General features: G+C 37.7%; 2 protein-coding genes across 3 annotated transcripts; both read left to right on the forward strand.

The window, feature by feature from the left end:
• Nucleotides 1–1,825: 1,825 nt before the first annotated feature.
• On the forward strand, nt 1,826–28,297 carry IL1RL1 (interleukin 1 receptor like 1). 2 transcript variants are annotated; one of them, XM_062601625.1, is made up of 13 exons: nt 1,826–2,159; nt 4,531–4,700; nt 5,488–5,589; nt 6,524–6,594; nt 9,438–9,639; nt 9,930–10,098; nt 10,185–10,347; nt 12,895–12,963; nt 16,668–16,800; nt 16,888–17,039; nt 23,135–23,278; nt 24,062–24,220; nt 27,587–28,297. In XM_062601625.1, exons 4-13 carry the CDS (start codon nt 6,531–6,533, stop codon nt 27,931–27,933), a joined length of 1,602 nt encoding a protein of 533 aa, XP_062457609.1. In that variant the 5' UTR covers nt 1,826–2,159; nt 4,531–4,700; nt 5,488–5,589; nt 6,524–6,530; the 3' UTR covers nt 27,934–28,297. The 2 variants fall into 2 exon arrangements, with proteins under 2 accessions (XP_062457609.1, XP_062457611.1); XM_062601627.1 differs by lacking the exon at nt 4,531–4,700.
• A 7,583-nt stretch (nt 28,298–35,880) lies between these two features.
• IL18R1 (interleukin 18 receptor 1) lies at nt 35,881–57,554 on the forward strand. The gene is made up of 12 exons (XM_062575144.1): nt 35,881–36,267; nt 38,506–38,565; nt 38,974–39,092; nt 40,149–40,389; nt 46,392–46,569; nt 48,245–48,398; nt 48,976–49,038; nt 51,312–51,468; nt 51,661–51,794; nt 53,150–53,311; nt 54,974–55,132; nt 56,823–57,554. Exons 3-12 carry the CDS (start codon nt 39,044–39,046, stop codon nt 57,221–57,223), a joined length of 1,698 nt encoding a protein of 565 aa, XP_062431128.1. The 5' UTR covers nt 35,881–36,267; nt 38,506–38,565; nt 38,974–39,043; the 3' UTR covers nt 57,224–57,554.
• The last annotated feature ends 2,753 nt before the right edge of the window (nt 57,555–60,307 follow it).

The following is a 60,307-nucleotide window of genomic DNA, read 5'->3' on the forward strand; positions in this document are numbered from 1 at the left end:
TCACAACCTTTCCTGTTAAAAGCTTTTTCCTGCTGTCTAGCCCAAATCTTCCCCGCTTCTGATTAAGGCTGTTACTTCTTGACCTATTTGCCTGCAGAAGAGATGATTCTCTTGCTCATTGGAGTGCTCTATATACAGACTACCAATGGGCAAGGAAATATGATGGATAACTCCTCAAGTAAGTTTCTTACCATTTCTCTGTAAACACATTTTTCCATATAATTACTTATCAAGTAAGATAATTTGATACAAATCTACAAATAGGAAATATGTAGAAGCTAGGCAATAATTAACAAAACATTCAATGTAGAGTGTATTTTTTTGTGAAAGCTGCAGGATGACTTTTGCTCAGGATAAGCTGGCAACTATGTCTCATAGTCAGGAGCTTAGTTTCCTGCTGGCATCATAAGCTGGGAACAGCATGGGCTTGGGGAATAGACTCAGGACGGCTCTTCCAAGGTCTGGTGCACCACAGAGAGCATTTCTAGTCTAACTTTGAAAAGATTTTGTGTTGAAAGATCTCATTTTATATCCAGCCAATGGAAGATAGCTTGATGTGGATGTATTCAGCTTTTCCCTGGAGTAACCTGGACAATCAGGACATGCTGCGGTGAAAGGAGGCTGAATCTACCACTGAATGTAGATGGTTTACTCCAGACTTTCTGCTTGAGTCTCTAGGAAATCATGTCAGGAGATGAAGGCCTTTATGCTGATGAAAACTGCATGAACAGGGAGTGGTTTGTGAGTTTTTCAAGCTAGTAATCTGAGATGACCCTGGATGGTTAACCATGGTGGGATTTCATTGCTGCATTTTTTTTAGCTCTTTTGCATTTTCTGTGTCATTTGGAAAGTGCAACTTCTAGGCACTTCAAAGGAAGTGTCATAGCAAGAATTGAGGAATGCATGAGTGTGACATTGGTAATATTTTTGCGTACAGTTTTGCCTATATGAAAAATTGCTACGTTTTTGCATATTCATATACTGAATGCTGACAGTGTTAATGTCTGCAGTTCACAGCAGATCTCCAGGAATGCTGGAAGTGATGAATAGTATTATTAACTCTTCTGGGAAAAAAAATAAAATTTTTGAATGGTGATGGTATAAATTCTTACGGCTTAGATAAAGAAAAAATGAAACACTGATTTTCAAAAACTCATTAGGCGTTATTCTAAGGTGCCAAAAGATGATTTGTCCCCTGCATTTTGCCTAATTTGGAACTGACATTGCCCCTTTAGACTTGCTACTGCACAAGAAAGGGACAGTTTGGGACCTTTGTTGTGGTTTGCTCATGTTTAGTAGCGGTGCTCAGCTGTCATGGTGCTCCCTATAACTGTCTTTCCGATGTTCAGTGGTGCTGGTGGCCCATCCTTGTCTCCCAACACTTGCTCACAGGGTAAGCACAGCACCCTTGGCCATTCCATTGTTGTGGCAATTTTTTCCCACTCGCACTTGTTCTCCCACAGTTGCTGCTGGGTTTCTGGTGAAACGGCTCTGCCCTTCAGCTTCTTTTCCCTCCCTTTATTTAGCTTCTGGTTCAGAAATCTGGTTTCTCAGCTGCCTTCTTTTATCAACTTAATGTCAGCAAAGCAGTTGCCCTCCCTGAAAACTGTTGTTGCAGTGATATTTATAGCTGCTCTCCAGGAGCTGCTGCCTTACTAGAGCTTTTCATGCAACTCTTATGTATTTCGACTTCTCACTGCCAGCTCAAGTTGTCACTTGTTTACAAACAAAATCGATTATAAAACACCCTCTACCAGCTGAGTATTCCTTCTTCGTTCTCTCAATGCATGTGAGAAAGCCAGTAATAGCCCAGAGACTTATTGCAAGATAGTCATGTTAAAATGGCGTGGTTCGTGATTAGTAGCAAACGTATTCTGCTGATAAAAGAGATAATTAATTTGAACTTTGAGATGTTGTGTCTGATAGATATCCAAGGTTACTAAAGTAATTTGCATGTTTCCTAGTAGATAAGTTATGTTCAGTGGGAGGTGTCTTCAGATGAAGTTATGTATCTCGCTCCTACTGATATAAGTTGCAGAAGCCAGTTAAAAAGAGTTCCCCATAATCTCTGGTACATGCTGCAGTACAGAAACCAGTGCAAAGGACCCAGCCAGCCACACAGACAAAACCGATTATCTGCTTTCTGCATTTTACAGATGGTAGGTTAAATTTTTACATTATCATTTAACCAAAAATAACTTACGCTGCTGAAAACAGTATTTTATAAGAAACTTTATTTCAGTTCACATATGTGCTTCTTTATCTCAAGAAAAATTATTAGATTAATAGAGGGGATAAATTTATGTGGTAGACAAATAATTTTGGGACCAACATAAAGACTTCCCTTGCAATGAAGTATATTTGGAAATGGATTTATCTTCCAATTTCTGCCATATTTTACTAATGATTACAAGACATGGAAAATATTTACTGTGCAGAGGATTCTTCAGAATTTAATATATTAATGTACTTTCCTGTTTATAAAATTTTGTAAGAATAATGCATAAAGCAATTTTAGTATTGCTATTTTTTCATACTGGAATTCCTGTATTATATACTTAAAACTGTGACTGGTTAACTATTGTGATTGCTAGTCCTAGAATAAGTTCAACACTGCTCTTGCTGTTTTAATAGCATTTTCAGTTAGAAAGGGTATTTTGATTTGCTAAAAGAGTGAAAATAATACTCAGAAGGTGAATTAGTGACTTGTGTCTTAGTTAAATTATCTCACACTATAGTTATTTTGTGGCATTTTTACACTAGAATCTGTTAAGATTTTAAAGGAAGAAATGACAATAACATTTTCATCTCTTTAGTACACAGGGTATGATACTTTGATTATGTTTATTCACTTATATAAACAGTATTATAAACAGTTTGTTGTCAAATATCATTTTGGAAAAAGTCACAAATATGTTATTACCGTAGCTGCCTTTGGGCAAGCAGAGTCCAGTCCTATAGAGTATTACTCCTGCAGCATAACTATAGAGTTCCCAGTTCCTTCAATTTCCTTTGATATTGGATCATTAGGGGCATATTCAGATTATTATGCCAAATGCACTGTATTTGGATCAAATGTTTTTTTTCAGTATCAGATTGAAGTCTTCTTTCCCTGAGAGAAACTTAGAATTAAGTTCATAAAATACAGTTATTCAGGAGAAAAACATTGGTGAATTATAAGAAGAAATAGATTTATGGAAAATGTATTTTTTTTCCCCTTTTTTTCCCCTCTGAATATTAGGAATCTAAATTTAGGGTATACTGAGGACACAAACATCTGTTACGAAGATTTATCTCTAGGCAAATAAAATAAATTGTAAGTTCTAAATAAATTTGCAGAAACAGAGAGAACTGCTCATAACTATTTTTTCTTAAATCATGGCTTTCTATCACAGTATTTCAAGTTACAGGAATTTCTTTCTTTTGACTAGGACATAAGGAATCTTGCTCCCTTTGCCTTGTACTTCATAATACGCTTTTCATTTGATCCAAGTATAACAGAAATGTTCCTCTTTAATTATAGCCCCATATATTACACATACTGCATTCATGAAACCTGAGCTATACTTAAACCCCTGCCTACATACAGTGACTTTTAAAAATGTGGAGTAAATTACTAATGCAGTCATCAAAGTTAGCTTGCAGCACAACTGATTTGTGTCCCTTTGTGCCCTTGGTGCATGTTGGTAGCCCAGCATGTATAAGAAGATCTCTCAATGACATATTTTTTCAAGGAATAGCAAGTTAAATACAACAGTCAACAAATACAACAGTAAGCAAACATAGTTCTTATCTCCGGATTGTTTTGTCCCCTATTAGAAGATTCAGTGAGGGTGTATATTTGGCGCTCAGCCATTCCTGAACAAAGTTGTCTTTAAAAAGTGGAGAAAGCAGAGCTCCTTGTAACTTTTTATTAATGATCAAACTTAAATTTCTAGGGCTGGAAGTAGCAACTGTAATGAATGAATCATCATATCTCCTATAGCCGTATCAGTTGTGGCCAAATAAAAAATAGATGCTTACAAATAAAATATCAAATGTGAAAGAACATGACTTTAGACAGTCTCCAAATCTAGTCTATGAAACTGATTTTCTTTAAAAATCAATCTTTTTTTGTCATTTTGCTTAAGTATCTGCTTGCTTTACAGAACAGCTGTAAGAAGTAGTGGGACTGTTAAGTAAGTATAGCTGCTGGCATACCTCCTTTGGGATAAATATGTTCATAAAGCGGAACTGAAAACTTGGAGGAAAATATTCACAGTAGAAGAAAAAAGATTCTGAATCTTTTTCTTCATGCCTATTTAATTACTATTATTCAAATAATTTAATGATATTAGATCCTGATTATTATTCAGCTCAAAGTTCTCTACTTAGCTGTTTTTTAGGGTCTGTGCAGACTGTTCATTGTGGAGATTCAGTTGATACAAATGCCTCTAATATCAGTTGTATGAACTAGCCCTGCTGCAGATTGTGTTTTGAGTATCATGTTTGCATATCAGTATAGTCATATATATGTTTTGCATAACATAGACGCTCAATACCTGATGGAAAAGCACTTTGGAAAGCTGCATGAATACCATTTGGATGGTTTCACCTAGTCTTACTAGTTCTGGTTATGAATACCCTGCTGCAGTCCCTGCTGTGTCATCAGGCTCTCTCAGAATACGCACATCATGACAAACATCTGCTGGTACCAAATAGTTAAGTCTGCTTGTGTAACTGGTCATCTGGCCAGAGAGTTCTAGGAAAAAAAGCTCTCTTCTACATAAGCCAACACTAAGCAGCAAAATTGCAACAATCCGCTGTAACTAGAGACAATGAATAGTTGGGAACGACCCACAAATATCTGGCAGATGTGAGAAAGCTCATGAGCTGGAAGTGCAAAAAGTCATTTCTGTGAGAAAAAACAAGTGGGACATATGCTAACAGAAGCTGATTTGAACTAATAAGGATATACATCTTTTTGCTACTCATAATAATAGGTAGTACTTCCTGTTATAGGCATGGTACCAGCCTTGCCATGCCATTAATGCTGAGATGCCATTTTTGGTCTAAACTTTGTATTTTCTGTGATTTGTGACTATCTTTGCAAACTGTCATATACACTGAAACTTTCACATTTCTCTCTCCAAAAATTAGTTACTATTTTTAAGAGTTTAGGAGTAAATGTCTGACTGTTATCAAACTTGCTAAAATAAGAAACTTTCCACATCGACTTAAAGCCAATGAAATTTCTGAAAGCTCAAAATCAAGTTTATTCCAAATTTCAGGCTTGGCACAAACACAAATAAGGCCCATCAATATTTGTTTAGTCTGGAAATCTTTGGCAGTGAAATAAAAATTCCTTGCTGCAAGTGTGATGACAGTACTTACCCTGCTCATACGTTCTTTGCCTATTTTTCACTACTATTCCTGTTTTTGCAACCTGCAAGATAAAGTATTATAATTCATTTCTAACTTTTTTTCTCTTGAAAACTCATCTATCAGCTGTAGCACTGTCGGACAACTTCTTCCTTATATATGATAATAGAACCCATTGCTCTGTAGTCTGCAGTTAAGGAAAGTATTCAGGCAAAAGCTTTATTAATGGTAAGTACAATGCTTAAAATTGCTTCATGTAATTGGATTGCATGTTTGCTGTCTCCTGAGATATTCGTCGATTAGACCAAAGCTAATGGCCACTAACATATAGCCAGTTTCTTTAATAAAGGGGTTTGCTGAAGAGTGCATGAGCCACGCTGCCAAGTTCGAATTACACCTGGTGCACGTCAATTAGACACAAATAAAACACATCAATAAGGTACAGTGTCAGCCCTACTGCTGTTAAAAGAGTATGATATACATTCGTTTACTACTTTTCCAGTCCACTTCCTCACTTCTCCTTCAGGTTAGCACTGCTAGTGGCACTCATCTGTTTCTGTTCGTACTGTTAACCACTTATCCATGAGAAGCTGTGATTGAAGATACCTCCACTTTGATAGGGAGCAAAGAAAGTCTTGTTGTGCACCTAAGCAGGGGGTTGGATGTAGGCTTAATTCAAAGCCAGTGTATGTACTTTCAAATTTATTTTTAAATTGAATTCTTTTTTTAAATGAAAATACATTTTTTCACACTTCACTATGAAGACAATGCCAAAGCACATTCAACTTCCTTTTCAAACAAACAAATAAACCAACCAACCAAATAAACAAACAAAAAGAGGTTTCTGTCTGAGACCCAGCTTGGCAGAGTAATCTTTTCCCCCTATTAAATTAACTCATAACAGTAATTCTAAAGGAACATCAACTACTTCATTGAGGCAATTGACTGAACACAGAGCATAGTCTCAAAGCCGCAAAAACGGTGCTAAACACACACACACACTTATACACAAACACATTCTGCACAGAGCTCCTCATATGACTCAGTTTATCATTGCACGACACGTTATCTGTTAGTAGATGCACATCAGTAACACGGCAATCGCACAACTGATGAGGTCAAAGTATATTCTGAGATATCAATGCTTTTCTTTTCGATTTAGAAAGAGGATGTGGTGTGTACACTTGATCTTCTTATCTGCTTTCTTCTTGGTTTCCATCACATCAGAATCATGTAAGTCACATTTTAAAAAAAATATTTTGTGATTAAATTCATTTTGCAGAAATGTATAGGCTGTTAACAAATCAGTCATTTTTTTAGAAGTAAAATTAGTGAGTTTATCTCAAGCCACAAATCACAGTTTAAAATTAGATTTATGTATCATTTTCTCTGTTTATTAAAAGGCACCAAGTACCATCCATTTCTGTGACATTAAGTCTAGGTTTCTCTTCTGCTCCTTAGCATCTCTACAAGCTGAAAGAATCTCTTTGAAAGGATTTGAGAACAGCTGGTATTCTAGGCCCCAGATGGGCAAAGTCTCCAAAAGCACGTTTAGATCTCACTGAACAGGGTACATGCATAGGTTCTTTGCTAATATAGGGACCTTCCTTGGGTCTAGGCCCATTGCTCACTAAAAATGCTTTCTAATATCCTGTTTTGTGGGGTACCCACAAATACAGTGTGATATAGTGCTCCCCTGGACATGGGAGATATTTGAAACAAAAGGCTCTTTCTGACAGATCAGCTGGACTGTCCTTGCAATCTTTACTGGCCAGTGATTTAGCATTATGGAGCACTCATGTTGTTCTAGTCTCCAGCTTGGCTGCTTATTTGTCTGAAAAATATTGTAAGATATATATATCTCTAAATATTACTACATATTCTCAGTTTTTCAATATGAGCGCTACTTTACAAATAAATTATATCTATTAAGAGGCTGAATTCCACTGAAAGATATACCAAGATAAATTTCACTGATGTCACTGAATTTAGATTTTCTTTATGTTGTCTCTCCTCCTCCACCGTTTTCCTGAAGAATGCTGTATTTCCAGTTCTTTTCCTTCTTGATGGGGCAAGTCCCGCTTTCCTGAAACCCCTGACATGTCCCACTGTATTTGGAGCGCCCATGGAGGGCAATGGTGTGCAAATGACACTCTTTGGAATATTCATACATGATGTCCCTAATTTAGATGCCTGAGTTAAGAAGCAAGGCCCTATGCAATGCCAATAGGAAAGAACGTCTTTAATAAGAGATCCAGAGTAGAACCTAACTGTTCAGCAGATACAGACTTACCACCTGACTTATGCACCTACACGTCTACAGTCAGGAAGTGAGAATACTTCTCCAAAGTGTCATTTTTGATGACGAGACTTTCCCCATTATTTTTTATTCTTTATTTGGTTGTCTCTTCTTGTTTTCTTGCTCCTTGACTTATCATAACTCCTCTACCAACTTGTCCAGTCTCCAACCTTGCTGATTTTCTCACTCTTCTTTTCTCCAAAATGCAATTTAAATTTCATTTAAGAGTATCTATTTTCAGCAGCCAGCTCATTAGTCAGGTATCTGGGCACTTAAACCATCTGTCAATATTGCCTGCTTAAAGTTTCCCCGGGCCAGCTGCCGTATTCAAAGGTTGAAATAGTCTCAGGCTAAAAAAAAAAAAAAAAAAAAAAAAAAAAAAAAGATTTAATGTCTTTCTCCCAGCTCTTTCCACTTTTCTCTTTTGTATGTGTGTGACAGTGCATGAGCGTGCCTGTGTTTTTTTTTTTTCCTAAGCTGCTTTTTTTTTTCCTCCTGTTTTTTTCTGCTGTCTTTTCCCCTTTCCATTAGACTCTTCTTTTCCTGTCTATTACATTTTAATATTTTTACATTAGTGTAAACTTCAAAAAGGACCTCTTCTGAATTTTGGTGTTTGTGTTGATGACCTTACTTACAAGCTTCCTTCTTCTACTAGTTTTTCCCTTGGAAAGAAAAAAAGAATTTTTTTGATTTTCTTCTTCTTCATTAAAAAGGCACAGCAAAAGCTCTTTTCTACTGTAGAAGTAAATGTGTGTTAGACCAAAGTAAGTTAGGCTAATTTTGTAGTAAAATGTTAAAGCCATTACTTTTCATTATGAAAAACCTGGATTTAAATCTCTGTTTTGAATAACAGCAGGACTTGAAGTAAATATTTATGTAAGTTCATTTCAACAGATCACTATTTTCCAATTTAAAAATCAGCTTTTTTACTGTATGACTGGTTTGAATTTATTTTTTTCTGTCCTACACAATAGTTACTATTTTCATGAATAGCTTGCTCCATAGGCCAATGTTTTCTTAAAAAAAGTCTACTGGGAATGAGTTTGTTATACATTGTCTCTGAAAGTTTTATCTTTAGGTTTAAGCTAGCACAATATTGTCTAGATTAGAAGTGATGTGTTATCAAGGACTCAAGAATCGGGAATTGCCAAGGAAGTTTAAGACATTTTTGTTCCTTAATTGCTTGGTGTTATTCCTCTGTGAGAGGCGACTGTACCCTTGACAGAGCTAGCAGAAGGAAATGTGTTCTGCGGAGAATGCATGCATCGTCTCTGGCAGTGGGAGGCATCTGACTGGCCTTGCACAAAAGCAGACAAGGGAACGTTCACATCTTTCTGTTTTGCTTGTCTGGGCACGAGGGAGAGAAGGAAAAATGGCGTAACGTGTCTTCAGCCACCAGAAATGGCTTCAAAAGAAAGCATCTTGCCATGTCCTCAGAAGATGGATCTGTACTTGTTGCAGCTCGGCTTGTGGTCAGGAACTTGCTCAGCCACCAGAACAGGACTATGCTGCTGAACTTCCTGATGATTTAGAAGTGTCTTTAGTTAAAATGGTACTGCTCTGTGCTAGAACAGGTCAAAACTCTGCAGGGAGGTCACAGGATGTGGTACATGAATATATGGCTTCTTCTGGGATTGGATTGTGCTTTTCTACTGGGCAGATATAAAATGTAAAGGATGAAATATGCATCCAGAAATATCAATGACAAGTTTTCCTCTTTCTCCAACGGGCTAAGATATAATTCATCTGAGATCTTTTATCTTTTGTTCATCTGCAGTTGATGCAATGGAAGGTGATGCTTTAGTTATAAAATGCCCCTCACAGAGTTCGTATGTGAGAGTCACCTGGTATCACACAGAGACTAACAAAATAATTCCTGCAGAAGAAGAGGGATCACGAATATTTTCCTTAAAAAGATTACTTTGGTTTCTGCCAACTACTAGAGAAGATTCTGGAAACTACACTTGTGTTATACATTAGTAAGTGGAACATTAGAAAATTAAACGCTTAAGATTGGAAAAAAATGCATGTTTTAATAATAGATTCTACTTGTTTTTCTATGTAGATAGTCATTTTCATGGTGTACATCAATTTTGTAACTTTCATTCTGCAATTGCTATTTTTATAAAGGCTAACTAAAAATCAAAATACAACTAATCTACAGTAATCACTCATGTGTTTATAAAACGAGACTCACATTTGCTACAAATATTCAATATAGTCCATATAAATATGCTGTCATTTACATACCTTTATTCTGTTTTAAAAGTTCAAACAAGGTCACAAAAGAGTTCAACGTAAGTGTGCAGGTGCATCTGTATAAGCAAGAAATATGTTTCCCAAGTCAAATACGTTATCCAAATGACACTGGAAGAGGAAAAATTGTTTGTCCTACATTTGACAATTATAAGAATGCTACTATCGTCCAGTGGTATAAGGTAAATATAACCCTGGCAGGGCAGTTGTAAAGCAGATCACTGTGAGTAGCTATATGCAGCCAAATAATTAAAGCTTTCTTTTCAAGGACTGCAAACCTCTAGAGGGAGAGAGATACTTCAAGAGAGATAAATATATTTTTATTAACAATCCAGGAAAAGAGGATGATGGATATTATACTTGTCAATTCATCTATACACACAACGGAAATGCATTTAATGTATCAGCAACAAGAATTTTTATAAGTAATGGTAAGACGATGATATTGTAGCTTGCTAAGATTCCTTGTCTCCTTAAAGCAAAGGAAACTCTTTTTACATTACAGACATTTTCTGTTAGTTTGTTGTGACTTGTTGATTAAACTTTAAATCAGCATTTTAGCTGATCCAAACGGACTAAGATAGGACTACATTCCTATGTGGCTTCGATCTTTTTCTTTGATAAAAGTCTGATTGCTCTGGTTACATATTGTAACCTTAGTGGGATGCCACAAAGTTCTGTTTTCTATTTGTCTAGGGGGAAAGATATGTAGCTAATGAGGATCACTTGGTGATCTGATTCATTGCATCACTGATGTGCTAATAGCCTACAACTCAGTATCTTCTGGTGCATCTGGATTATACATCATTTACTTGACAGAAGGGCTAACAAATGCTGTTGTGTTTGTCCTGAATGAGGTATCTTCTGCGCAAGAGCAAAGTGAGGTATATACTTAGACCAAAATGGAGTGGAGCTCAGTGATTACTCTGCCTTTGTTATTTGGAATACAGCCAACATGGCTAAGCTGTATGGACTTTGGGGCCACTTCTAAGATACAGCCTCCTCAGGGAGGCCTAGTATTTGGATGGCACACAGGGGAAGAGCCTGCCAACAGTCAACCATTCCAGACTGTATCAACTTGCAAGACTTCAGAATGTGTCTGCTTGCAAAATTCTGCAATCAGATCAATGCAAAAGGAGTTAGTTTTTTTTTTTTTCTTTTATTGTAAAAATAGATAATGTTCATTTGCAGATTGATATCAGAGCTTTTTTCTGTGGGAAGGCATACAGCTTTGTGGGCAGAATATTGATTTAGAAGATAGGAGCCTTCATTCCACTTTTGCTGCTGTGCCCTGGTCTCAATACAGCTTTTCATTCTGATTATTCTGAACTAGACAGGAGAGATTTGTGTTGAAGACTACCACACTTTAGGTTAGGAGGTGCAGAGGCCTCCTCTCCCCTGCTACCCTGTAATAAACTGTTGAGCTACATGACACCTTCTGCCTAACACTTCAGCTTTGTCTGAATGTGCTTTCATCAGAACTTCTCTAACCAGTCAAGGATATTGTCCTGTACGAGTTATATTGAAAACTTCTGTTTTTTTATGTGGCACAAAGCCATACAAAATCACAGAGGCTTTTGTCATATCCAGGCAGATTCTTCATTTCAAAGCTAATCTGACTTTTCTTGAAATCAATGTGAAAAGAAGGGACTGCAACATAACTTGTGAAATCTGAGTTGGGTCTCTCGAGTCCATTCCAGAGTTTTTATCAAATTCAAAATATTTAACACCAACTTCCTCAATTTCTTATTAGCCCTTAGAATTTGTGTCCTGGTGGAGTGAAGCTGTTGCGTGGTGTTGATAGTAAAGAAAATGAAGTAAAATCCTGTTGCCTTGAAGATCCACACGAACCCAGAGGAACTTCAACCTCTTACAAAATTAACATTGTTATATAGTTATGGCATTACTGTCTTTCTCCTGACATCTTATTTTCCCAGATCCAGCTAATGAAAATTTCAAGCAGTTAGGATGAGGAAAGAGAATTGCTCTTCTGACAGCCTGGCATCCAGGGGGTTAAATATACAGCTTTTTTGGAGAACTGTGATTACGGGATTCACAGAGGTGCCTTGAGGGAAAAAAAAAAAAGCTTAACGAGGAGAAAGCAATGAGCAAGAAAAACGGTTGGAGTAGGAAATGTGAGATAGTATAAAGGGCAAGAAAAGAAAAAAACACACCACAGGGGAAAAAATCCCAAAGAACTGAGTGCCTAAGTCAAGTTGAGTGGCTGGATGTTGTTTGGCTTGTTCATATCAATTATTATTAGAGAGGAAAAGTAAATATATCAATGGAAAAGTAGTGTTCCCATAAATTATAGAAGTTGTTGATGAAAGATGTTCAATGTCATGGCAGACTGATATAATATGAAGCAGTTTTATATCTAATGTGTGCAAACAGTGCACAGAGGCCAGCACTTGAACATGCTCAGATGTCAGGCTATTGAGATGGGGGCGAGAGGAGGAAACAAAGGTTAACACTGGCAGCTGTATGCTAGTGCATCCCCATTTCCTACAATGCATAAATTTTGTATCATTGATATGAGTAATTTCTCAAATGTCTGAAGGAATTTCTTCATCCCCTTTTACAAAAAAAATTATGCTCTGCTTAAAAGCAACATGAGCAAATGAGAACACACACAGACCTATAATTTTGTTTTTTTTTCCATTCAGCAGGTGCCATAATACTTGAGAAAATAAAACCTTTCCTTTATTTTTATGAACAAATGTAAAAAAAATTAATGAGGAGAAAATACTTAAACTATTAACATGTAAATTCACATACACAGACTCTCCAGAAAAGTTTGGTTACAGCAGTAGAACCAGATGATCCCAGCAGACATCTGAAACATGGATGCAGCATTAGTTTGCAATTTTACTTCAAGATGATAGAGTAGTAGCAGTATAGATTATACGCATTATCTTATAAAACACATGTTCACATCTTTCTAATATGTGCATTCTTTCTCTCTTTAATTTCTAAAGCAAAACACTCACCACTGCCTCCTCAAATTATATTTCCAAAAGATAATGATGTAATACAAGTGGATCTTGGTAAGTACAGATTTTAAATCACCTTTTAGAACAACATTTTTTGATGGCCTAATGAATTTGCAGATTTTCAAGACGATTTAATAATAGAATTTATCATTACATTTCTGCACTACAATTTTTACCTCTTTTAATTTTTAATTTTTGATTTAATTTCACCCCAGAAACAGTGACACGGAGTTCGATATATTTGATGAGCTATTTAGACATTAAGTTGTAATTTAAGGAGATTTCAACAACTTATTCTATTTTCAGTGTGATGGACTAGGTTTTGGTTTCCATGGTCATGAGGCTCTGAGGATTGACAACTGATGGGGAGAGATGGGATCCACTGCACTAAGCTGAGCACGTGTATCTTTGCCAACAGGTTGGCCAGCCTGGCAAGGCGGTCTTTAAATTAGGAAAGATGAGGGAAGGGGAGATTATAGATACAGTGTAGTCAGCAAAACATGGCTCAAGTATGGATAACTCCAGCAGGTGCATGCAGCCAAGGAAGTACGTACAAGACATGACTATGTGGGATCCCCTTGCACCCTTCCTGGGAAACCTGCATGCTCAATTACCTCTCTGAAATGCCTGTATACCAATGCATGCAGCATGGGGAATAAACAGGAGGAACTGGAGATGTGTATGCAGTCACAGGGCCATGATCTCATTGCAATTACAGAGACATGGGGGACAGTTCACATGACTGGAATGCTGCCATTGAGGGCTACGTGCTTTTTAGGAAAGACAGGCCAGGAAGCAAGGTGGTGGGGTTGCTTTTTATGTGAGAGAGCAACTGGAATGCATCGAGCTCTGCCTAGGGGTGGAGGAAGAGACAGTCGAGAGCTTGTAAGTAAGGGTTAAAGGGCAGGCCAACATGGGTGACACTGTTGTGGGTGTCTACTACAGGTCACCTGATCAGCAAGAGGAAGTCAATGAGGCCTTCTACAGACAGCTGAAAGTAGCCTGATGATCACAGGCCCTAGTTTTCATGGGGAACTTCAACCACCCTGATATCTACTGGAAGGACAACACAGCTAGGCACAAACAGTTCAGGAAGCTCCTGCAGAGCACTGATGATAATTTTTTGACACAGAAGATGGAGAAGCCAATGAGGAGAGGGGTGCTGCTGGACCTTGTACTAACAAAATAGGACTGGTTGGAGATGTGAAGGTTGGGGGCAGTCTTGGCAGCAGTGACCACGAGATGGTGGAGTTCAGGATGCTGCAAAGAGGATGCAGAGTAAAAATTGCAAACCTGGACTTCAGGAGAGCAAACTTTGGCCTCTTCAGGGACCTACATGGAGGAATCCCATGGGATAGGGTCTTAGAAGGAAGGGGAAGTCCAAGAGAGCTGGTTAATATACAAACATTACTTCCTCCAACCTCAAGAGCAGTGCATCCCTATGAGTAAGAAGCTCAGCAAAGGGGGCAGGAGACCTGTGTGGATGAGCAAGGAGCTCCTGGCAAAACTCAAACACAAGAAGAAAGTATACAGAATGTGAAGGAGGGGACAGACCACTTGTCTGAATAAGAATGTTGTCAGAGACTGCAGGGATGCAAAGAGGAAGGCTAAGGCCCATCTGAAATTGAATCGGGATGTCAAGGACAACAAGAAGGGCTTCTTCAAATACATCAGTAGCAAAGAGAAGACTGGGGAATACGTGGGCTTGCTGCTGAATGGAGTGGATGCCTTGATGATGAAGGATACAGAGAAGGTAGAGTTACTGAATGCCTTCTTTGCTTCAGCCTTTGCTGCTAAGGCCAGCTCTCAGGAATCCCAGAGCCTGGAGACAAGAGAGAGAGTCTGGAGAAAGGAAGACTTTCCTTTGGTCAAGGGGGATTGGGTTTGAAATCTTTTAGGCAACCGTGACATCCACGAATCCGTGGGCCCTCATGGGATGCACCCACAAGAGCTGAGGGAGCTGGTGGATGTTATTGCTAGGCCACTCTCCATCATCTTTGAAAAGTCCTGGAGAACAGGAGGACTGAAGAGGACTGGAAGAGGGCTGAGGACTGGAAGAAAGCTATTGTCACTCCAGACACTCCTTCAAAAAGGGCAAGAAGGAGGACCCAGGAAACTACAGGCCAATCAGCCTCACCTCCATCCCTGGAAAGGTAATGGAGCAGCTTATCCTGGATGTCATCTCTAAATACATGGAGGAAAAGAAGGTGATCAGGAGTAGCCAGCATGGCTTCACCAAGGGGAAATCCTGCTTAACCAATCTGATAGCCTTCTGTGATGGAATGACTGGCTGGGTAGATGAGGGGAGAGCAGTGGACATTGCGTACCTTGACTTCAGCAAGGCTTTTGACACTGTCTCCCATAACATCCTCCTAGGCAAGTTCAGGAAGTGCAGGCTAGATGAGTGGACAGCGAGGTGGATTGAGAACTGGCTGAAAGGCAGAGCTCAGAGGGTTGTCATCTATAGTGCAAAGTCCAGTTGAAGGCCTGTAGCTAGTGGAGTTCCCCAGGGCTCAGTACTGGCTCGTCTTGTTCAACTTATTCATTAGTGACGTGGATGAAGGCACAGAGTACCTCCTCAGCAAGTTTGCTGATGATACCAAGCTGGGAGGAGTGGCTGATTCATCAGAAGGCTGTGCTGCCATTCAAAGAGATCTGGACAGGCTGGAGAGTTGGGCAGAGAGGAACAAGGGCAAGTGCAGGATCCTGCACCTAGGGAATAATAACCCTAGGCACCAGTACAAGGTGGGGGCTGACCTTCTGGAGAGAAGCTCTGCGGAGAAGGACCTCAGAGTCCTGGTGGACAACAAGTTGACCATGAGCCAGCAATGTGCCTGTGTGGCCAAGAAGGCAAATGGTGTCCTGCAGTGCATTAGGAAGAGTGTTGCCAGCATGTCGAGGGAGGTGATCCTGACCCTCTATTCAGCACAGCTGACACCTCATCTCGAGTACTGTGTCCAGTTCTGGGCTGCCCAGTCCAAGAGAGACATGGAGCTACTGGGGAGAGTCCAGCATAGGGCTATGAAGGTGATTAGAGGGCTGGAGCACCTGCCCTATGAGGAACAGCTGTGAGAGCTGGGCCTGTTTAGCCTGGAGAACAGAAGACTGAGAGATGATCTTATCTATAAGTACCTTAAGCGGGGGTGTGAAGAGAATGGGGCCAGACTATTTGCAGTGGTGCCAAGTGACAGGACAAGAATCAAAGGGCACAAAGTGGAAGTTCTGTGAAGTTCTACCTGAATGTGAGGAAAAACTTCTGTATTGTGAGTGTGACAGAGCACCGGCACAGGTTGCCCAGAGAGGTCGTGGATTCTCCTTCTCTGGAAATATTCAAAACCCTGGACGCAATCCTGTCTAACATGCTTTAGGTGACCCTTCCTGAGCATGGGGGCTGGACTAGATAGTCTCCAAAGGTCCCTTCCAACCTCAATCATTCTGTGATTCTGTGAATAATTGCTTAAGTGGGTTAAGCACCACCAAATGAAGTCTATATTACCTTCCTAACCTAATACAAATATATTTGTAATCCTTTTTTGCTGCCGTGGATCATTTGTTTAAACCTTCCTTTACTATTTCTTCTTAAGCATCTTCTTATGCACACTTTTTCAGCTTTAATTCAGAAAAGATGTTAGAATTGTTAAAGCAAAACTAGAGGATAGTGTGAGGATTTGTAGAAAAAAAAGATGTTATGAGGGAAATAAGGTTATTTATATTTGTTTTCTTCATGGAATGTTTACAAGTTTCTATATCTTGTTTAGGTGCTGCTTTGTCTCTGAAATGTCAGGCCCGTCTGGGGATTAAGAAACAGCCTATAGCTGTTGTCACATGGGATGTGAATAACATTCCAGTAAAAAACTTTGATTTTTCAAGATTTCGTGAAGAAACTCTTTTGTAAGTACATATAACATGGAATAATCTTTCTTCTGTGCAGATTTTAGCAATTAACAGCCAACAATAACAGCTCTTTCTCTCTATTAGTTTTGAAGGACATGATCAAGAGTATTACAGGGAGACCACTTTACATATTACTGAAGTAAAAAAGGAGGATCTACAGGCAAATTTCACATGTGTAGCAGTGAATGAAATGGAAAACACAAAGGCTACAGTGACATTACAAATGAAGGCACAATGTAAGGGTAGAATTTTTTCATTTTACATTCTTAGTCTTTATGCTGAGTTTGAAATGTCAAAAATATATTGGTGATATTATTTCCATTAACAAAAAGAAAAAAGAATCTGCTGTGTATTGAAGTCAGAGGCAAAATTTCCATGGCTTGCTTAGTCCACAAAATTTCTCAGGGTTGCCTCTGCCATGGAGGGGGCATTACTCAAATGTTACCAGTGAGAGATTATGAGGAATGGGACCATGTTCCAGCTCTGCATTAAGGATATCTTGTTTCTAGCATGATCCTGATTAGTGGCAAATTTCTCTTGTCTTGAAGGCATGCATTGCATCAGAATTTGAAACACACTGATTTAATGCAGTCTGCTACTGAAAAGGGACTCAGGTTGTAAAGGAGCCTCTGTAAATGAGTGTCTGGCAGCAAACTGACCTATCCTTTTGTCAGCATTGTTAAAATTCATTGTGCGAATCAGAGATTCACCTTCTTCTGAGAATCAAACTGCTGTTTCTAGTGCAGCTCAATGACAGAAAATAAGTAGATTTTAAAAGTGGAGCCTCAGCTAGAGTTTGCCAGTTTGCTTTCTTTCCCTCATGTTCCTTCCCCTCCTCTTTCTCATACCACATCCACCACTGCAGTGCCTTGTTTTTAGCTGAACATTAAGTGGAACAGGTGATCTGTACAGCAATGTCATGCATTCACTAGTCTTGATTATTTACGACTTCCTACAGGATTATGGCTTTAAGCCTAGACATATTTCCTTTCCTATAGCCTAGAGAAAAAGGGATGTAGGTGAATTGTAACAGAGGATAGGTCATCATTCAGCAGACAAAACAGAATCCCACTGAAGGAAGGTAAGAGGAGATGTTTTATTTGGATATTACTAGGTGAGTGAGAGCACAGCATAGCTCAGGAAGCTAGCAGCACACATCAGCTCTGGGCTGAATTACCTGAGTGTGGAAGTGAACTTGAAATGAAAGGGAAGGAAACTGGAGTGTAGTACTGAGTAATGCTTCCTGCTCTAGTTCAGCCTTTACTGTACCCATACAAACGATATGAAGGAATGACTATATGAAGGAATGAATATATTTGATATTCTGTATTCATTAAGTGATTCATTAAATCTAATTCCTTCTGTACACAAATCATATTTTGTTTTTATCCATAGGTCTTCAGTAAATGTTCATGAAAGCTCTTGACTGTGACCCACTTTGCTGCTGCCTGTTTTGTGTGGATGTCTATTCCCCTCTCCTTGTTGCTGCTATTGTCAAGATGCCTGCTTCTGCTATTCACCACTGCTGGTATAGGCGATGCTACATCCAGAAATGGTTATGCTCTGCTTTAGTTTTTTACATTTGCTCCTCACACAGCCCAGCAATATTTACACTAAAACAATGATACCTTGCCTCTAAGTACAATAAAAATGCTGCAGGGATTTCTTTGTGCCTCATGCCCTGTAAACATGCAATAAAAATGTGTAATGTTCTTTTTTTTTCTTTAAAATGAAAAAGCAGCTTTTAAAAAGTCCATGGTTGTTCCTTTGTCTTTTCTGCAGCCTGCCTTTTGTCCCCCAGTTACTATAATGTTAATGGGCTTTTACATGCAATCTTGTTCTGTATTCTGGATTTTTCTCAAGATATTCAGTAAGGCTTACATTATGATTATTTGTAGCAAGATTTCTGACAGGCAGTAAGAGATCAATAGGTGTTCTGCCATCTACTACTGAAATTAGGCAGTGTGGGGAAAATTTCATGAACTACGTAGATGGTGTGTAGTAGCACAGACAACAGGTTAAGGGAGGAAGTCAAGATGTTGCAGACGATCGCATTAGAATGCCTCTGTGTTAGAACCTGTTCAGTCTTACTGTAATAAATAGTCTCTCTCTTCAAAAACTTGCTGAATGTGATTTGGCGCATCACATAGAAAGTTTCAGTGAGAACCCTCTACTCTTCTGAGTCACAATTAAACACTAACCGCTAGTTCACTGTTGAGGTATTATAATTAATTAATAATTTGCATTGATAACAGTAGTAATCCACATAGAAATTAAAAATTGCTAAAGAGAACAGTGAAGAAAAAAAATGAGAGGTTTCTTTTACAGGCAAGGGTGGTGACACAGCTGTTGGTTTTTATCTCCATGGCAAACAAATATATTCCCTAAATACTACCAGGAAAGTTGTGATTGGCAAAGCTGCTTAACTTTTCACAGGAAAAAAGTGTATTTTTCAGTTTAGGATATATGCTATGTAAATATGCACATATTCACATGTGTATGCGAAAAACAGTGCAGGAAGATGAATGTAGTATCTGTCCTAAGGATTTCTTTTCACTTGTCTTTATAAATAAGAGATAAATGCTGCAACTCAATGCCTGCTAAAAGCTAATTAGCTCTTTAGAAATGATCTACATGATCATACATCAGTTGCCAGAAGTAATGCAATGCAGTCAGCTCTATTTGGTGTGATTTGGCATTATCCAGATGAAGAACATTTTGTCTTTCAGACACAGGGAAATCAGACAAATTCCTTCTCTGTTTTAATAGCAGAATTTTAATGAGGATTTGGCTATGAACTTTGAAAATTTCTGTAACTATATTCTTCCTTTCAGCTGTCCCGTCAGGAAGTGTCAATGTCTGCATTTTTCAACTGCTGCTGCTACATTCAGAGGTTGCTTCTTCTCATACTGATTAAGTTCTTTTTCTGTCTTTTCTCATCCGTCCCCTGCACATCCCCAGGCAACATGGAACCATTCTGCAACACAATTTGCCATCTTTCCTCTCGCCATTTTTCTTGAGGTTCTCTGGTATCTTCTAACTAACTCCTTAATGTTCTTAAAAACATTCTGTACATCTCTTAATCCCTCTTTACAGAAAATATGGGCTGCCGCATTTCCTGTCTTGTCTTTCATTCCTAAGTCTCCCTTTTTAACTCCAGAAATGGTGATCATCACATATCCCACATTACCTCTCTACCACATGATGTGGTCTGAGATCATCTGCATAGCTTTTTGTGTGGTGTTGGTCTCTGTTCACTGTAAGGCTGAGGAATTTGTGACAACTTCTAATTCTCCTTTCATCCTCCTTTCATGGCTAAGATGTAGTTAGTCTTACTGGACACTGGGCAAGAGGCAGAGACTTTGTCTGCCAGACTACTCCCAGTTGCCTTTCGCAGCTGCTTGGTATCACTTATACTGGAAGATACCGTCTCTCCAGGATGAGACAAACCGACCAGATATACGGTTCAAAAGAATTCAGCTCATTTTGAGTGCAATGGATTGACACTCACAGGAGTAGTTCTGCTGGCAGACCTGGGACACTGTTAACTCCTGACAGAGAGGCAGTGACAAGTAATTGCTGAAACACTGAAAATGTTAACTTTTTCCATCAGCAGAGCTGGGTCAGGATAGGAACATTGCTTCAGCGTCCCTTTAATCTCTCTTCTAGGGAATACAAGTGCTATCTGAATATCTCCAAAATGCTTCCTTTTTAATTAAAATATAAGATGCCATTGGCTTCTTCTAGTCCCCTGTCTTCATTCAGAGGTGATTAAATCACATGGGTCTGACCCTCAAGTATCATTTCTTCCCGAGTTAGTATTGCTCAACTCTCATTCACAAGCAGGTGCGAAATGGCTACAGAAATAAAAATCTTCCTGATGTGAACTCTCTGCTAGGTACAATGCCAGAAGTTCTCATCATTCTGAATAGAGTCCAGCCCAGGACATCAGGTCTGTTCTTCCTCAGAGATGTTTAACACTGGACCTAGCCTTTTGGCTTATCTCTGGTAGACAGATGTGGACAGGAATTCCAGACCCAGTTCTCTGCCTATACTGTCTGGATGTGTACAACTGCAAAGCCAATGAAGTGATAAAAAAAAAATCTTTAGCATCTGTCCAGAGATGCCTTCAGATGCTCTGATTTATTTCCTTCGCTCTCTCAGATACTGTTTTTTTGTGAGCAGATAATTATATATTCTCATTACTTTTGAATACAAATAAGTAGTTTTAAAAGACTATTCATGAACTCTCCGGTGCTAAATGATACAGTGGAGTCAAATGGAACATCATGATCTGAACAGCCTTGTTCAGGGCCTCCAAAAATGGGTTCTGGCTGCTGCTCTCATTGTGCTGAATTGTAGATGATTTATTCCAGAGAAATGAGAGGCTTACCGAGAACTGAACCTGCTCTTCCAGAAAGACCCCTGTGGGGATTCTTGTCTTAGGCTTCACAAGTTTTATAAGCTCATTTATGACTTTTTTCAGCCTTGATCTGATCAGTGGAAAATTAAATAGAAACAGCTCCTTTAAGGTTCATAATTATGGAAGTTGCTGTTGGAACTTACTTATTTTTCTAGCCATTTGCTAGATATTTAGGCAAGGTTAAAACAGTGTTTGTGCAAGCTCACAGTCAACACATGAAACAGTAAGAAACAGTGACAGTCTCTGTTCCGTGGATGATCCTCACCAGGTAGAGAGTTTTTTGGTATTGTCTGTATATGTGTTAATGGGGAAAATGGATCAAATCATAAATTTGTAGGAGTCCACAAGGGCAATATGCCTTCACAGGCACTGTATGGCACAGCTGCTGCTACTAAATAGCTAAACTCCCTTATAAAAGCAACCGATTGTAGCTTGCCCACATTAATCTCATTGGAGGGATGTTTCCCCAGTTCTGTTGCAGGTAGACTTCACCAAGTGCCTGATGGAATGATGTTTCTTTCTCTTTTTAAATGGCACAGAAGAGGTCCAGAGCAGTTGTATTATTACACATAGAGGGTAATGAATTCTCATACTGGGCAGGAATAGGTAGGTGAAGAAGAGGGATTGCAAATGGAAATCTCTTACCCTGGCTTAGCCCTCAAAAAGAAAATGCACATGAAAGTGCTCTGAGTCTGCATAATAAAACCAAGAGGAATGAAAATACGTATCTTTCACTTGCTTTGGAGCAGATTTCTACTATGAGGCACCTGTCATTACTCTTCCCTCCAAAGGAATAACATGTAACTGTTGTATACATTCTTTGATATTTTAATTTAAAATTTGGCTATACGGAACTCATACTCTTTTCAGTACTGAATCCTGGATGAATTCAATACATACGGGACATAGGCCAAAAATGTCTTCTTCAGTTTTGTGGCTGTAACATTCTATGGATTTAAGCTTTTGAACTCTTTAACATAAGGTTGGAGGGAGTTGGAAATTATCTTGCTTCTAGCTCCCATCATCTCTTACTGCAGCAGGACCAGATGTCATGTAGAAAACATACACATCTAGACTGACCTCAGTCACATGAATTACAAAACAAGAGGAAGTTCAGACTGTTACAGGAACACAGATATTCCCTAGAAAAGTGTCAATCAAAACCTTATCCAAAATTAGCTGTGAGTGTACAAAAGCACAGAACCGATGGCTGCAGTCCTTGATAGTCACTGAGGTTGAGAATCAGTTTCAAGAGCTCTTCCAAGACGGAAGATGGAACTGAAGTTGGTGACTTCTTTCTTTCTGATCTTTCCTTACTCATCATTGGTATTTTATGTTCCCCAAAGGAAAAGAAGGGGGAGAATCTCATCTGCCTCCAAAATAGTTTATTTTATTTTTATGAACAGGACTTGTTCTTGTTTCCTGCTTGTTTTACATACTTTGTTCTTATCTTACAGATTTTATTATTTGCACATTTCTCTGTACCCTGCTTGTACATCTACACCACACGCCTCTGCTTGCCCATTTGTGACTACTTACTATTTTTATAGTTTATACTTATGCTCAGCTTGTATGCATTACAAAATGCATATATACTGTTGTTACGTTATTAACGGTGCAACATTGTTTCAAAATACTTGTACGTTGTTGCCAGCTGTGGTAGTTTAGTATATTTATATCTGTGTTCAAAGCAAGCAACTATTAATTACACTGCTTAGTATATTTCTGAAAAACAGAGGTGCAATAGGTCTCTCTTTTGGCTACACCAACTCAGAGGGAAAAGGTTTTGCAGTCTCTGTTGTGAGCTCCTTAAAGCCATACCAGAAGTAAGGATATGAGAGGCTGAGGCTTCAGCCCTCACGTTAACTTCTGTACAGCTAATACTTTATTTATTTCTTTTCCTTGCAGTGGATCATTCCAGTGTCCTCATGATCATAGGATTTCTAGTTCTGTTAATAATAATAGCAGTCTCTGTTGTACTTTATCAGTTTTTCCGAGTTGATATTGTTCTATTGTATCGGGATATATTTCAACCCTACTCAGTCAAGGATGGTGAGTAAAAATTGTGCAAAAAGATTTTTTAAAAAAGAAAAAGGCATATTATAAGGAAGGAAATATAAGTTTTTTACTAAACTCATATGACCTCAGAGCCTGATTCTTCACTCTCTCATGCCTTCTGGAATCATTTAGACTAAGGAAGGGATACAACGATCTCCACCAGATAGGAAGGAAGGAAACTTTTCAGATTAGAAAGCAAATGGTATAAAGGAAAATATATTTGAAAGAAACGAGTAACAAAAAAGAGAAAATGAAATATCTGACTTGGAACTTGGTTCTCACTGTAAGACTACTTCCTGAATGAAGAGGCCTTTTACTCAGAAATATGGTATTTCATGGAAACAATGAGTAATTTCCTCAAAGACGAAGAATCCAAGTGGAATGTCTTGTCTTGTAAGACAAAGGCTGTTAACAGTCTACTGTATTACTGAAATAACAAATGCTGAGCTTCATCTCTATTTCATCCTAATGTGCACTGGTCAACTGAATTCTTACTCAATATACTTTGGGATACCTACACATGGCCTTCATAATACAAAGGTTGGTTTCCTCAAATTTACAAACGCACAAGACCTAACAACTGAGCATAGAAAACACCAAATGTACACAGTCTCTATTTTCCAAACGTGTTCAGTGATATATATTATTCAGATTAGCATTATTATTCAATTTAGATCTCTTTCAAAAACTATTTTTTAAATTTCTTATCTAGCTCTTGCAATAGACAACTCTAATCCATGTTAATGTAATGAACTTTCTTCTTGTTCTACCTTGCAGATGGGAAGATATATGATGCATATGTTATCTACCCCAAAAGCCACACCAGCAAAGCTAATTTTGTGGAATACTTTGTTTATCAAATTCTTCCAGATATTCTAGAAAATGAATGTGGATATAAATTATGCATTTATGGGAGAGATATATGTCCTGGAGAAGGTAAATTTCAGACTATACTGGGCACTGAGTGGCTTGTAAAGTTGGAGTGAATCGCGATTCTGCTCCCTTTTGGGAGTATAGGATGTCCTTTTACATTCCTAAGCAGGCTACTCATCTCATCAGCAGTGTTGTCTTTCAGGCAAGGTAATCAAATGGTACTTTGCTTGGTAGTGTTCTAAGGAAAATAAGCTGTAGGGTAGTTGCACAAATTGTTTATCACCTCCTTGGGTCATGCAGAAAATGTAAATGTAAAGTAAAAATGTAAAGTTCACCTGTGTTATTTTTCATATGGACATCTCTACATTGCCTCTTATGTTGGCAAGCATCTAGATGCTTTCTGCCTTCCTCCAGAGCTGACAGGTCTGTTTATCTTGTGCTCTGGTGTTCTGTGAACTAGATGTTCTCTCCCTGTCAGAATGAAGTCATGAAGCCAATGCTGACACATTTTCAATGACACATTTCTGAAATCAGCACTGGGCCAGGTGTCATTCATCCACCCAGAGTTGGGTAAGATCCTTGATCTCCTCACTTCTGGAAAGTGGCAGAAGTTCTGCCAAGCCTTGAGAAAAGCCACTGAGACAAAGATGTAAAAAAAAGCTACACAGGTGGCTGAGCCAGGTGATACTCACTATACCAGATAGAAGACAAGGAACAGTAGTTCATGAAACTGTCAGTGACAAAACCTTACGCAACCTGTTCAAGTGATTAGGGACAGGAAAATATTTTGTTATGGGACATCACTGTTCAGCTGTGGTTTAAGAAAGACAATCACAAAGAAAATGTCATGAAGACTCTAGGACTAGAATCTAACAAGCTGCCAGAAAACAAAGACATTTTTACTATACAAAGGCATGAACCAGTGCCTGTAAAGCAGGAGTTTGCCAGACTGAAGACTCACACTGTCATTCTTGGACAGTGAGTATTTTTAATTTGATTTATTCAGTCTGATTTCAGTCTTATTCATACTGCTGTCCTTTCTCTCTTCTTGCTTATTCCAGTTTATTCCTTGTTTTTTCTCAAAATGGCAATCTTCTGCTCTTGAGCCTTTTCTTGAGGGTACCAGATTCTGAAATCCAAAACCTTAGAACTGACAATATGCTAAGTACATATAATAACGTATAATAATACTGATCAAGAGTATTTTAAATGAATACCACTTCTAGTTACTGTAATCTTCCCTGAACGTGTATCATAGCATTTGATGAATCATATTTTTCACTGCAAGACTCTATGTATTTCAGAAAAAAAAAATCTGTTCAGAGGATGTGAAATGGAATTATCATTCTGAGAAATGTTCACGACTCAATTCCAGAGCATACCTTTGTAACTTGTAACTTATGTTCGCCCAATAATAGAGAAGGCAGAATGATCCAAATGAAGAACGTCACTGCACAGCTGTTGGGCTCCCATTTGCCTTCTTAAACTAGCATTCCTTTTGTTTTCCTGGTCATACTGATTAATGGCATTTTCTACAACATAACAATTGTCTGAAGAGGGTCAAATGCAAGTATGGTCCAGTAAACCAAGAGTTTCATCAACATAAACTTCTGCTGTATTCCTGTGATGGTACCACTGTCCTGTCAGTTGCATTCTTTGCTACAGAATCTAACTAAACACTGCCAGAGCTGCTGTATCTATAATAAAAAAAATCATACAAAAATAATATAAGGATACAAAATGACTGGACCACTGTTGCACATAGCCAAGCATCCTATCTCTTAACAGTTGCCATGGGCAAAGACTAGGCAAGGAATTTAAGAACAAGACAAGCTTACATGATAATTCCTCTATTGTATTCTCCCAGTAGTCTGGACTTCAGAGACTGGAATTTTTGTGTGTAATAGGTGCTGACAGATTTTTCTTTCACAGAATTTTCTGCCACTTTTTGAACCCATATGAACTTCTGGCATTCACAAAACTGGTCACAATGAATTGCATAGTTGAAATATTTGTAGCTTGTCACAAGTATGGCATCACAAATCCAAACGGAAAAGAATGTACTATCTTAGTTCCATGGTCTCTTAGTCTCGGGCACAATGAACTGCACCTGAAAACTTCAAAAGAGAATTTTAAAACCGCTGTTATGGGAACTAACCATACAGCAATGGCTGCTTACCTTATTTCTGTCATCTTCCACAGAATTTCCTAACATCATCTAATGAAAAAGAAGAAAATGAAAGGAGTTAGCATTGGCAAACATTGCAGAAAGGCAAATTGTGGAGAATGCTCTGAGGGTGGAGAAACAGGGTAGGGAGGTCATTCAAGGGATCCTCTGATCTAGGGACTGAAAAAGCTGGATATCTCTGAAACTGAAAAGACCCTTGCAATGGCTTGGAAACCCCTGGTAAAGGAAAAGAAGCTGCAAATGATTTACTGATATCATCAGTGAATTAGTGGCTTTCTCAAAAACATGCTGCATCACCTTTCCTTAGCTCCCACCTCCCTTCTTTGATCCAGCATCACATGCTCCCACCCATACAACTCCAGCTTCCATTCTACAGAAAACTCTTCTGACTGGTTTGGATCAACATTTCAATTGAAAGGCTCTCATCTGCAGTGCTCCTCACAGAGTCATCATGGCAGGTCATTGAGGAGAGCAGCTCTGGGAGGCTTGACTTGGAGCTTTCCAAACTAACCCAGATGCTTCTCCCATGGCATACCAACTCTTGAGTTCTTTAGGCACAACTCTCCATCATCACTGCCCTAATTGTGATTGATCAGCTCTTCCTAACCTGGCAGTAGGCAAGGTGAAAAACATCCTTGCTGGAATACAAATTCCACAGCTGCCCTGTCCAGACTTGCAACACAGTCATTTAACACTTATGACACTTCAGCACTTGATACTTGTCTCCTAAGTCTTCTTTGCACACTGCTTGCTGCCCTAGATGAGGCAGCGGGGTGGATGCCAACACAATACACAGGTTAGCATATCAATTAGCATGCTGTAGTTCAGGACACTTAATGTACCCTCTACAAGTAAATAAGATCTTAGAAGTAATAGTCAGCCAAATGTCCCCAAATGGCTAATTTTCTTTAGTAAGTATTGCAGCATCCATTTGTAAATCTCTAACCTCAATGGTATATGATTCCTTATATGGAAACAGATGGATCAAGCACCAGTTTTGTGTAATCTGGAAATTCTTAACAATTTCTACATATAGTTAAAATATTAAAGTTTCAGTTAAAGAGAACATCTGAAAGGAAACTTTGATTACTGTAAGCTCTTCAGCTTTTCTCCTAATGAAAAACTGTATCGTATTGAAGTGAAACTGGTTATTTCTGGTTAAAAAGCAATAGAAATGAAATGCCTAAACACAGTTTATAAAAGAGATTTCATGGTCTCTTCATATTCTTGTACATTTTTAGATACAGCCAGTGCAATTGAAAAGAGGATACAGAAGAGCAGACGGCTGATCATCATTCTAACACACCAGTCGATTCATTGTGAAGATCTTTCTTATGATCAGCATATTGCTTTATACAGTGCCCTCATTCAAAATGATACTAAGGTGATCCTTCTGGAAATGGAGACAATTGGGACTTATGAGAAGCTTCAGGAATCTCTTAGGTATATCATTAAGCAACAAGGTACCATCAAATGGAAAGAGCCACCCATAGGACACCCACAGTCATCCAATTCTAAGTTCTGGAAATATGTGAGGTATCATATGCCACTGACACACAAGACTTCATACTCAGCTAATGCTGGGTGAACAATGAGTTTAAGGAAATACTGATATACTATCAGCCTGAACTATGTACCTGCATCTCCTTTTCCTTTCAGTAGGCATAGGATTTTGCAGTATGGAAGTCTGGCTGTGTTTTTTCACTTTTTTTCAATCCTTCAATTGAGTAAAGATAAGGTAAACTGAAAAAGAGGGTTTGGGGAACTGAACAGAGTTTGTAGAGGTATCAGAATTCTATAAATAAATCATTTAGACTGAGTGCAGCATTTATGTCCTGAATCGACATGCAAAACACAATGTACATGTATTTTTTCTATATATTCATATGCATATAACTGAAAGTTTTGATTCTGAACAGCAGAATATTCTGCAGGCTTGCATTATGTTTCAAATGCATTTGATTTGATACATATCTTATGTATTATTCTACTAGAAATTATAATATTTTGCTTTTGTTAATTTCTACTGCCGCTTATTCCTTATTGATTCAGTAATAGTCATGTTACGAAACCTGATTCTTCCTGAGTGGGGATAGCTTAGTAAAAGGCTCTTCAGAGACTGATGTGAGTACAGTATTTTTTAAAAATGCAGTGTTACGAGAGGATACACACATACATACGCACATACACATATATAAAATGAATTTCACATATATGGGAACTTATTTAACTTTACAGCTCTATTACAAAGAAATTCTACATTTAAAACTGCTAAATATATGATTAGAACAAATAGAGAAAAATAGTATTTTAATCTTTACTACTGTTATTATATCTATAGATAGAAAATAATTTTGTACATTTCATACATATTTTTGTTCACTGCTGCATTCCTTTAAGCTACCTGAAGAAGAAATTGACTGCATTTTCCCCAAAACTAGTAATAACATTTTGTTTTCTGCCTGGTTACTTTATGCCTGGTTACAATTTCTTCTATTAGGGAATATGCTCAGTTGCAAAGGCCAAATCCAGATCTCCTCCTAGTTCAGGGGTGTACGAACAAAGCATGTTCTAGTATAGATCCTTAGGAGTATTAATGATTTTAGATTCTTAAAACTATGAATTTTCTTAAAGCCTGAGAAGGCTTGATTTTGAGCTTCAAGCTTGCTAAAGTGAAAATTAGATACAAATCATCTAATGTTACCAAGTTGAAGATAACAGAATAGACAAATCCATTCCTTTTTTTGTACATTGTACGTTTTTACTAAGCATGGATCTTAAAATTTATGGACTGCTGTCTGGATTTGTAAGAACACATATGCAATATATGTATAGATGCTATTTTTAATATGAAATTAAAAGATCAGTGGCAAACTAAACAGCTTTTCATTGATTCATTACATTGTCAAGTATTCATGGACTCTTACTCACTTCACCAAACCCATAAAAAATCTAATACTGCATTTTATTTTTGCCTTATTAGATCACATCCAGCATTGGGTCCTGTTCCTGAAGATCCATCTACATGAAGCTTGCTTTCTATTGGGACCTCCATGAAATCAATTTGTGATAGTATAAGAGATTTAGTTTATTACAGGCTTAACCAGGGGCTGTACTTTGATGACTCCTAGAGTACTATTAATTCCCTCAAAAAGAACAATAATACTAAGACATATGCAAAACTGGTTCCTTTTCACTACAAAGATTTTTCACAACAAGTTTTGAGAAAGACAAAGCATTCCCTTCCAAGGCCATTACAAGATCAATTTTTAAGACAGTTTGAGACCTGAGCACTTACAATTAAGAAAAGATCATAATCGAATACCCTGAAAACAAAAGTTTTGAGATGAATTTTGAGGCTGGAAAAGGATAAAACTAAAATGTCGAAGTGCAGGGTGTCAACAAAGAACCATGTTGTTCTAAAACACAGTGATATTTCACTGACTTTACTGAGCTAGGTATGTAGTCAGGATGGTGAAAAACAAACCCATTAAATGTCTCTTGTGATGACACTGCTTTCATGTTAAGCCTCGTAGCCAGCCATGAAAAAGAGATGAAGACAATATCAAGCACTATCTAAGAACTCTTTATGTGATTTACCAATAGTGAACAGTATGACCTTGACAGATAGAAAAGGGGCTAAAATCTGAGAGTGGCAAAAAACTTCTACAGAGCAAAGGAATAAGCATACAACTGTAACAATTATAAAGAAATGCTGCAGATGCCACTTATTTTTATACTCCTTAGTGCTCAGTATGGAAATTCAAGATGTATGTTAAAATGAATGCCTTTCTTAAGATACCACACCTGCAGTGTTAAAGAGAAAGCACAAAAAGCAGTCTGGTATAGTTTTACAACACTGTATACAACTTAAGAAGAATCTAAATATACAAAACATTTTTACCAAAAAAATCATTTTTTTTCTTTCATATTGCCTTGTATACATATAAACTATACCAGAGAATCTGCCTTAGTGGAATAGGAACAGCACAAAAGGAAAGACTACCCTTTGCAAAATATTCCCCTTTTCACCTTAAAACGCTGATAAAAGACTCACTTTAAATGTTTAAGATTTAAACTACATAGAATATCGGTTATTTGGTTACAGAATTAGTCTGCCCACTTACAGATGTAATGCCCTATAATTTCTGCTATGTGCCATCCCTGTTACTTTGATAACCCCTAATAAGCAGTCCTTAGAGCTGATTTGCTTTCGGTTTTTAATAAACAGTCAGTGTGCCATCTAGTGGATGACAAGGTATCAAGAAACTGTGGCTAACTAAAAATAAATCATTTTAAGAATAGCATGAGAAATAAACATAGTGAAATTCGCAGCATGCGCATACTGCTGTAATCTCCTGAAACCAGTGCAACATCACCTGTTAATAGCAGCTCAGCATATGGCACTCTTGTGACAGACAAGGCTTTGAAGTATCAATGCCTTAATAAAAACATTTCTGAGGGAACAGAAGTGTCTCTCTGCCGTATAACTGCAATCAGAATGAGCTGTACATCCCTAGTTAAATATTCTTAATCTCTGGGTACTACATATCTGACAAATATATGCTACATTGCTGTCAATAAAGAGAAAACAGACAGGAACAAGCATTGATTTTGCTGGCTTGTTGACGTCAGTGGTGAAGCTACGGGTCATTTCAGTGGAACAAAAATTAGCTCCTGGTAATATGAAGTATGATAACTGCACACCACAATTAGAATATATTTCCCTTCTTGTACATGAAATATAAATATAAACCAGCCCTTCATGCAAACATATTAAATGATTTGGCCGTGAGGTATATTGCTCAGATTCAAGGTTGCTATAACAAGCCATGTCCCCTGCTGGCTCCTTCCCCTAAATCATAGCGCGGAAAAGACAGCCTGCCTGTTGCTCCTACCACACGCACACAGTGCATGTGCAGCCCTATTCTTCCCGTATCTGAGCTGAAGTACTAGCGATCTAACTCTTCAAGGCTCTAAATCCTTCTGTCTTGGCTCCTCACCTTCCCTTGCCATTACAAAAACAGGCCAGCCTCTTTTCCTCAGGGGAGAGTTTTGCCTACAATGCACCAATTCTTTTTGCTACCACAGAACCACTTCCTTTTATTCACATTTGTGAGTACCAAGAGATGGACGAGTAGGACTCTTTTGAGGAAAGCTATTATTTATAGTGCATGCAACATCAGCCTCTTATAGCCTTGGCCAAATTTTGTCTGGAAGATAATAGACAAAATTGATAACATGTTATAGAAAAGTTATACACGTACCACCAATGTTCCTGACTCTTTCAGAGATTGAAAAATTAGAGTTGTGGGATAGGAATTTAAGTATAAAATCAGTGGTCAATATTTTTGTTTTAAAGTTTGAACTACATGCCAAAGTTTTTATGAAAGTTGTGATCTGTTTCCTTCTAATTTATTCTTTAAAACTGTTTCTACTCTTTACGGATACCAGTCCCTTGAAGGTTATGAAGGAAATTCTCTTGGAAGCCATTTTCAAGCATATGAATCACAAGAAAGTGACTGGAAACAGCCAGTATGGATTTTCAAGGAACAAATCAAGTGGGACCATCTGTGCTGTGGACAATGGGAGAGCACTGGATGCTGTATACCTTGAATTTAGTAAGGCCTTTGACATAATCTCACACAGTATCTGCGTATCTAAATTGGTGAGATATGGGCAGGATAAATAAAGGTAAGTGGAAAATTGGCTGGACCAAACATCTCTATTGGATCAATGGGTTGTGACCAGTATATAAAGTCCAGCTTACAGCTAGTTATTAATGGCATCTCTTAGGGACTGATTCGGGTACCAACATTGCTTAATGTCCTTATTAATGATCTTGGTAATGGGATGGGCAACACCCAGCAGATTTGCAAACAATACTGAATTGGGAGGGACAGCTGACATATTGGAGGGCAGGGCTGCTGTTCAGAAGGACTGCAATAGGCTGGAGAAACAGACTGACAGAAGACTCCAAAGTTCAACCAAGGCACATTGCAAAGTCCTGAATCTGGAATGGAATAACCCCTTTCAACAAAATAGGCTGGAGGCCAACACAGCAGAGAGTAGCTTTGCAGAAAAATACTGGGAGTCCTAGTGGACAACAAGCTGCACCTGAGCTAGCAGTCTGCCCTTGTGACAAAGGAGACCAACCACATTCTGGGCCTTATTGGCAAGACTGTAGCTAGCAAGTTGAGGAAAATAATTATTTGCCTTTATTCACCATTTGTGAAATCTGGAGTACCATGTCAAGTTTTGGATGCCATGATACAAGCAAGCCATTGACTGACGGGAGTGAGTCTACTGGAGGGCCACCAAGATTCTCTGGATGCTGGAGCAGAGCACATAGAGGAAGAAGATGGCAGACCTTGCATCTGTCCACAAGAATTTAATGGGGAATTATACAGAAGATGGACCCAGACTCTTCTCACTGCAGCACAGTGACAGGACAAAACAAGCAACAAGAACAATGCGGAGCATGGGAAATTCCAGTTAGATATTAGAATTTTTTCACCATAAGCATAATCAAATATTGGAATGGGTCTATAAAGAGCAGAATCTCCACCATTCGAGCTGTTTAAGACTTGGCTGTTCAAGACTGGACCTGAGCAGGAGACTGGACTTGATGACCTCCAGAGCTCCCTTCCAACCTAAATTATTCTGTGATTCTACAATGTAGAGGAAAGTTTGAAAAAGTGTAATCGCAGATTCCAAAACTCTGAAGATGACATGAGGCTCTTATAGACATGTCATGAGTCTGGAACCTACTTTTTGATATCAGGGACACATAAGGTGGAAGAACTATGGAATGCAACTTAATACCTACTAAGAATTAATGTGATCATTACACAGTGATGGCAAAAACAGATTAACATTACCATTTAGAAACGGAAAAACAGTCTTAGTCTGTGGTTAGGTGAGCTGAATGTGTTGCTACTTATGACGGAAGTAGTTTCAGTTTAGGTTTTCAGTTAGCATCTCAGTGTAGAGTGTGTTGAATGGAAAGGAAAGACTGAGAAGTAATTGGTTTTCACTAGCTGATTAGTCAGGTAGTCATAGCTTCATAGAAAAAATCTATCCTCCAATTTGCTGTGAGCTTCCGTTTTCATCAGGATCAGACCAGGCTGCTGCTCTGCTCTGCAGTTTTTTTTCATAGTCCAGTTACTTCTTTATTACACAACTATTACTTCTGCATTAAAAATTGGGTTCATCTGAGGATTTAAAACTGTGAACATTATTCTCCTTTCACACACAGAGATAGCTATGACACTAGTTGAAAGCACTAACTGAACATGATGCTTTCTATAACACAGCCGAAATTTCACAACTTGAGAGTATTTCTAAAGGATATGAAAGCAAATGAATGTGAGAATAACTAATGGAAAACATTGCTGTAAAAGAGTGAGTAAAGCCAAATGGATATTTCTAAACCGTTAGTTTTGAAACTTAGTCTGTCAAAGTAAAAAGCTGGTAATATTTTCCTTTACCAGTTTATTTCTTGGTGAAAATTATTTTTGGACTTTCCTGTAAAATCATTATCAACTTCAGGATATAAAGGCTTTAAGTTTTAAAATCATGCATTGAATCATAAAAATAATAAACACTGCAAGGTAGCACTGCAAGATGCACATACTCTCAAAATAGTTATAGTGGGCTGGACTTGCATCTGACTTACCTAAAGCTGTGCTGATTTACATCAGGTAAGGATCTGATTGCCTTTACATGCAAATATTATTTCAATCTTTGATGAGGAAGCTAAATGTAGTGAGACAGTAAAAATATCCAGGGATTCTTTGCTTAAGTTCAGCAGTAAAACAAGCAAAAAAAAAAAAAAAGCCAAGATTATGGGATGCCTCCTTTTTTAGTGCAACGTGCATGTCTTATCTCTAAATAACCACCTGCCATAGGAAACTTCTGTGTACCTATGATTAAAAAAAGAGAGCTAGCTGTCAGCAGATTTCTGAAGATGAAAAGGATAATATCAAAATAAAAGAAATTCTGAAGGAATAAAAAAATCTTTTTTTTTTTTTTTTTTTTTTTTTTTTGCTGTGATCAAAGTAACTTCCTTTAGAAGTATAGTGAAATCATTATATAGAACACTTGGAATCAATTACTCATGGGAACTGAACAGTGGCAAGCGTCCATTTACTCAAGAACAGTACTTCAACAGGAAATGTGGCTGTCAGAAATCCTCAATGGAACTACAGCTCCAACATACCAACCCTTGGCTGAAAAGGCATACTCACCCGGTGGCATGTCGGCTTGTTTAGAGGTGAATTCATGCACTACTTTCACAGTAAAGGAATTGTAACAGGTTTTGTGCCTTCGATGCTTGCACTGCTCTCCCCTCAAAGGGGATGCCAGCAACATAAAATAGCAATGAAATCGGAAGACAATGCATCAGTAGATTTTTTTGTAGGATCAACATATTTTGCCTTTTCTCTTTTCCTGCAGATCGTGATGTGCGAGGGTTTGAGGGTAGGATATTTCTTTTTGGTATCTTTGCAGAGTTTCACATTTTCCAAATACCCCATATCTCTCCGCATACCCTCAGAAAGGTCTAGTCCTTGGGGTGCGGGGCGTAAGCCGTGCCAGAGACAAGGACTGCTGGATTTAGCTTAACATGCATGCTCCTAAAGCATCGTCCTTCTGGGAAAGGAATCCTGCAGGGAGCTATTCTGCAGAAAAGTGGAGGAAGTGGTGTCTTGACTAAAAGATAACCCCAAACATCACATCCTCACGCCCTTCTTCCTGATGCGGAAGGCACCTGAAACCTCAATCGCCCTTCTTGCTGCTTGCTGGACCATCGCCGTTGCCCCGGCTGGGTTTTACCCACCCCTGGGCAAACTGGCCGGGTTTTTCTTACCCACCCCTGCACAAGCTGCCCGGGGTTTTACCCACCTGGGGCCCGGCTGCTTCTCCCCCCTGCGCTCTCGGCGGGCGGCGAGGGGGGAAGTAAGTGCCGCTGCCGCCCGGGGCCGCGGGCGGGAAGCGCCAGCCGCGGCAGCGGCCGCCCAGGGCCCCGAGGCCCGACGCAGCCGGGGGCGAGGCGGGGCCAGGTACGGCCAGCGCGGGGAGGGAGGGACGGCGTAAGGCCGCCGGGGCAGCGCCTGCTTCCCGCCTTCGGGGCAGCGCCCCGCCCGGCCTCTCCGCGGCGGGGAGCCGCCCGCCCGGCTCTGCCCCGGCCAGCGGGACGGGGCGGCTGCCGCGGGGCCGGGGCGGGGCGGGGGGGTCGCCTCGGCGCCCCTCGCGCGGCTCCATGCTGGCGGCCGCCATTTGCAGGCGGCGGGCGGGAAGCGCCCGGCGGCGGCGGCAGGCGCTGAGGGGCGGTCGGGTGCCGCCGAGCGCGCGGATGTGCCTCGCCGGCTCTCCTTGGGGCCCTGGATGTACTTTACTTCCCCCCGCCCCCGAAAAAAAAAAAAAAAAAAAAAAGTTGTGAGTAGTTTAGCCCTGCAGAGGGCTTATTTCAGCACGTGCCACGTTGCTGACATGGCCCAGGACCTTCCCCTCGTGCCTGGCTGTCTTCGGAGCAGGAAAAACAGCTTTAAATCCACTGGAGCTGGTGGCAGGAATAGATGATTCCTAAAATAGTTATATGGACCCCAAGTGCCTCATTTAGAAAAGTTAGCTTAACCTACTACTACCTTTCCAATCAATGCCACTAAAAAGAAATTTCCCATAGCAGCCTTTTCTGGTTTCCTCCCTGAAGTCATCAGTTCACAAAATGACAAATTCCACTCTTCCTGTTTGGGGATTTCTTTTTCAGACTGAGCCGTCTTTGCGTTGTCTCTCTTAGTTAGAGAGGTTCCTCTCTGTTGCAGAGATAAACTAAGGCCCAGATTTGTTAATGCAAGCTGTACCTGCTTGGAGTTTGGGGGATTACCTCTGCCTCAGCTGTCATCCTGGCAAGATTTGCACAGTGAGTAAACACCTTCATTAATGTTGTTTGAAATAAAGGTGTTTTTTCATTTTAACTGGTAACTAATAATCCTTGCAGAAAGTTGCTTAGTCCCAGTAAGGTTAAGATAATTTTGCTGATCTTTCTTTTCTTCATGGATTTTGAATGAATTGCAGCAGTGTATAGTCCCATTTGAAAAAGACTTAAATTCCACAAGAAGCCATTCTTAAAGAGGTAAGATTAGTGATTTGCTCACTTGACTCCAAAATGTTTGCTCAAACCATCTGAGATTGAGAAGAATCTGTTGATTTTAAAGAAAAAGGAAGTCACAACGCTTTGGGACCAAATTCAGGTTTTCAGAAGTGTTCACTGAAATGAGTTACTTGACCAAAAGGAGCTGACGTATCAGCTCCTTTTCATTCCGAAGTTTTCTTGAGGTTCTAGGAAATTGAGGAATAATTGTAATGATGCTTAATTATCTATTTCATGAGAGATCATTAATGTATTTTACAGAATTTAAAACCTTCAGTTTGGTTAAATTTTTGTTGGTTTCACAAAATTTTTGTTGGTTTGTTGGTATGATTTTTTAGAACCATTTTTCTTTTATATTAAAAATCCAACAATGGCTTTGAGCATATATGAAATTTGAAAAACATGCTTAAGCCCCCTGTTGCTTTGGGCTTCACACACAACTGTTTTCAAACAGCAGTTTGAAACTCTCATTCCCTGCTATTGCCGTGGCGTTTTGCCTGTTGCTTGGATGTTTCTGTATTCTGCTATCATCTTTACTGCACTGGCAGAGAGTGTTTGTTCTAAAATATCTCCCCATTTCTTTCTGAAAATTAGAAGCCTTGTTTTGTTCCTTAAATGTTTCTATTTTAGCTGAGTTTTGTCAAGAGTAGTTCTCTTTTTATTTTTTTCCTTTCCTGGTGTTTCATGGTAGAGTACTGCAAGCCGTATGATTTAAATATGAATAGTGTTAGTCTGAAGCAGAACAATTTCAGACAAATTGATCAAGTTCAGCAGCAATGTGGAAATACAATGAAGAATGTATGCTTTGCCTGTTATTGGCAGCCATGAATCTCAGATCTGATTATTACTGAGTGTTTTATGTAAAACTGTGTATTTTAATTTCTGTTAAAGGAATGAAAAGCTCTGCTCTGTGTTCACCAAAACTTCTCTTATTGTGCTGACATGATGTACCAACAAATAATAGGATTTAGAATTAAAATCTGATTGTTTATGATTTTATCTATATGTAGTGGCTCTTAGTGTAATGGTCCATAACAATTTTATTTCTTTTGGATAGGTTAGTTTCACAAGGGGGAAAAATTAACAAAACAAAAGTAAATTCAAGAATTGAAAATAAAGAGGCCCAATTTGCCTTGTAAAATGTAAGACTTTGAGTCTCCATATGTAGAAGGGAATTGAAACCGGGTCTGAGGAGTTTACTGTGTGACCACTTGAAAGTTGCTTGTTGCAGCATCTAGTTTCTTTTAGGTGCTGTGTAATCTGGGTCCATCTATCACTCAGTTTGAAAAAGGAGATGTGATACAGTTCTTCTATCTTCTTAGAGTGATTTATGGGATGAGGGCATCCTTATAGTGAACTGGGCAGAACAATAAAAGAGAGAGAGCAGCTGCACATCTTGGTGTCTTTATGTAATACTGTTTTAAATGCCATAGCCACAACATCCGACATCTGACTGCTTTAAATCAAGAGAAGTTTCTAATCAGTCAGAAGGTGGTGTCTTATAACAGTTAATAAGTATGTTCTCAAGAGGTTTAGGTAATAAAACCAAAGAAGTAGAATTCTAACAGATTTCTTCTGTCAGCTGTCCATGAAACGTGTTTCTTGTCTGCGCATCACATTTGTTTTACATACGTGTTGTACATACATTTTGGCTCAGTAACTGAGGAAGGTTGTGTGTCTTGGTTGTGGAGGGTTAACTGAGTTTCTTATGCACCTAATTTGTTGTCTTGTAAGCAAAACAAAGGTACATTTAACACTGGCTGTGCTATGGGTTGTGGGAACTACTTTTCTGAGGAGTCTCATTGGAGATATTCCACACTGGGTATTATTTGGTAATGGTTTGCATTTGTCTTTGGAAGCTCTACTGACTACGTATAAAGGAACTGAACAGGAGCTTCTTCATCCTCCCTCCTCAATAGAATCATTAGAACCTCTCAGTGCTGTTCCCTATCTGTTCTGTAGATGAAAATGTAAGACAAAATTATGCATGTAATTGTTTTCCAACAGGCTCAAACAATTGAACACCAAGGTGTCCAACCTGACAACTCTGTGAGGTTCTCACTGAAGGTAAGCAAGGTTTCCAGCAGCTGTATTTCTGTAAGGTCTAATCTTGCTAAGATTAACTCTATGGGAAAAATGTGCTATCCTATTCAATTGTAGCTGTTTACTGACTTGGAATCTAAGTTTGGATACTTGTATAATTAAGATTGTAGCTTTAATCAGGAGTACACAATATATCTAATGAATGAAAAAATGGAGGAAGGAAACCCTGCATTGTTTTCTGAATTTAAATAAATCTTGCCAAGAAAACTCTCTGACCTAATACATGAAAATGTCTGTTATGATAAAAATGAGTAACTTTCCATCTGGAAATTCCTATTCAATAACAGCCATTAGTTACACTGATCACAAGCTTTGAAGTGGCCCACTTCATTGTACTTGTGATGAATTACAAATCCTTTTTTTTTTTTTTAGGCTTTCAGTACCACGAAGAGCAATACACTTTTCATCTTTCTGGAGAAGAAGTGATAGGTAACTCAAGAAAATGCCTCTTGTGATTTTTTTGTTAATGTTTATCATTGGATCTGCCAGTGGTAAGTAAGTCTATGTCCTCACTTCAACAGTAAAATCGTAAATATTTGCTGAATAAATGGTGTGTTCTTGAAAGTTGTTGAGATTTTTGCATACTGAGAGACAATCAGGCAAATGACTGGATCTTCTGAGTTTTATTACCAGAAGTATTAAGGCAAATCTAAGAATAAAATCTTAATGTTTTGTTAATTTCAGCGTAGTTCTGAATTTTGTTCTCTTCATAAATAACAAAGTTATGAAAGGAAAAGAACCAAGATGCTGCCTGGAGGTAAGCTGATGATGTTGTATAGGAGCATAGCCGTATGGAGAAGCACAGCAAGGAAGAGAATGAATCTGCTTCTTTTTGTGCCTTTAGTCCCTATAGTCACAGTATTTGTTAAACTGTGATAATCTCTGGAAATCTCAGGAGAAATAGAGGCTGAAGGCTTATTTTTCTCATGATTCTTTATGGTAGACCCTGATCCCTTTTCTGTATTTGGAAAAGTAGACTTTGAGACGAAATTTTGCTTGCACTATCTCAGTGAGAGAGAGATTTCTGAAGCAATCTAAAGTTTTTAAGAAACACAGCCACTTAATAATTTAGTTTTATTTAAGAAGATAAGAAAATGCAAATGTTAATTTATAGCATCTCTTTTTATGACAGTTGATCAGTTCTGAGGATTAACCATATTTGTCAAGACAAATCATGTGTGAAGAATTTTTCCTTCATCCTTCCGTTTGTGGCAGCTGCTTTATTATAGGAGGCCAGATTCTGCCATCTGTGCTCATTTGATTCTCATACTTTTGAACTGAAAGAATCATAAGGAAATTTCCATTTCTCATCCTCCTTTTCTTTTTAGTTTTGCTTGAGTAAAGTAGAATACAGACTTGGAAAATTGAGTTCTCAGATTGAAGTAAATATTGCTGAAATAAATTAATACTTCCAAACTACTCTACTGAAAGAAAATCTCATTAAAAAAAACCAACTGCAGATGAGAACACATTACAGTCAGGCTAACCTCATTATCTGAAATAAGTATATGGCTTCCTAATGTGTCTTTTTTCATCTTTCTATGAAGAGAAGCTGTGTCCCCTTCGTGCCTCCATTGATATACTAGAAGGGGAATACTTTTTCCTTTGCTTTCCTGAGTCAATGCAAGAACGTTTTCAGAGAGCAGAAGACACAATAAACTGGTACAAAGAAAATAATGGAAAGCAGAAGCTGATAAAAGATACACACAGAATTGTTTCACAAATGAATTTTCTGGAGTTTTGGCCAGTTGAACTCAGTGACTCTGGGAATTATTCTGTCGTTCACAGGTGGGTAAACAAACATGTGGATGAACATCCTGCCTTTGCAGTTGTTTATTAAGAAGACAATTTCCGTATGATGGTTCATGTTGTTAGTGGCTTCTGTACAGAGCAAGTACATGGAACTACATTGACTATGGTGTCATTTTCCACATTGTTTCACAATAACCATTTGGGCAGACCTGTAGTATTTACAAATAGCTGTAGGCAGATGTAGCTTTTCAAAACTATGAACTTTTGGTAAAGGAGTGAGCAATTCTGCTGTTTTACGATTAACTACCTAAGCAAAATGAGTGATAGGCAATCGTTCTGTTAATCTTAACTGCCAAGTAATAGGAAACATTTGCCTGTCTTTTGCACCAGACCTATTCGTCCTTACTTTAACAGGTGGAATGCAAGATATGAGGCCTACCTAGTAAATTAATGGGACTAATGGTGCAGTAAAAGAAGAGTAGCATATCTGAACTCTGACTTCTGTGCAAAACTTCTCATAACTTGGAGCTACTCAAAGAACAAATGAAATAATTGGATTTGATTTCTTACTGCTGTAGAACAAAGTGAGTCACAAGGAAAAATAAGGTTGGTGCTCACTTGTTTGTGGTATTTTTTATTAGATCATGAAGAAAGACTGACAGACTAAGGAGTAAATCAAGATTTTTTTACATGGAGTTCTTATGACTAATTTGAACCACACCTATAGTTTGCTGTTTACAACTGAAGTAACTATTTATTTTAAATAAATTATGTTGTGTGTCATGCTTAATGCTGTGTGCTGTTTCTCAAGGAATGTTTTTAAGGTTCTTGACTGCTTCTTAAAAGCTACAGTTTAGTAATGTGACTGAGATAATGAAAATTCTATCCACATTTCTCTAATAACACAGTAGACATCAGTTCGATAGTTTATGGTTTTAAGTTAAACCTATTTTGGAACCTGGAAACATAATGTATATTTTTCCATGTATTATTACTATGATTTTGTTCATATTTTTAAAAGTTCTGCGTCATACCATCTGAAATGCTAAGTATAAAAAGGGGAAATTCTCCAGGTAGAGCAAAAATACTCAATAGTATTACTCATTACTAAATATTCATTACTATTTATGCGTTACTTTCTATTTTAAGTGATTTCTTTTCAATGTTAGGCCCCTGCTTCATCAAATAGTACGTAAAGCATGAGCAAAGTTTTACTGGTGTATCTCAAACCTGATCTTAAGGGAATTGTCTTTAAGGATGACAAATATGGTAGTTGGCTACTTTTTCTCCAGTGTTGACAACAATAATGTCAGTGGCAGTAGGTTATTGAGTCAGACTTCTGTCTGAAGTAGCAGAGGTGAAGCACAATTTGGACATTTAAAGGTTGACATTAGATATACCTGACACAAGGTTTTCCGCTGTTATGATACTTTTCATATCAAATCTTGAATTTGGCTTTTTGGTTTTATGATATTATTGAAGGTTTTGGTCAGTCACCTACATACTCGCTTCACTATATATGGCACTAAAAAGCTATTTAATCTAACAACTCCACTGCCAGCAGCTCATAAATGTTATAAAAAGCATTCTCTGACTTATTGTGGCAAGTGGAAGGATAGGTGAGGAGCATACCTAAATCAACAGACTAGCAAAGGTGGTTGTCTTAGTAAATCTAAAATAAAGAACATGTGAGAGGAAAGTTTTGACAACCCAAACTTTAATTCCCAATCCCTGGGGTTTGTGATCATTCAAAGAGTTTGGCATAAAGCAGTAAATCCACAGTAAATTACAAGAACTATGTAAAATTAATATAAAAACATAAACTTTGAAGTTGAGGTGTGCAACCTTACATATTGAAGAAGGAAATGAGAAGAAAAAATCTTAAGTAAAACTTAAGACAAAGTTGGTAAGATGATTAACTATTGGAAAATACAAAAATGTTTGAATCCTTTGCAAAGTATCTTGATTTTGCTGATTCATTTAAGCCAGAAATTATGAAAAAAAGGTTTTGATTATATTAAAGTATTCATTTGGAATTAAGAGTTTTGATTTTCCATTATGAAGCCAATTTTCAGTTTCGTTTTTTATCACACTATATTATGATACCACATCTTAAAAACCAGTTTTGGAAGAAAGCACTTTTTTACTTCTGCAAAAAGGTTTCTGGATTAAAAAGCACCAATCTGAAACAACTGTATTTTTCTTTTTTTTTTATTATTTATTATTATTTTTTTTAAGAATTTCCTTCTTTTAGACTTTGATAAATATTCATGTTTTTGTTAGAAATCAGAATGAAGGCATGTGCCAGAATCTTGAATTCCTCATGTGGTAACTTTTCACAGTTCTAATCATTGGAACAGTAGATAAGGGGAAATTTTGCATGGGATTTACATGGGATCTTGATACTTATTTGTCTGATAGTTCTCATAACTGGCAAGCATTTTGAAGTAATTACATTTCAGTGAATGTGGAAGATTATTTGCAAAATTATTTTTGTATAGTGAAGGAAGACTGTTAGGGGTCTCTGTTGAAGGGAAAAATGGTGGACTACTGTGACTACAGAATTGGTTTCAGTTTTAATAAGAATGATGATTAGAACTGATCTTTCTTTTGTTTTTTAGAATTTAGAAATTGATGCTTTTCTTCTGAAAAGCACATATTCTAAGTATATTTTCATAATCTTTTTGTTTATTTTCAAATAATGCATTTATATCTGTGTATAAGCTATGTGAGAAATGCTTTATTAAAATGCTGGTAACTATTTTGGCAGTTTTAGTGAACATAATGTTAATTAAACATACTGTGGAGTTTCAAGAAAAATAAGACACCACAGTGTGAACAGCTTTTGCAAAAACATAATTGTCATTTTTTTCTGATTTTTTTATAATTGACAATGTGCAAGAAAAGAGAGGTAAAAATGGTTTAATGATGAGTTTATGGTGCATTATCCATCTATTTTTGATATAAAGAAGAATCAGTTTTCCAGTTAAAGCAGAAGTATCCTACTGACACATTGCATAGACAGCTAAAGTGTGTGTGTATGTGTGTGTACAGGTTTGTGTCTTTGCACATATGTGTTGGTACAGTAGGCTTAGGACATAAATCCAGATATTAATAGGCTTCATCAATGAGCATAAGTTTGTACATCTTCAGCCACATTTCTTGAAAATAAAATATTTCATGTGTATTTGATGCAGTAGTGATAAGCAGAAAATGTGTCACACATCTTTGGCAGGTTTGTTATGTACCTAGTTTTTCATGGCCCATATCCTGTGGTTGTCAGAAAAAAAAAAAAAAAAAAACAGAAAATGGAAAAAAAAAAAACAGGTCATCTTACTACTCTGTATTAGGGATCTTGAAACTGAGGGAACTTACAGGTTCCTGAAACAGTAAAAGTATGGAAATATGAGGTACATATTGAGGCTCTAATACTTACTTTTGTAATGTGACTAGAACTGTTGAAAGCAACGGCAATATGCTTTTTTAGATTTAGGCTTGTACTTTGTAAGACAAAGTGTCAGTTTATTGTAATAGCTAGAAATATTGAGAAAATACGAAATTGTTGCAGTGAAATTTCTAAGGGATGATATAGAATTGGATGTGTGTCCAGTCTTTAAGGTAAATTTGAATTACCTACTCTAAGGGCTTTCACATCCCTGTAACCTTTGTTGAGTCAAGCTAATTTTTGTTGTTTCTATGTGGGTTGGGGAGGGGTATTAAAAGGTGTTAAGCCAGAAATGGTTTTGTTCCCTGTGTGGCATGACCACAGAATATCAGTGAGTGAAAATCAGGATAGAAATACAATGTAAACAATGTAACAGCACATTTTTCTTGAAAATCATGTGTATGTCAGAGAAATGGAAAAGATATAAGGCAAATTCAACTTAATTTTCATAGGTTTGGCTTTGTCACCTTCTAGGAAATTTCACCTTTCTTGCTAGGCCAGATTTGGCTCAATAGCTGAAATAGCTGGTTTAACTTAAGGCGTATTTGTTGAAGTGATTTCATTAAATACCATCACAGAAGAAAGCCCCTGTACTGAGATAGTGCTGAGGGGAACATGCAGCCTTGCTGATGACTTTCTTCCATTTGCTGAATCTAGATAATAAAATTCCATGTATTTTATAGTTAGATCCATTGTTACTTTGCTGGCAGTATTTAGATAGAAGTGTGACACCTAAGTAAGACTATGTATTTGGTGAGATTTATGTAAACAAATATAGCTATCTACATCCAAGCTGATTTTCTGAGGTGCTTCTGTTGTCAGAGACAGTGACATTTCTAGGCCAGATTATCTTGTCCTAAAACAGATTTATAAAACAGGTCATCTAAACTGCGTTTTAGAAGGGTGGTTGTGGCCTGGGATCCCACTGCTGACTATGATCAGTACCTCTGATTTAAATGTGTAACGGTGGTGGTGAGGAATAGGTGAGATAGACTCTGCCCACTGTGAATACTCAGGCAAATATATCTCTGATGAAAATGTTTTGATAAGGCTTTTCCTGTTTATAACACCATAGTTAACTGATTGAGAAACCAAACCACTGTGTTCTGGCTTAGCTAGTCAATGCAACTGTGAATAGTGAGTACCTCAAATGAGGGAGCAGAGCAAGGAGACTAAAACAAAGTTAAAATTTAAAAAGGGTGAACAAAGCAGATCTGTTGGAGAGCTCATAGCCAAAAAAGACTGAGCTAAATTCATCATATAAATGACGGTCTGCTTGTTCTTCTGACTCTTGTAACAGCAAAAGACGTATCACACAAGAACGATGTTGAAAGTCAGTGTGTTGAAAGTCAATACGCTCATCAGGCTTGTTTCTCCATTTCAGTTGTTTTGTCCCCTTAGTCCGTTTCAGTGAAATGACTCCTCACTGTTGTTTAGTTTCAGTTCCCCTGGGAACAATTCCTTTTTCTTTTTTTTGAGACAGAAAGATTCAAACCTATTTTTAAAGATATCTCTGAAGCCAGAGGGAAGTGCTCTGTGCTTAATGCTTTTGTTTTGTCAGACTCTACTTACTTAGGAAAAAGCCTGAAAGCTGTGGTTTAGACATTATTTTGGAAGTCTCATCCATTAGCTTACAATAACCTACAACTTTACCTCAAGCCCTAACTTTACCAGAACTCCTCCAGATTCTGTTCTCCTGGTGGTCATATATTTGGACATATCCAACAATGAGGTAACTGACCACTATAATCTTAGTCTTAAGAGAAATATGTGCATAGCACCTAGTAAATGTCTGGAGGATCACAATCAGCTCCTAGATGGTCAAAATAAGCATGATTAGAGTATATTTGTCTCTCCTTTTATACATATTACGTTAGAATGTAATGAAACCTATTGGAGAAAGGCTAGTTTCTGACTCTTGCAGTCAATTTGGGATGACCAGCTAACCGTAAATCTCTGATTTGTGGACATTGGAAGACAAAGAGAGGTATCCTTTCCCAAATGCCTTCTCTTGCAGACATACTTGATTCCATAATAATTGATTTTGTACTTCACAAGATTGCATGATTTAGAAATTATTTCCACAGATAAAGTGATGATTCTCTGCACAGTGTCAATGAGTAATGTAACTGTGAACAACAGCAGAGTTTCTCACCTAATTTTTGACATTTTTCTTACAAATAATATTTTTCAGTTAGCTCTTTAAATCTTAGCAAAGTATAGGAATTACACCTGTAAGATTGCTGCCTGATTCAAGTTCCTAAAACTCTTTCATACTCACTTGTAACTTAACATGACACTATAGATGCTTGCATTTTTTTGGAGAATATAATATATGTTGCTATATTTCATAGATACAATTGCATTATCAAAGGTTTTGTGATAGATGATTTAGTTTAAATCCTCTTTTGTTTTGGGAAACATCTATTTGGGGATGGAAAAGTAATGAAAGGGAATATAAATAATCAGTTCAGTATTGACATACTTTTAACCTAACAGATGTATTAGAGCATTTATTTTTATTTTATTTTGTAACTCACTAAGCTACAGTCCTTAAAAATCTCCTAAACTGATTCTGTGTTTTTTTTCATAGTGATGGAAAACAAAATTTCACAATTCAGAAGTGGACCTTGAATGTACTTCAAAGAAATAAAAGCAGCTGTTTCAATGAAAATCACTTAACTACAGAAATTAAAAATGCTGGAAATGGTCATTCACTGAAATGCAGTGATCTGTCTGTCAACGAAAATGACAGTATAATGTGGTACAAGGTAGTTATTGAAACAATGTCACTCAAATCATTGGCTGTAGAAACAAAACATCTGATGTAGGAAAAACAAATTACAAAACAGATTTCTAGAAGCATCTGCAAATCTTGTAAACCTTGCAAAGATTTAATTTCTCTGGTAATTGAGGAAAAATCTTTAGACACAGAGAAACAAAAAGATTTCTCTCTGCTCTCAGATTTGTTAGAAAAATGTACCTGTAATCAGAAATTATTGATACCTTAGTAGTTTAGAAGTGATAAAAGATCTGACATGCATGCCTCTGTTGATTTAGCTAGCGGTTGGTTTAGCCAGCTGCTACTTTGCTAATACATATATTATACTGACACTAAATGAGGTGCCAAGATATTTTACATTTAGCATGTGCTTGTAAAGTAATTGGGAAGTTGTAAAATTTGCTGTTTATGGACATTTTTTGCAAAATGTGTAACATATCTGGTTCTGTTCAATTTAGATAAATCATTGGTCTTCTCTGTACTACAGTTTTCATCAGAGCACAAGATAATAGTTGGGCAAGTACTTGTAACTGTTGATTGTTGTGCTCAGCCATTGAATTAAGCATCCTGGATAGCTTTCTTCCAGCCTGTTCCTACTCAGCATCTTCACTAGCATCCATTATTGCTCTCAGGAGTTTGCAGGTGTGCTGATTAGCACACTTGATCAGTTGGAGTCACAAATACTAGTCACTCATTTAAGCATTGATTCAGTTCCAGAAAAGGGCTTAGGTGGCTTAAGTACTAGCATTGAATTATTCCAATAGAATGAACTTCAGTCCTGCTTCCTCATCCTTAGAGGCCTCAGAGGCCATAGCTAGATATGTTTTCCTCAGTTAAGGAGCATACTGACTTATCTCTTGGCTAAACTGAATGAAGTAATGCCGTTCTCATGCCTAATCCTATTTGAGATACATGAAACAGGTATGTCTATGCTTAAATATCCTTAGGAGCTTGATCTAGTGAACATATTTAAAGCCTTCCTAACACGCTGAGTGGAGATAAAGTGGGGATGATGACACAAAGTTTTGTGTAAGAGCCTGGTGGTAAACTTGCCTCCAGGAAATGTGGCACAAACATCCATTTCTCTTCTTAGTCTAAGGTGATTTAGACCCACATATTACTGAGTTTTCATGGGACATTTCACTTAGCAGGTGCTTTCCATGTCTTCCACTAAGATTTTCTTCTTTTGCAGAAAAAAAAATCAGAGATTATTGAAAGTGTAGGGAGGACAAACAGATGCGAGTCCAATTCTTGTCACCCCTGAGAGGGTCACGTTCTTAGACATTTTGCTTTAAAATGAAAGCTTCTCAGCAGTCTAGACACTTTAGGAAAGCACTTGTGGTAATAGACAGACCACACTTCAGATCCAAGCCATGGTTTTGACAAAACAGATGAGTGCACTTAAAGTCCAGATACAATATTTTATACCTGGATACTTACCTGGAATGCCAGTGCTCTCAACTTCTACTAAGTCGAATGTTCACATATTGCATTTGGGTGACCATGTCTGAAAATTGAGCCTCCATCTCTTTTAGGTCAGATAAGCATCACCATTGCTTTTTTACAATCTCACTGAAATTTTAGTTTGAAAATCATTTAATCTTCTGTCAGGTTTTGAACGTATGCTTGCTACAAAATAATATTTTCTGTCTTCATTGATATAGGACTGTAAGAACTATCAAAATAAAACAGAGCGGGAACTGGATTTTAAAACTTTAACAATTCAGCACTCTGGGATATACACCTGTAAAATTCTGATCACTCATGAAGGAAAGGTGTTCCACAGCACAAGTACAATTCGTCTGGTAGTAGAAGAAGGTAAGAAAGCTTTCTGAAATTTTTGAACCATACTTCTAAGTTCTCCTTACTGTGGAAAAAGCTTCCTCCTAAATTTATTTGCCTAGGAGTTAATGGATGTGCTTTATCATTTCTTAATTCCGGTTCTTATTAGATAAATATATAATAATGATCTGGTACATTCTGCAGTAATTTCAAACATAAAAAAGCAGAAGCAGAAGTTTGCTACCGGCTATCAATTTTGGAAAATTTATTTAGTATATTTTTCCCTGTAATTTTTTTTTTTTTTTTTAGTTTTATCAAAATTAGCCACAGCAAGTCAAATAAATCCATCAAGAGTTTTGGTTGAGAGTCTTTCTAGTCATTGTAAATTGTACACTGTATATGTATGCACTTGAAAAAGATTCAACAGGACATACTATGTTTTAAACTACTCAGTAATGTGAAATTGTTGGTCATACTGTTTTGGTCCAGGTATTTATTTTTTAATTAGATGGAATCTATGTGATTAGTTTTAGAAATTAAGCAAATATATCATTTTTACTGTGTTAGATAAGAAAACTGCAATAACTGCAATAACAAATTTTCTTTTTGTTAGATGCACCAGAGTCTGTAACTTTGGAGATAGTTGGACTTGATGAAGAAGTTGAAACGCAAATAGGTATCAAATTTGTATAAGAATCTTTGTGATTGTTACTACATATATGTGCTTTTGTTCTCATCTCTTTATTGTTGATTGTCTGGTTAAGTTTAATCAAATCAAGAATTGTCTGTGTGCCCTCCTGTGTCTAATCTGTCTTCACATGCAATTACATTTTCCTGGTGGATTTTGTGACTGATACAAAAGTGCTCTAAATTCACCCTCATACAGAGGCAGAAGCTGAGATTGTTGCTATGATCAGCAACAGAAAATGGTGGTTACAATAAACCAGCTTTCCATGGCTTCCTTTTAGAGATAGTAAACTCCGTAGAATGATATGTGAAAGAAGACCAATTTGTTTAGGGAACAATAATGTTGAGTAATCCCCCTAATACTTGATGTAGTCTAGGATGGTATTCTGCAGGGAAATGAGAAATGTGAGGGCTGACAGTCCTGGCAATACAAATAAGCAGATCTGTCACTGGAAATAAATTATTACATGTCAAAAGTCAAAACCTTGACTATACATATAGGTAAGAACAGGTTAGATAACGGGGCCTGCAGGATTCCAGTATTGAACACCATCCAAGGTTTTTGAGATTGAGACTGTAAATAATTCTTAAAACATAATTTACCTGTCTTTTTTCTGCCATGTGCCTTAGGGCTTTTCCTGTGTGATTATCCAGTCCTCCACTGGATATTCTCCAAAATCGTATGTGGTACCTCCTTTGTAATTCTTATGTGTATCTCATTTTGTCAGCCAGGAACTCAGGTGCTAATTCTTTCCTTCTTACCAATGCATTCTTCGAAAGCCAATACCCTAATCCTATACTGCCTTGTATCTCCTAACCTCCCAGTAACCACTTCTCTCTGTTCCCACATCCTGCTCAGTTATGCTTACTGTGCCTGATCCACACACCCTTAGAAGGCAGCATGTTTCAGCATAAGAAAAATGATTATGAACCAGTTATCTACCATCTCTTATCTGCTTTAATAAAGTCATTAGAGGTTCCTTTTTGTTTTTTGTAAGCTACCTGGTGAGTAATCAGGCAGATGACTTGATGGAGAGTGAAGGGAAGTTTTGATGAGCAAAGTCCATGGCCTTCCATATTTTTTGTTGGTGTTCTGTAATATTTCCCTGGAAATAGCTGTTAGGTAAGGTAAAAAGGTTAGAGTTGCAAGATAGAGTTTACTATAACTTCAGGTCTACTCTTAGACCTGTGCAACTGTGATTTGGATTTGTAAGGTGGGCAGATTTTTGCCTGAATTGTATTGTAAAGTCTCCTAAACAGTTCCACTGGAAGCATGTACTCTGATAAATTTTGATCCGTCAGCTTATAATGTGTTTCCTTAGAGAATTCCTGGGTAGGCCTTATATACTACAAAACATTACATAGTTGCCTGAACAAAAACTAGCATGTGGTTTTGCAGCTTAAGAAAGAATATTTTGGATGCATTTCCTGGATATATAGATAGGCATAGCCTAGACATCATATTTTAAAGCTGTGAAGCCAACTTCACAACCAAACCAAGCTTCTTATGTCAAATTTTGAAATAAAATGCCTTGCAAATCTTGTACTCCAGCGCTGAAGTCTACTGCCTCTACTTTTCTGTGTTTACAGTTGTCTTCTTAATTTTATTTTTTCTTGTATTTAACCAGACTAGAAGAAGTGATTCTGTTCACTTCAGTTAGTGCTTTGAAGTGGTACAAAGTAGATGACTGGCTTATTCACTCATTCACATGTTCAGCATTATGCTGATGATCAGGTGTGGTGCTGGGATGGGAATTTCTTCCATAAGAGTTCGGGAAGGAGCAAGGTTTTGGTTTTTGTTTGTATCCTGATGTGTAGTTTGGCTACTATAAGCCATTGGTTATAATTCCCTTTAGCAGTTTCCCACTTTTGCAAAACTACTACTTTAGCACTGGTGTCCTCTCCTGTTCTCTGTCTGCCACGCACGGTTTAATTCTCTGAAGTCTGAAATGCTTTGGCCTATTTAAATTCTTCCGGCTGCTACAGAGTTAATCTGAGGGAAGACAGTGGATGACTTCACGGTGTAATAGTGTACGATAGAGTCCTGTGCACAGATGCCAAAGCTGCCACCAGTATAACTGGAGTATATATGAAAGTATATATATTTTGTAGAGGCTACTAAGTCTAGAAAGGAGGACAGCTCCTTGGATGTGTTACCTGGAAATCTGACATAACTATTGCACTGTGAACATGAATTCTACTCCTGACTATTCTTATAGTCATATAAGTCATAACATAGTTCTTATGTTATACTTTATTTAGGTAAAGAAGAGATACTCAATTGCACAGGTTTCATGGGTTATTATATGCCAGAAGATGCCAGCCTTTACTGGTCAATTAACCAGACATTTCCAGAAAAATGTTCAGCTGTCCCTGAGCATGAGCCTTCAATATGTGAAGAAGAGTTCGAAAAATTACAGTAGGTTTCCAGAAAATACTGCACTTTTATTTGTATGTGTTTTGTGCTGAGCATTTTATGGACTGCAAATTCAATAAAATTCTAGAAACTTCTAGAATTTCTCAATTCTAGAGTCTTTTTCTCAAAAACTGCCTCTCAACTGGTTGTAGATTTCCACAGAGATAGTATTGCTAACATTCTTTCATGTTGCAGTATTGGAAACAAATTTTATGTCACAAGGCTATTACGGATTAAGAAAGTAACAGATGAGGACATGCGTACTAATTTCACCTGCATGTTACAAGCTGATGAAGGAATGCGAATAAAAGTAGTGAAACTGAAGAAAGGTACAGTATAATCTATAAATTATACTTCTTATATGTAATTATTAATGTAGATCATACCAGCCTTCTCAATACAGAGGACTGGATGCTGATTCAGAACATCTGTGCAGACATATGCATGCTTATGATGGCCCTGGTCTGTCTTAGTGTGGGACTTAACAAATTTCCCGGCTGATTCTTTCTGTTCTGCTGCTACTTTTGCTAGAGCAGCTGTTTGAGAGCTCTATGGTTAAACTGTTGCTGCTGTGGACACAGCTCGGGGAGGCTGAGCTATGCTCCTGCCGGACTAACATCCTTTTGCACCATGTTCGGTAGCTGATATGATAGCTCGCCTGTGCTCTCCTACCCATTGGATTGATTGGATCGGGTGCTGCCCAAAGTTACCCAGAGTCTTCTATTTGAACCACATTGTTTCTAAAAGCAGTTGTTTCTAAAATTAAAATATGACTTTTCTTCTATGGGAAGAGCAAACTTTTATATTCCTGCTAATGCCTCAGACATTCTGGTTGATGGTTTCTCTCTTGTCAGGTACTCTGTCCTAGCTGTGGAGTGCAGACCTCTACTATACAGTAAAACGTCTCGTTTATAATCCAGACAGTCTGGAGATTCATGGCAAATAGGCATTCATTTCTGTTTTTCCATCACTCTCAGACCTTTCTCAGTTTTACTGGGAGGGAATATTTAACTCTACAAGTGCAAAAGTAGCACTTAACAATCTTAGAAGATACAGTATATAATAAAGAAAATGAAATACAGACTGATGCAAGCATGGAATGATAGTGCCTTCACAAAGGGCTTCTCAAAGATTTAATGGTGAAAAATCTGTATTTGGAATCAAAAGGAGGAAGATAACTGAATGAAGAAACAAAAAAGCTTGAAAGACAGTAGTGACAGAAGAAAAAGAAAAGATCGTGACCAAAGAAATTAAAGGGAACATCAATGGCTGTTATGGATGAGCTGAGATAGGGATGAAAGGTAGAGAATAACAGGAAGTAATAAAGATCCACAAGAAAAGTCATCATAAAGTGGGTGAGCCAGTATATACAGAAGTTGGGATGCTGTATATCTTTGAGGATCTGGAGTCTCATTATTGATTACACATATAGTTCATTTATGTTTGTGTGTTGGGTGGGCGTATATACGTTGAAGATTATTTCTCTAGTTTCTAAAGTAATCTCATTCTGTAATTCTTTTCCATCTCAGGATGAATGGCATGCAAGTGTGCTCAAAGTATTAGGAGGAATTTACATCAACAGTATGATTTGTCTGGGTTTTAAGATGTCATGAGCATTTACTGATGTGATCTTGTCATATAGCATTTTGTTAAGGCTACATTTTTCTGGGTTTCTGTTTTACAGGAAACACTCAAGATCTGCCTGTGCATATATTTACAACTGGGATGGTCCTTGCTGTAATATTTCTATGCATTGCTGTAGTCATGGTGGTTGTCTGTGTGACATTCAGAGTTGACTTAGTTCTATTTTATAGGAACACATGTAGAAGAGATGACACTGCTGGAGGTATGACTTGTCTGATGCTGACAGTGAAATAAGAGTGTTGGTTAAAAATAGCTTCTGGTAGGATGTATAAAACGAAACATGAGGAAGAGAAGAAAAAAAAATCCATGAGATCAGTGAGTAGAAACAGCAAAGAGTATTTATAAAAGAACTTGATTGACAGGCTAAAGTAAGTTGTTATACACCTGGAGCAGTAGAAGCAGATGCATTTAGTAGAGAAACTGCCTCTAGGGAAGACAGTAGAAGGCACATAGTTAGGTTTTGTTCTGTTCTACAGTATGACTTCAGTAAGAAAGTTGGAAAATCATTAGTAAAGATGGAGAAGTATGCAAGCATCTGTAAAGTATCTGGAGCTGTCAGATAGGTAGAGTGAGAAAAGTTTTTTTTCACCTCAGTGATGCCCCTGTACTTGAGATTAAAATGTTGCCTTTACTGCAAAGGCTATTAATAGATTTGTCACTAAATGCATTTAAGGAGAGCACACTGCCATGTGCTCAGATAATGTGATCTAGACTTAAGGAGCTAGCCTGACAATTGCCTCCATTCTGAATATAATTTTCAATCTGTGACTGTATTTCTGAAAATTGTGGTGAGGCAAATTTGCTGTATATATGTGTATATGTATGTATATGTATGTATATACACGCGCACATACACACAGACACACATATATATGAGATTTCCTTAGCCCTTCTCAATCTCTAAATGAGTTTGGATGTATCTTGGATAAACTGCAGTGGTTGGAGATCTCATAATAATGGATGAATGTCATTTATGCTTGCTAATGTTACTTATCTATCCACTGATGTTAGCTCTCCCTGCAGATCAACTCACTGGGGAACCTCAGACAACCTGAAATGGGCCCCTGTGGAAGAACTGATTGTCTGATGTTAGGCCATAGCTTCTGTGTTCCTAGAGCTCTTGAATGTGGAGGGTTCCCCATCTTTAGTTTGTGCTCTCTCTTGTAAAATATGTATGGGAAGGTATCAGGAAAGATAAACAATGAAACACTGCCTATGGTGCAAAGCTTTTCATCCTGTTTTTTCAATCCAGATAGCTATCCTGTGGCAAGGTTCAATTAGATATTGCCATATATGGCAGACTTGGCTTCCGAATCGATCTTACTTGGATTTTATGTTTGTAAATAACTGCCAAAAGCATGAGCAAACATGGTATGGGCTTATAACTCTAAGCTATTAAAATAATAAATTGGTTTATTCTCTTTTGCAAGTACCCATTCTATAACAATACATGATAGTATTAGATAAACAGTAAATGTGAAAATATGCAATACTATTTTTATGACATTCATATCAGGTTGCAGTCACATTTTTTTGAATGTAAATCAGTCTGTAATCAATCCCTTTGTTTTCATGATCACCAAATCTGAAATTAGTGGGTTAAATTAATCTGATTTTTAAAAATCTCCATGGAGAAATGAAAGATTATTTCCAAATATTTGTCAAATACAATCAGAATCATTTGTGTCAGATTCAAATTGGTCCAGGAATTTTTTTGTTTTAAGGTTGGTTGAGGAAGAAAGGAAAAACTGCCATTTCTAGATGCTTTGCTACTGAGACACTAATTTTGAAAATCAGAATGGTGAGTCACATACTCTTTTTCTAATGGTTGCCAACAAGACAAAAGTTGATGATTTCTTTTCAGATGGAAAAGAATATGATGCTTTTGTGTCTTACCTGAAAGACTGTATGTCTCCTAGCGAAGAAGAGAGAGAATTTGCTCTGAATATATTACCCATGATATTAGAAGAAAATTTTGGTTACAAGTTGTGTATATTTGAGAGGGATGTATCTCCTGGAGGAGGTAAGTGTAATGAGTGTTCTTGTCATAAAATTGGCACAGCATTTTCACACAAAGGTAAAGGTCTGCAATTAGGAGGAGTTCTGTCAAATGTGTTACGTATTGAAATGCCACATTTTTCAGTTAATCTAGACTATGTTTTCATGCAAAGACTGCGTGTGCACATTTTGTGTATTATATATACATTTTTATGAATACGTATGTACACACATTCACACACATCTTTAATTGCGGAGAATCAAGATGAATATATAAAAATGCTACTATGGAGAAAGCTTGAATGAGAACATACAAAATGCCAGATGTTTCATAGTAATACTGCAACTTCTCTATACTCACTGAGGGCAGGCTTCTATAAATGAACTTGCATTTACCACGCAGATCAGCTGATGATTCTGGTACTAATTACCCTGGTGTTACTTTTATGTTTGTCTATATCTTCAGTGTGGCAGTTGACACTGCTTTGTAACTGTAATGGGTGCCTCAGGGAAAAGAAGGTGGAAATAATAACATAGAAATTTAGTTCTCTAAATGCTTTATAAATAGATGGCCTTTTATAGATGCTTGAAAAAAGATACTAGAGGATTCAATTTAGTCCAAAAATCTAGTTGGGGGGTAGAGTTTCGTTGCTAAAAATACAAAATAATTTTGTCAGTCACTTTTCTTTGCAAGGTGTAATCTTTCTCTGACTTTATCCATTCCTGACTGATATTTTTCCAACCAAAGGGAGATGCACAACTTTTTTGAGCTGTTTGTTTCAGCTGAGCTGTTCCAGTTCTTCCCTATCCTTAAGTATTAAAACCAGATTTTTTCCCAAGTGTCCAATCTAATTCTTCCTTGCAGCAGTTTCCCATGTCCATAGTGGATGACAAGAAATAAGAGAATGAGGAAATAAGGAATAAGAACAAGGGAAAGTAGTGTATTTCTTTCCTCTTTATTGTCAACTTCTCTCAGTGTCTAATTTAGGTTGTATCAGCCGTTTGCTTTGTCTTTTCTTAGAAGGTATCTTTCATCGATCTCTGGTCTCTGAAGACATTGTTATCCTATGAAACTGCAGAGAGTTCAAGAAGTTATGCATAAGAATTCCATTACATGCATGTGTGTTTGAAGGATGTCACCATTTGATTTCATTCACAGCTTGTCAAGACAAAAATCTAAGATCTAAAATTCATATGGAATGCACTCTGTCATAACATGTCCTGTTGTAGTTAGCAGGGAATACTAGTATTCTTAATCTTGTATTATTGGTGATAAAGTGGGGTACATGATGATAAAAACAAAGGAGTAGACTGAGGTTTACTGAATATTTGGAAAGTTGGCAGTTGATGATTTTGTGTGGAATCATTCTAATGATATTATGAAAGAGCTGTCAAAGAGGCAGCTAGCTTGAGGCACAATAAACTTTGTTGTCACCATTCTGTCCATGTATCCACTGACAGACAGTTGTCTAGGATAGCCTGGGATTGTGCGTGGGCTCTTGGCTGCTTCCAAGAGCAAGCTCTGGTGATACCTGAACTCATTCTTTCAGACTTGTAATCTGTAAAGTATATAACTCTCTTCCTAAAGGCAGGATGTTTACATGTCACTTTATAAGGGAAAGATTTTTGGTGGATGTGTGATTGTTAAAAGATAAGTCAATCCAGTGCATGCCTTTTCAGTTTAGTTTAATAACACATATATGTTTAATTTGCAGCTGTTGTTGATGATATCCATTCATTTATTGACAAAAGCCGAAGATTAATCATTATACTGAGCCAGAACTACATTTCTGACAGAGCCATATATGAACTTGAGAGTGGACTTCATAAAGCTCTAGTTGAAAGAAAAACTAAGATCATATTAATTGAATATATGCCTATAAGTGACTATAGTTTCTTGCCAGAATCACTCTCTCTTTTACCATCACAAAGGGTTGTGAAGTGGAAAAAGGATAAATCTCTTCCTGTGAATTCCAGATTTTGGAAGAACCTTCGATACCTGATGCCAGCAAAACCTACCAAGTCAAACACCAAGGAGCAATACAATAATCTTGATCTGGGTTCAGAAGGTGTTCAGCCGTGGACTGGGGGCTGTGACTTTAATACAGTCTTATAACAATTCTGGAATAGGAAAGTACTACAGAAAACTGCAAATTTTACTACATTTAAATAAAAACCACAAGCTACACTTACTTTAGGGAGGTAATGTTGATAGATGCCAAGTCTGAGATTTGAGAAAAGCATGAAAATTGTCACAATGACTAGGATGATGTTAACTCCAATGCTAAATGCTGTCACAGAGACAGATTCCTTAGCAGTTTGTGCAAGGAGCAGAACTCTGATCCTGCTTAGGACTTACCTTGTGACGGTGAACACTGCAAAAACATTTGGTTCCTTCCTTTAAAATAACATCATACTTGCGTACTTTGTGAGGCCACTGAATAAATGTGAATAAATGTGAATAAATATGTCAGTATTTGCAAAATACTGTGATTTAGGTGCTCTTGGTTTTGTATTCTGGTATTTCTTGCTCAGGAGCCAGAACCAATCAGCTCCTGTTCTAGAGAACATTACCTCTAGGCTTTAGGCAATGTGAAGCAAAAAAATGAAGTTGGAGAGAGTGGTGGATAGAAAGAGTAGAACAGATTTGGTAATGGCTAACTATTCACTACTGAGCTGCGTTATAGACAAGTGAAGTGGGACTAATTTGGAGGTATGGTAAAGACTGCCTCTCTCCTCTTGGTTAGCTCAAAATACTGTAAGTGCCAATTTTGGTGGAGAGAAGAGGGAAATGGGATGGCATTAATAACATTTTGTTCGTGGACACCAGTATCTGATCATCTTCTGAGCTGCCTCCAGCTGAGGGATGCAGAGCAACTATCTGAATATGAGATCTTCAGTATGTATGTCTACTCCAAATTAAGCTTACTGTAACCCTTTGGGACATTGGTATTTAGCATTGTTTTTAAAACGATACCATTCATAATCATGGTCATGTTCCCTCCCTTATTATAACCAACCTGGTATTTTCTGCCAATCTGGTATATAGATTCTTGGATAAAATGGGACTTTATTTCCTTCTAATATCAATAGGGAGCAATCAATGGGAAATTATTTTGGAAGAAATGTTAGTTTAGACACAATAAGATTGGTCATGATACTGTTCCAGGATTCACAAGAGTGAAATGCCTTGTTTGTCAAATACTCCATAATCCCCCCTAATTCCTGACAAATATTTGGGTAAAAATAAGGCAAAATGTAGATGTACAAAACAAAACGGTCATGACTAGTGGACTGACCAGGATAGTGACATTGTAGTGGTGTCTGCTATAGGCTACTTGATCAGAAAGAAGCAGACAAGGTCTCCTTCAGATGATTGGCAGAAGCTTTATGTTTGCAGACCCTGATCCTTGAGGGGACTTCAACCCCCCTGATACCTGCAGAAGGGACAACACCTCAAGGCACAAGTAATCTAGATTTCTGGAGCGCATTAGTGACAACTTTCTAACAGGCGAATGAAGAATTGATAAGGAGAGGTGTTTTTATGGTCCTCATACTTACAAAAAAGGAAGAGCTGATTGAAGATGTGAAAGTGGGGGTCAGTCCTGGCTGCAACACTAATGACATAGTAGCGTTCAGGATTAGGTGAGAAGGGAAAAATGCAAAAAGCAGGATCACATCTTGGACTTCAGGAGAGTGGACTTTGGCTTGTTCAGGGAGCTACTTGGAAGAATCCCATGGGACACAGCCCTGGGGGAGTCCAAGAGAGTTGGCTGATCTTCAAGTAAGTGGGTGAGCTTCCATGACTCAACAAATCTTAGATTCCAGATTGTAAAGAAAGCAAGAGAAGGGCTGGAAGACAGAAGGAATTACAAGTGTCATGGTGGAAGACTTCCTGGTTACATTGCGATTGCAACATGACAGAGTTTGTGTTTACCTAACTAGAAGTTAAACACAACTTTGGCAATTTTGTAAATTCTATGTGAAACTTATTGTGTATCCAGAGCAAGGTTAGTGTGTGCTGGACATCACACCTAAAGGAAATACACAATTGATTTGTGCAGGGTGGTGTATGGAAAGTTTAGTTGCAATATTGGTTTGGGATGTGATGACAGACACCAAGACTAGTAGTTTAAGGCTAACTAGTGTGCTGTGAAATTACATAATAATAACAAAGGCAAAAAAACCTCATCACAATTCCAGTCAAAGCAACAATAAACCCAGCTATCCAATAATAGTGAACTAGGGTTAATATCTAGCAATGCAAATGCTTACAAAACAACAGACACTAGGCAAGTTTGCATAAATTCTTCAAGGGAGCAACTCAGAGCAACTAACAGGCTCAGGGAGTTCCAAATTCTCTGACTGGATCAGTCCGTTTTATTTGTTGAGTCACGGAAGCCTATCTAGACTCGTCATCCCCTTATCACCTTGTTTCCTCCTTTGGGGGTGTTTTCCCCTTCTGGAGTTTTGCAACTCTTTATGCATACAGTCCTTTGTCACATTTTGGTTATTGGGAGCATGTATATTTTGGTTACTGGGGGGTTCTTGACATATGATTATAGCATGAGGCAATGTTAGTCTATAGTTGCATTATAGATGATCCAGGATTCTAGGTCCATCAGCCAGAAATTAGTAGAGTGATGCCTAAGGTCATTAAAAGTCATAACAAACTGGTGGGAAAGTAAGGATTGGCAGATAGGAAGATAGATGAAGGAGTCTGGCCAGGAAGTTACTCTAGAACCGTGGCTATATGTTAAAGTTGTCCTTTTCTATCTTGTTCTCTCAAAGAAAGTATAAATAAATAAATAAATAAATAAGTAAAATAAAAGTCTTCCTTTTTAGAGATGATTGTCATCTGGCTTACACAGAGGTGACAACTTTCACCTCATTGAATGATACGTATATATATATTTTTAAAATGAAATAGTACCTTTTTAGTGAGATGGTTGTGATGTAGCTAAAAAATATTCAGTGCTTTGAAATTGAAAAAGAAAATGTGATTGTGTTTTGGGGGATTTTTTGTTTTGATTTAATAACTAGAATTAGATTAAGTGCCTGCACAAAACAATATTTACCAAGCTTTTTGCAATAGCCACAAGATACTTAAGATACAAAACTGAAAAACATATCTATAGAATTTTTTTCCAGCTTTGATCAACTTGTGACAGCTTCCTGTGGTTCAACCATCCGAATTTCT

This window comes from Rhea pennata, chromosome 1 (genome assembly GCF_028389875.1).
Source record: "Rhea pennata isolate bPtePen1 chromosome 1, bPtePen1.pri, whole genome shotgun sequence".
Classification (NCBI taxonomy): domain Eukaryota; kingdom Metazoa; phylum Chordata; class Aves; order Rheiformes; family Rheidae; genus Rhea; species Rhea pennata.

What these genes read in the sequence shown, in the direction of transcription:
- IL18R1 (XM_062575144.1), top strand. Translation starts at nt 39,044, where the DNA reads ATGCCTCTTGTGATTTTTTTGTTAATGTTTATCATTGGATCTGCCAGT. An exon ending in TATCATTGGATCTGCCAGTG is followed by an intron (nt 39,093 to 40,148) that starts GTAAGTAAGTCT and finishes CTTTCTATGAAG; the next exon opens with AGAAGCTGTGTCCCCTTCGT. An exon ending in AGTAGTGAAACTGAAGAAAG is followed by an intron (nt 51,795 to 53,149) that starts GTACAGTATAAT and finishes TCTGTTTTACAG; the next exon opens with GAAACACTCAAGATCTGCCT.
- IL1RL1 (XM_062601625.1), top strand. Translation starts at nt 6,531, where the DNA reads ATGTGGTGTGTACACTTGATCTTCTTATCTGCTTTCTTCTTGGTTTCC. An exon ending in ACCCTACTCAGTCAAGGATG is followed by an intron (nt 23,279 to 24,061) that starts GTGAGTAAAAAT and finishes TCTACCTTGCAG; the next exon opens with ATGGGAAGATATATGATGCA. An exon ending in AGATATATGTCCTGGAGAAG is followed by an intron (nt 24,221 to 27,586) that starts GTAAATTTCAGA and finishes GTACATTTTTAG; the next exon opens with ATACAGCCAGTGCAATTGAA.